The sequence below is a fragment of the Hemitrygon akajei genome, chromosome 15 (assembly GCF_048418815.1).
Source record: "Hemitrygon akajei chromosome 15, sHemAka1.3, whole genome shotgun sequence".
NCBI classification, from domain to species: Eukaryota; Metazoa; Chordata; class Chondrichthyes; order Myliobatiformes; family Dasyatidae; genus Hemitrygon; species Hemitrygon akajei.
Window position 1 is genome coordinate 59902012 of NC_133138.1, and position 72089 is coordinate 59974100.

At 39.9% G+C, this 72089-nt stretch overlaps 1 protein-coding gene across 3 annotated transcripts; it reads left to right on the forward strand.

The window, feature by feature from the left end:
• The first annotated feature begins 11559 nt into the window (after positions 1-11559).
• Positions 11560-54230, forward strand: slc26a2 (solute carrier family 26 member 2). 3 transcript variants are annotated; one of them, XM_073067654.1, is made up of 4 exons: positions 36614-36877; positions 36980-37001; positions 37848-38465; positions 44931-54230. In XM_073067654.1, exons 3-4 carry the CDS (start codon positions 37860-37862, stop codon positions 46458-46460), a joined length of 2136 nt encoding a protein of 711 aa, XP_072923755.1. In that variant the 5' UTR covers positions 36614-36877; positions 36980-37001; positions 37848-37859; the 3' UTR covers positions 46461-54230. The 3 variants fall into 3 exon arrangements, with proteins under 3 accessions (XP_072923753.1, XP_072923755.1, XP_072923754.1); XM_073067652.1 differs by lacking the exons at positions 36614-36877; positions 36980-37001 and adding an exon at positions 11560-11738; XM_073067653.1 differs by lacking the exon at positions 36980-37001.
• The last annotated feature ends 17859 nt before the right edge of the window (positions 54231-72089 follow it).

The following is a 72089-nucleotide window of genomic DNA, read 5'->3' on the forward strand; positions in this document are numbered from 1 at the left end:
GGTGAAATCGATGCTTATACCATCGTTGAAGGCTACTCATACGGAATATGAGGTGTTGCTCTTCCAACCTGAGAGGGGCCTCATTGTAACAGTTGTCAAGGGAGCCCTGCAGAGAGTGGGGTGGTGGACGGTGTTACGTAATCCCGTAACCAGGTAACTTACCAGCAAAGATAGATGGATCAGCTGAGTCGGATGCTACTATTTTCAAACGTTTTATTCGAAAAGGGCACAAACGTATGGTTAATACAAAACATTCAGATCATATACATCGTCAAACTCAATCTAAAACACCGGTGTAACCATAATCAATCAGAAATAAGCTCTACAGTTGTCTAGGGGTTAATACAGAGTCCAATTGAAATATAAAGAGTCACTCAGAAGTTTGTAGGCTTTTCCCTTTTGGGAACCGCTGGGGTTTTCACGTTGTAGAGAGAAAGAGATGATTTGGAAAAGATAAACACTTGCCCGTCGTCTTGGCAGAGCAAATCCTTGGAATCAGGGGAGCAGACTTCCCCGTTGTTAGCTAAAAGCAGTCTTTCATTGGTTCTAGCCACAGATTCAAAAGTTGGAATCTAACGCACGTGGCTTCCTTCAGAATGGCGTCCCGCTCCCACGGGAATCGATATCATGCTTCCTTCGTCTCCTGGGTGCGTCTGAGGGTTCCCCCCCCCCAGACCCTCCTTTATACTTCTTCACGGGATCGCAGGTGTCAATCAAGTTGCAGGTAATGCGATCTCTCTCTCAACCAGCCCACTTTGTCCGAGGGCTTTTCACGTGGTCTCCATGAGACAATAGTCAAGGTCACCTTTATTCTGCTTCTTGGGAGAACGTGGTCTCTCTCTCTCTCTCCCATTTTCCTGCGTCCATTCAGCACGTCTCTTCCTCTTTTGGGTCAGCTGACCCCCCCTTGACTAGGGTTCTTGAGATTCTCACAAAGGAGGGGGCCGATGGCATAACAACGGTGTAAAGCTGAACGACATCTGCCTCTACACCTTCTCCCTAATGATCTTTCAGGATTCCAAACAGGCTTTCAAGGCGAGGCAACACTTCACCTGTGAGCCTGTCAGAGCCATCTACTGTATCTGGTGTTCCCTTTGTGACCTGACATAGATTGGAGGAATGTTTCATTCATTACCTTCACTCCATCTGCCACAAAAGGTGGTATTTCTCCTGGTGGCCACTCATTTCCATTTGACTTCCCATTCCAACATGTTGCTCCACGGCCTCCTCTACTACTATGTTGAGGCCACTCACTCTGGCTTCCGTCTTATCCCAGACCTTATAAATTTTGACTGCTTATTCCTCACCACGGAGGCTGCCTGGCCTGCTGAATTCCTCCAGCATTTCGTGCCTGTTTTGCTCAGGACATTTCTTTTGCTCTTCTTCAAACGATACAATGAAATCACTGCTCAAAGCTGAAAGGGCAGGTGGGGATCTCAAGTTCGTACATCAATGGCAAAGGAACACTTGAGCATTCAGGGAATTACAGCATTGGAATAGGACAACAATCAAGTACCCATCATACAAACATATGAATTTGGACTAAGAGTAGGCGGTTCACAACCTCGAGGCTGCATTGCCTGTAAACTCAGAGAGTTAACCATAGGCGATTCATGGAAACATTTCATTTAAATTTGTGTGGCTCTAGACAATGTCAGCAAGAACCAGCTGGTGCAAAGTGCCTGTTTCCATGCCTTGTGACTCTATGACCTACTCCCATTTTTCTGTTTCTCTCTACTTTCTAAAGGCGATCTCTTTTATTTCTATATCATGGATATTTGAATGAATTCAGTCTACTATTTCTGTATAATCATTATAAATTGATCTTACCTCCTCAGTGGTAGCTAATATGAAAACAGGTCTGTTAAAACAAACAGTAGGAGATTTAAATTTGCATTTTATTTTATCACCCATTCTACATTTTATCTGATGTTAAAACTGAGAGTACACTCAACAAGTAATCTTGTTACTCATTTTATGTGGAATTAATGAAATCACTGTGAAGAATTTGAGAAAGAGACAAAATAGTTTAATCTTGGTTACAATGATTGGATCTTTCTGAAGTTAGAAGAGTCTCCCTTTTTCCTTCAACATTATGACATAAACAGTAAGTAAAACGGAACTTATTCAAAAGTCCGCATGTCAGGTAACAAGGATAGACAGAATTTCATTAATGGATTCAGCATAACTGGATGATAACGAATAACATTAAAAAAGCAGTGGAATAGCAGGTTGAAGGAGTATACACAAAGTAACACACACACAGAGATAACAAGTTGAACACATTACACATGCTTTAATCACATGAAACATATCAGTCATTTCCTTATAAATTACCTTACAGGCTCTCCTATAGACATTGATGATTGTTGTTTCTTTTGCCTTTACTTGAAATAAATTGATTCTTTTGAAACTATAGTAAGCATAATCCTAAACTAGTTTCAGCCTCATGCTTATTTCCCTTGGGAATTGTCTACAGCTGGAATTCTCTTCGATATAAGGGAATTTGCAGCAACCACAATAAAAGAAGGAATGGTGGGGTATTTCACTGATCTTCAAATGGGATTTTAAAAGGATAACAAATATTACTGAAATTTTCAGTGTATTTCTAAAATATTTTAGTTAATTTATATTGAGATTTTTTTTAATTCTTATTAAACTTCATTAGTGTTCATAAAAATCTTGATTTGTTCTTTAACTTTTTTTTGCATTACAAGTAAGTGATTTTGGATCTATGCAGTATTGGAATTTAGATGAGTTAAATGACTAAGCAATTGTGTCTTGGCTGGATTTCTTAGAACACGACTTTCCACTCCTCTAAAGGCTATTTATTTTTCTCAGAGTTTAAAAGACAGCAGCCAAGTAAAATGTAATAAGTGCAATGCTCTTCTGGGAGTTTATTGGAAGCCATGAAAGAGCAGCTCACAATTAGGCTTGTCTACATAAGTCTAGGACATTCTACGGTCACCAGCCAATATCTCATTCATTGTGCAGTTTCTGCTGACTGAAGAATCAGTCCGTTAGAAGAGGCCATTGCCTCTGGAAACATGACAAGAAAAAGACAGCAGACATTGTGAAGGAACTTATGTGCCATATTAGTGTGAGGAGCAGGAGGAAGAGGAAAAAGACGACCCAATATTCAAGCACTATTGACTGGACTCAATCTCTGAGCACGACATTCTTATCAAGAATTGAAAATACACATGGGCTAAGATGTTAACTGCCCTGTGCTATCATCAATGGGATCATCAGTTGATCTGCCACCTGTCTTCAGGAGTTTTGGCCCGCTTATGATCAAGACTCCCTCAAGGTGGTGGGCCAGCAGTGCTAAAGCACCACCTCCCACTGATGAGCTTAACAACTTGGCATCTGCCTCTATCAGAGTTGTTGGTCGCTTCCATCCAACAGATAGTCTACTCTTCAGGTGCCTATGCAACTACTGAAGGGTTTACAAAAGATGGATACACTGTCTGACTATCTGCCCCTCTGGATGTACTTAGTCCACACCCATGATGATCCTGTCTCTGCTGCCTCAGTTACAGCCCTGCTGGTTGACTTGATCTCTCTTCTAGTGAAGCCAAGGTCATGCAGCCACTTCTGGAAAGTGAACGCAATAAAGCCACGGCACCCTACTTCGAATGGATAGCATGAGACCTTCCACCCTCTGTCTCTGCACTCTGATCTCAATTCTGCATACTTGGTTAACTTGCGCTCATGGGCTTCATCGATGTTGTCTTCCCAGGGGACTGTGAGTTCACCAATAACCACTTCTCTACTGGTGTCAGACCATACGATTACATCTGGATGCAATGTGGAGAAAACTATTTGCTCCAGGAAAATGCCTTTCCCATCCAGGTTGGCCTTGACACACCAATCATTGGCTGAAGAAAGTATGCTTGATCGTGGGCCTGCGCTGCACACCCTTGACTTGGAGCCTTCTTTCACAAATGATATGCAATGTTCTGTGCAGCATGGGGCATGAGATAAGTTGAGCTGCAGTACTCTCTGCTCAGCCGCTTCTGTTACAAATTTGAGAACGTTGTTATATCTCCAAGCGTACATGCCACTGGAAAGATTGACTCTGCATGCACTCAAAATATGCTGAAGTGTTCCCTTCTCGCCACAAGCAGCATACCTGTCTGTCTTATCTTCATACCAGGTGCTGAGGTTGGCAAGTGTTGGGAGCAGGTCATACACTGCTCTATATAGAAAAGAAATGCAGAGCGGTTCCATCTGCCACAGGACATTCCAAGATAGATGTTGTTGTTCAACACTTTCCCACCAGGTCCAAGCCCCTTGTTTGGTCAGGCGAGCTGCTTTAGCTAACCTCTTCTCCTCTTCTACCTTTTGTATTTCATGCATTACAAGCTCACAACACTCCTTACCTGTAGAAGATGACCACCACTTGTGGGTTGTCCATCCAAGTCCCTGGTGGTCTAGCTGGGTAGCCCCAACCATCTCCTTGTGCTTCAGTCTAAACTCTGCCTCATCAACTGCTACATGGGCTGACCACTTCCTGCCTGATCTCACATCCGGCTGGATGTTCTTGATGACAGGGTCTTTTGAGTCTCGAAGCATCACGAATGATCCTACCTTGGCTACCTTGACCTCTTCAACAAGGGATTGCACTGGGATGGTAAGCTTTGTCTGGCTAGTGTGGATTGCAATATTAATGAGGCTGCTCGGTACTCCAAGCCACTTCTTCACATACTTGTTGATCTTCCGTTCCATTGCCTCAACATGGGACATTGCCACTTCATAGACAGTTAGTGGCCACATTATCCATGGCATCAGTCCGTACTGCAAGCACCACAACTTCAACTTGCCAGGCAAGCCACACTTGTCGACAGACATCAGACCGCTAATGATCTGTTCTCCTGTCTCTTGAACCCTCTTGGTGTCTCTCAGCTCCTCTGTGTATCATCACCTGAGGCTCTTAACTGGTTGGGCCTGAATAGATGGAATCTCCTCTCCACAAAGGGTGAAATGAAAGTCAACCAGCTTTCCTCTCCTAAGAACAAGGCTCCTTGACTTCTTGGTCTTGAACTTCATTCTTCCCAAATCCATTAGCTCCTCGAGTCTAGATAGTACACTTTCCACTGCCTCCGTGCTAGGACCCAAAAGGGTGAGATCGTCCATGAATGCTCGTATTGGTAGCAACTCCCCTCCGCCATCAAGTGCGACACCTGGTCCCACTGATTCTGCAGCCCTCACAATGACCTCCATGGCTAACACAAAAAGGATGGGTGAAATCGCACATCCCATTGGGATACCAATGTCCAAGCTCTGCCACCTAGTTGTAAACTGCTGAGTGGAAAACCTCATCGGGAAATCGTTGTTGTACTGCATAACAAAGTTACTCACCTTAGCAGAAATCCATAGGAATTCCATCGCAAACTCAATCAAGACATGGGGAACGGAACCATTTGCATTTGCAAGATCAAGCCAAACTACAGCCAGATTTCTTCTCAATCTTTTCGACTCCTGGATGGTATGCCATATCATACTAGTATGTTCAAGGCATCCCGGAAAGCCTGGTATTCCTGCCTTCTGCACAGATGTATTTACCATTCCATTCTCTATCACAAATGAAGATATTCTTTCTGCTAGAATGCCAAACATAATCTTCCCCTCTACATTCAGGAGTGAAATTGGTCGGAACTGATTCAATGTAATAGAAATCTCTTCCTTCGGGATGTATACTCCTTCAGCCTCACTCCATGACAAAGGAACAACACCTTGTTTCCACACCACCTTTAACAATCTCCACAAGTATTTCCTCAGCTCTTCACACTTCTTGAACACCTTATGCGGCCCTCCATTAGGTCCTGGCACTGAACGTGACCTTGCCTTTTTGATGAACCGCTCGACTTCTGCCAGTTTGGGTTCTGACAGATCGACCTTCACTTCTGGCTCGGTAGGCTTCACAAGCCCAGAAATGTCAAGCAAAGGAGCCTCCCGCTGTTCGTTAAGAGTAAGTGCTTGTCAGGTGATCCTCAAGTTCTTGCTGAGAGATGGTTAGCTGCTGGCTCTTATTTTGTTCAAACAGTCTCTTTGTGAACTGTTGAGGGTTCTCAACAAACGCCTTTCTTGCCTTCTCTCTCTTTTTACGCTGTAACTCTGCACGACGGAGTGATGCTAACTTTATTTGAAACTGCTCTTGGAGATCAGCAAGCCCTGGCTTGTCACCCTCACTTGCTACCTTCCACCTCTGTCTCAACGATCCAAGTTCTCTCCTCAACCTACTAACCTCCTTCTGAAGCCTGCTTGGTTGCTGTGTAGGCTTTGCTTTCTTCAACCCAACTAAACCAAACCTGTACTTTCCAACATTATAAATCATATCGCCCATCACTTCCAACTTTCTCTTTGATGTTCTCCTGAGAGTGTTCTCCAACATCCTGATATCCTCATACTTTTGCTCATACATTTGCTGAGGATAACATACTGATATCCTCAGCAAACACACACCAAGCCTTCTCATCTGCCATTGCTGGTCTCTTTACCTTCCTCTTCTTCTCTACCACCTCACCACTGCCATCATGCAAAGGATCTACCTGGGTACTGTGGTCTGCAACCTGACCTGGGTTATCTCTTGTCTGACCTGGAGTATGATGACTCTCTCCAGAGTGAATCGCTGTGGCTTGTGTATCAGTGGTTGAACATTTGCATTTCCACTTTTATTTGTACTTACACCTTGCTATGCTTACATATAGGTAGCTTCCAAGCTGATGGGATGAACATCGATTTCTTGAAATTCCAGCGATACCCCCTCCACCGTCTCCTTCACCATTCCCCATTCTTGTTTCTATCTCATACCTTTCCCTCTCACCTGTCCATCACCTCCCTCTGGTGCTCCTTCCCTTCCCTTTCTTCCATGGTCGTCTGTCCTCTCCTATCAGATTCCCCATTCTCCAGCCCTTCCTCTCTTTCACCAATCAACTTCCTAGCTCTTTACTTCACCCTGCCCCCCTCTCCCAGCTTCACCTACCACCATGTACTTCGTCCTCCCCTCCCCCCCCCACCTTTTTATTCTGACTTTTCCGCTTCCTTTCCAGTTCTGCTGAAGGGTCTTGGCCTGAAATGTTGACTGTATTCTTTTCCATGGATGCTACCTGGCCTGCTGAGTTCCTCCAGCATTTTGTGGATGTTGCTTTGAATTTCCAGCATCTGCAGATTTTAGAAATCTAAACCATTCTTTGTCATTCTGAATTTCAGTCAGTCTGCTCCGTTTGTGAACTCACTTAAACATACAAAGATCTATATTTCTTGGTTAGTGACATGTATACATATAGAGACACACAGTATATTATATTTACCAGATAATTCTAAAACTGCATATGATACCAGTTGGACTGTTCTATGAAAACCAAGTACAGTTTTGTTCATGAGATTATATGAAAGACGATGTCACATTGGAGGAGGTGCAGAAAAAATTTTAAGGCCAGACTGGAAACTGAGAAATGTAGCTAATAGAAAAGGTTGGTCAAGTTCATGTAATTTTCTTTGAAACAGAAGGGGTAATTGTGGTGAATGAAATTATGGTGTAATCACCTACATGACTTCACAAATCACCTTCCAGTTAGCTTCCTTCCCCTCCCTCAACTTCTTATTCTGGCATTTTGCCCCTTCTTTCTTGGTCCTGAAGTAGGGTCTTGGTCTGAAACATTGACTATTCTTTTCCATAAACGCTGCCTGGCCTGCTGAGTTCCTCTAGTATTTTGTGTGTGTTGTTATGGGGTACTGAGTCCGAATTTATAGCTAGGAATTATTATCTAGGAAAGGAGTAATAATAATCCATGCTCGTTGGCTTAAAGTAATCGATGGAACGATTAGAGGGAGGATGAGGAAACTAACTTTTACCATAAAATGGTAGGTGTCTGAAACTCAGTGCAGAAAGGCTGGTAGAAGCAGAGCCCCTAGATTTAAAAAAAAACAAAGTGCCTGAAATAATCAGCCAGTCATACAGAAACTGTAAAAAGGTATATAAAGTTAATGTTGCTGTCCAATTTTCTTTCACCTGAATGAGACAATTCTAGAAAATAAGCATGTTTTAAGTTGCAGAGAAGAGGGGCAGAGAAAATGAAGGGAACATCTGTGATAGTGTGGAGATCAAGAGAAGGTGGGCGACATAGTCATTGATGTTGTCAGAAAATACGATGAAGGATGGTCGTTCTGGGGGAAAAGCAAGTAGAAGTGGATGAGTGAGAATAAAAGGGGAAGGGAAAATACTGAACTTGTGAGACACACAACAATATGGATACGAAAAATCTAAAATAATAAAAAATGTTTGAAATACTCAGGTTAGTTAGCATCCTGGAGGGAGAAAAAACAGAATAAATGATCCAGTTTGATGGCTTGTTCTGATACAAACTGGAAAGGATGATTGTTGAATTTAATGAGCACAGTCAGACAAATGCAGTGCTTCCAACGGCTCACGGTCCCCTTCTGTTTTATGATCCTATTTAGTAAATTTGATTTACATTGGTTGCTGTAATATTGGCTAGGTTTCTGAGCATTTATTTTGCCCTAAAATTCAAGTAACTGACACATATGCATGATCCATGCTGGCACTTAGTAACTACACAATTAGGAGCAGGAATAAACCATATGGCCCTTATGTCTCCTTTAGCATTCATCAAAATCATGGCTGATATTGTATTCTGGCTCCCGTTTTTCTCTATTAGACCTTGATTGCTTCAATATCTAAATATCTATTTATCTTAGTTTTGAATATAATGAATGACCAAAAGTCCACTGTCCTCCAGGATCTGATTTACTTTTCACTGGGTGAAGTGACTGCTCACCTCAAGTACATATTCTGAGACAACACTTCAAAATCCATTGTTTTCATGAATACATTAAAAAAATAGGAGCGAAGTAACCAGCTCGCTGGCAGTTTAGGGGTAAATCAGTAATGAGACACTACCATACAATACGCAAATACAATTGAACTCTGACCAAGTAGATGCAACACCAATCAAGGAGTTGTAATGTTGGCCTCAACTGTCCCTTCGCTGACACAGATTCTGCCTAAGCCACGGAGTACATGCTGAGGGGCGCACTCAAAGCAGCCAGGGCTTGGTCTCTGAGGGGAAGGACGACAGTGTAGGCTCCTTCTGCCACCCTACATGGAAGTAGAGAAGACTGCTGGCAGGTGGCCACAGGAATGGAGTGGTGCTGATGTCAGTCCAAGCACACAAAGGCCCTTCGGCCTATCTTGACTGAGATGCTGGAGGCAATCTCTTTTTGGAAGGAATTCTCTTTCACTGGAAAATGTCCAGGAGCATCACAGGACACTTTGGGCCTGAGTATGAGGTAAGTGTTATCTGGCCGACACACACACACAGTTTGAAACATTTTGTGATGAATCAAGATGCAGACATGAAATAAGCCGATGTGTGTAATTTATGTTATGGTTTGAATAGTGATTTGAACTTCTTGCATATGATGATCTGAACATTGTTAGTTGTAATAACACATTAGTTACAGTATTTGGAAGGTCTAACATCAAACTTCTTGACTTCCCCCTCTCTCTCTCTTTGTCAAGTGGCTTTGGATAGTTAGAGAGTGGAAAATAGTTGGAACAATGCTTTATATTAGTCAATGGTTTTTGAGGCAATGAGACATCAACAAAGGGCCACTGCCCCCTCCCTCTTCAGTCCTGACGAAGGTTCTCAGCCCGAAATGTCGACTGCTCGTTTCAACGGATGCTGCCCGACCTGCAGAGTTCCTCCAGCTTGTTTGTACGTGTTGATTTGACCACAGCATCTGCAATATATTTTGTGTTAACAAAGATCTAGGTTTGCCTTCCTACTGGGCTTTAATCAATAAATACTTAGTAGCACTGTTGCTGTATAGGCATTCTGTCTACGACCAGGTTTACTTGAACAGCTGCTGCATATTGTATAATCACGCTGGAGCTTGTTGGAAATATAAAGACATATATAATACATATACTTACCTACTGCCTGTTACACCATTGGCCTTTAGGGCCTCCATGAAGAGCCTCCATCTCTAGCAGTGTTCGGGCTTCCTTCATCACGTCAGTAGCTTTCTCTCGGTTTTCATTACCGTCATTCATACAAATCTTGGGTAGTGACTCAAGAACACTGTCACATTTAGATGTAGGGTCCGTCATCATTGTTTCTGTAACAGTTATGTTTTACCAGTCAGGGTTGTTAGCCCTGAGCTGAGCCCCCGAACCTGGAGGACTAGTGGATCGTTCTTCGTCTGACCTCTACCATTTGACTTGTTTGGCATGGAAGACCCTACCAAGAGCCTAATCATAAAGCCCTGACTCCAGCCAACATAGCTCTCCAGGTCATTGAGGCACACAGGCCTCCAAGCCACGACAAGGTTGTGATCCTCTTGGAAGAATACATACACTCAAGTCAAATTCAGGGGATTAAGGCACTGAGAGTTGTGCATCTACAGGACCTAATGACTGACCAACACCCAGCTACTGTTTCCTGTGTAGAACGGCATCTCAGTTTTAATCGCAATTTTATTTTTAAGAACCGGCTGGATTTTAACATTAGTTCTGTATGCAGAAATAATTTTTGGCTGTTATTTAAAAAGGTATTTGCGTTTTAAGGAAATTGACTAATCTGAGTTAAAAAAAAACAATAAGGTTATTGCATACACGAGGTAATCTGCAGATGCTAGAAATTCAAACAACACACACAAAATGCTGGTGGAACACAGCAGGCCAGGCAGCATCTATAGGGAGAAGCACTGTCAATGTTTCGGGCTGAGACCCGAGACCCTTCGAAAGGTCTGGGCCCGAAACGTCGACAGTGCTTCGCCTTATAGATGCTGCCTGGCCTGCTGTGTTCCACCAACATTTTGTGTGAAGGTTATTGCATTCCTGCTTGTGATACATTGTCAGAGATCTTTAAAAATGGCGATGATAAAAGTTCCTGAAGAACGGCTCCGGCGCGAAACGTCGACTTCGTTTCACTGATGCTGCCTGACCTGCTGAGTTCCTCTAGCATTTCGGTGCATGTTGTTCTGGGCTTCCAGCATCTACAGAATCTCTTCTGGATATAAAAGTTTTACCATTTTGTTTTTTTCCATCCCAGTCCCTCTCCTCCACGTTTTATCAGTCCGATCTGCTATTTATGGAAATGAATTAACGTTAAGCCACAGCTTTTCTGGTTTTTGTGTATTCTTTCTATACCATGAATCTGCTAGGCTCCCGCACTGTCTGCTTGACTTTTAAAACAAAACACCACCGACAGCCATGAATGAGAAATCTTATTGCACTATTTCTTCCTTTATCTATACTGTTCCGTTATGAATAACGTTTATTTTTAATGAATAAACTGAACTTCTCCAGTAATTCGCGCATTTTAAGTACGGGTATCCCCACACAAGTCTGCAGAGCGCTCTTCCATTCAGAGTTGCAACACTAACCAATCGCAAAATTTAATTCACATCACGTGTTCTCGGAACCTCTTGGCGCTGCAGGGTTATGACCAATCACAGCGCTCCGCAGCGAAAGTGGGCGGGGACTTGAACAGCCGTCGCTCTTTGAACTACGCTCGGAGGCTTGCGTCAAACTCTTGTGCTGACGTTTCACGCCGTCTGGTTCGGCCGGGGTCCGTGGCCAATGACTCCCCAGGTTCAGCACGGCCAGAAATATTGCCACAATCTATCTCAACATCTTCCTCCACCGCTTCGGTCAGACAGTAGTTGTCAGTTACATTGTGATCATTTCTTACAGAAATCTTCAGCAGGTGAGTGCTCTGCAGCGAGCAGCGTTTTGATTAGTTACAGCTTCCTTCAACGATTGTTTCCACGTTATTACCTTAAAAGTTTTTAAATTGTTTCTTTATTCTCGTAACCTAGTGGGCTTTAAAATGATTAATTGCCACCACTAATAGTGCTTATAGATATTGTTCCTTTGCAAGAGGAGGATAATTTGGATTGGTGATGCTTTCTTGTATTTCCTTAGCCGGCTTGGTGAAATGACATTTAACAGTAGATTACTCTTGGAGATGGTAGGTAAATGTCTGGGGCGGGGGAGGAACGTGGAATATTAATGCTTGCTCCCGGAACCCAAACATTTCTTAAGTTTAATTTAAGATTATGACGTGAGAGCAGATCAGTTGATACTTTTGGTGGATGGACTTCCAGCGGTGCTGAGCGGTGGACGATTCCTTTGTGATTAGTTCAAACCAGTTTTGCAGGTTAATGGAATTCTCGAATGAAAGTGATAGAGTAAACCAGAGAACTGCATACACGAACTATAAAAACATTAATTTGTTGATCTCGGGTAGTATTGTTGCCACATGCATTATATGGTGTATGGACATAAGGATTAGTAACTTTATAATCCTTAATGGATTGAATGCAAATATTTTATTTTCCGTGATTACGTGAGTATTTTTAATAATACAAACTGCTATCAGAGAAACATAGAATTACCACAGCACGGGAAGAGATCATCAGGCTCAACGTGCAGTATTCAAAGTAAATTTATTATCCAAGTACATATGTCATCATATACAGCTATGAGATTCATTTTCCTTGTGAGAAATCACAGTAAATACAAGAAACACAATATAATCAATAAACCATCAGGACGGAGAGCAACCAATGTGCAAAAGCAAAACAACAAACTGCAATTTTATAAAGAAAGAAAAATAAATAAACAAGCAAGTAAACAATAAATGTTGGGAACATGAAATGAAGAGTCTTTGAAAGTTGAGTCCACAGTTTGTGGGAACAAGTGATATGGCAAGTGAAGTTGTCCCCACTGGTTGGGAGCCTGATAGCTGAGGGGTAATAACTGTTCCTGAACCTGGTGGTGCAGGTCTTGAGGCTGCTGTATAGTCATCTGAAGGTAGCAGTGAAAAGAGAGAGCATGGCCTAGATGGTGGGCATCTTTGATGATGGATACTGCTTTCCTATAAAGTGCTCTGTGTAGATGTGCTCAGTGAAGGAGATGGTTTTACCCATGATGAACTGGACTGACTGTAGGCTTTTCCATACAAGGGTATAGTCATCGTGGAGTTTGGATTGCTCTGCCACTGGGAGAGTTTCTGTCAAGTAGTTACACACTTAATTATTTTAATTACCTCCTATTAGATATCCTCAGAAGGAAATCTTGTTTTGCTTGAATACATATAAGTAACAGGAAATAAATCTGTACTATTGTACTATGCATTTAAAGTAAAAATGGCATTTAGATTGCTGATGGATGAGAGCAAGAATAAGGTTGGAAAATAGATCAAAGTTTTGTGTTCATTAAGTTTTCAATGAATTAAAGAATGTGTTACAATTGTTCTCTATAATGGGCTGGATCATGTTACTGGTAGCAGATTGATGTATGTCAAAGAAAGATGCAACATCAAGGTGGTGTGACTTTTCACTTTCTTGATATGATTTTAATTTGAATTAACTCCGTGAATGAGTCTCTACAGCTGTCTGGATACAGAATTCCAGAGGTTCTAGAAGGCTACGGGAGTCTTTCTGAGCTTGCATTTGTGATGGCATTAGAAGCCAACTAAGTGAAGTAACCTCACACATTGGAAACCTGGAACTCTGAATAACTTCTTAAAAAATTTGTAGAGATCAAAGTAAAATTGGGATATTCACAATAGAAGCTGAATATATTTAACTTAAGTAAAGCTATTAAGGTCACTGCTCAAGGCAATTAGACACCTATTGTGCAGACAACTATTGAGGCTGGAGTACGATTCTGCACATTGACATATTGGGTTAATATACTGCTTAAAGACGGTTGTGAAAACAGTCTTTAAGCAGTATATTAACCCAATACAGGTCTTAAACAAAAAGATCCCTGAAACCACACAGAAAACCAACAGGAAAAGTGGTTGGGGCAGTGTTGACAGGAGCAATCGAAGTAGCTATTAAACCAAAGGAAGATGTTTTAATTTGCCAGAATTAGCAGTCAGCCTGAGAATTAGAGCATTTTAGAACTTAACAAATGAAGGCCAAAGAATTGATATTTTTTTTAAAAAAGATGATGGACTGCAAGAATAGATTGGCAATAAATATAATAATAATAATAATATATTCTATAAATAGGTAAAAGGTAAAGAATGGCCTAAGGAAAGTGTGGGTCTGATATTCAGACTCAGAAAAAGTTATAATGGAGGGAGGAAGGAATATTGTGTTTAAGAACATAAGAAATAGGTGTATTACTGGCTAATTTGGACCTTCATGTGTGCACCATTCATTAAGTTCATGGCTGTTCTATCTCAGTTTCTTTATCCTGCACTTTGATTCTCTTAAGTTTTGTGATCTATCAACATGAGAAAATCTGCAGATGCTGGAAATCCAAGCAACACACTCAAAATTTAAGTGGGCCCAAAACTTCGACTGTCAGATGCTGCGTGGCCTGCTGAGTTCCTCCAGCATTTTCTGTGTATTGCTGGGATCTATCAATCTCACTTTTGAATGAACACCAGACTGAGCCTCTGCAGCTCTAGGGATAGAGAATTGTAAAGGTTCACTGCCCTCAGAATCCAGAAATTTCCCTGCCTCACAGTCTTAAATAACCTCCTTACTGTGAACTGGTGCCCTTCCTATTATTTCCCACAGTCAGGGAAAATAATTTCACTGTATCTAATCTGTGAAGTCCTTAAAGAAATGTGTAAATTTCAATGAGATCTATTCCCTGATTCTGCCAAACTCTTGAATTTAGTATCAGTCTACTTGATGCTTTTTGTATGGCAAACACACTGACTGTGGATCGCATCTAACTAGTGTTTACTGCCCTCCTTTGGTAAGCATATGCTTTCCTTGGCAAGAAAAACAAAATTGTACACTGTACTCTAGGACTAGTCTTTCCAAGGCCCCATACAATTTCAGTTAGGTTTCCTTACCTTTAATTTTAAGCCTTCTTCCAATAAACTCAATTTACAGAAGACACAAAACCTTTCCAGAGAGCCAAGTGTCTAGTGAGAAAGATGAACTGAAAGATTATTATTGATAGTACTATCATAGTGATGAGATTAAAGGGCATTCCTCTAAAATGCAAGAGCTTAGAAAGAGATAGTGGCTGTATGGGTAATGTCTTTTGAAATTCTGTAGATTCTTGAATAGTGATTGGTGATTGGAAGTAGCTAATGTGACCACACAAAGTTAGAAAGAAGGAAGTGAAATGGATGGAAACATTGATCTGTTGGCCTAACGACAGGAGTAGGGAAAATGCTGGAGTGAGTTCTCTAAATATGATCTAGATCAAGATCTGGAGGAACCAATGAATGCAGTGCATTTGGATTTTGAGAAGTTTGCACAGGAAATTGGTCAACAAAGTCAGACATCCCACCTATCCCAAAGTTCCGGGAGTCTCCTGCATATTGATAGCCCACAAATTATATACAACATCCTGGACATCGATTTTTTTTTAGAGCAAGCAAGAGGAGAGAGAGAGAGAGAGAGAGAGAGAGTGAATGACAGACGTAGCGAGAGAGACACAGCGAGCATCCTGATTGGTCTCTCTTTGTGCTAAGTAGACCAATCAGTTTTCTCTGCGGACTTGTTTACAGTCAACCTCTCTCTCTCTTTCATTGTTCATCAATTGAGTCCTGCAGCGCCATGGTAGAGTGTTCAAATATAAAACATACTTCACCCCAGACTACACTAAAGTGTACCCCTGCCTAATAGGGGTCAGAAATAATGACAGTGTTGCTCGCTGCACTGTTTGCAACAGTGACTTTTCTATTGCCCATGGTGGGTTAACTGACTATAAAAGAGGTGTTGAGCACAGCTCGCATTATTGAAACTAGCTGGCTAGCTGCTAAAGAGCTACTCTATTGATGTCTTGAGGCCAAATGCCCTATAGACTTGCTTAAAGTTGTAATAGAATTAAAAAATGACTCCATGATAATATAATATAAGTACATATTTTAATGTCACATTTTCTGCAAAAGACAATATAATAAGGATACACCTCATGCTTTTATTTCTTTTAGGGACCACAACGTATTAGGGAGGTTAAGGCCGCTCAAGTATTTCACAGTTCTATATGTGTGTGTAAATAGTTTCAATATGTGATCAAATAAATTGTTGTGTTCTTTCATAATCAAATGTCCTGTATACATACACCCTTGGAGGTTGACCGGGTGTGGGGAGGTTATGGGGTTGGGGGGGGGGGGGTGGTGGTGCTCCTCCCTGAAATGAGTTTTTGCAGGGTGGGATGTCTGCAAAGTTCAAGTACAGTATGTGGATTTGAAGGTCTTATGTCATGGCAAAAATTGAGAATTGCTTAACAGACATAAAGCAACGATTGCAATTGAACATTTTCTTTGGCAGTTTGCCAGGTTGTATTATGCTGAGTATTGTGAGATTCAGTGTTTAGTCCTCAGCCAGTCATTATATGCTCCAGTTTACGGTAGTTAAAGTACCTGCCTAGTATTCTGATGATGTTAACCTCCCACCTTGCCATAGAGAGAGAGCTCAGTGAAGATACATCAGATTGGTTCACTGTGGAAGGCAGGTTTGCTATATGAGGATCAATTGACCAGATTAAGTTGAACTCTTTGGAGTTTAGTGGACTCTTACAGGTTAAACGTAATGAATTCATAGATGTTTTCCTTGGGTAAGGTTAGTCAACATAGTGGTCACGCTGAGATGAAGAGAAATCTCTTCAATCAGATGGTGATGGACTTTTGGAATTACCTATCCTTGATGGTTGCAAGGGCTAACAACAAAATAAAAAAGTTAAATATCTGTATGTTAAAGGAATGGGTAGGAATGGGATTAGTGCAGGAAAAGGATACAGAAAGATGGCACTGAGCTCGATGGATAGCAGAGGAGATTCAGAAGCCTACTCCTTGTTGCTTTTTACATTTGGATTTCTCGAAGGATATAAATTAAGGTTCTTGTTAATTTGATGTTTTCAAAAAATATTTCTATTGAAGCCTTCAACAACGTACCTCGGTAGAAAAGTTGTGGATTATCAACAACAAATTCCACACTTCAATCTTAAACCATGCATATTCATACTCCAGAGGTTTCTTATTTTAATGATGCTAACATTTATATTTCTGCCCTTATTACAATTGCAAATGTCTATAATGTTACTAAATAACCGACAGTCTTTCAAACTATGGTTAATATTTCTACCATGTATATAGATTGATGAACAAAACTTGTGTACTTAGCTTGTGCTGGACTGTAAAGAAGAAAGTTATATTGAATCAAGCCAGCACAATGTTACTCTTTTGTAATTAGAAGGGACTTTTAAAGTATATAACTTGTTTACATAAGAAAAACAAGATACAAGAATTCTCAACAGTTCAGGCAAAATCGGTGGAGGTAGAAATAACATTTCTGAGTTTATGACATTTCAAAGTTAGCAATAGAATACAATGCCTATTAAAAAGTATTCACTTACCCCCCCCAGAAGTTTTCATATTTCATTGTTTTACAACATTGAATCACGGTGCATTTAATTTGGCTTTTCTTGACACTGATCTTCAAGTGTCGAAGTGAAAACAAATTTCTACAAATTGATCTAAATTCATTACAATTATTAAACATAAAATAATTAATTGCATAATTACTCACCTCCTTCAAGTCAGTATTTAGTAGATACACCTTTGGCAGAAATTACAGTCTTGAGTCCGTTTTGATAGGTCTTTATCAGTTTGCACATCTGAACACTGCAATTTTTTCCTATTCTTCTTTACAAAACTGCTCAAGCTCTGTCAGATTGCATGGGGATCTTGAGTGAACAGCACTTTTCAAGTCCAGCCTCAAATTCTTAATTGGATTGAGGTCTGGACTCTGACTTGGCCTCTTCAGGACATTAAATTTGTTGTTTTTAAGCCATTCCTGCGTAGCTTTGGTTTCATGTTTGGGGTCATTGTCTTACTGGAAAAATAATTTTCTCCCAAGTCACAGTTCTTTTGCAGACTACATCAGGTTTTCCTCCGGAATTTTCCTGTATTTTGCTGCATTCATTTTACCCTCTACCTTCACAAGCCTTCCAGCAATGAAGCATCCCCACAGTGTGATGCAGCCACCGCCATGCTTCACGGTAGGGATGGTGTGTTTTTGATGATGTGTGGTGTTTGGCTTATGATTTTGCCTGAAGGACAAAAATCTCAATTTTAGTTTCATCAGGCCATAGAACCTTCTTTCAGCTGACTTGTCTCCCACATGCCTTCTGTGCTCTAGCTGAGATTTCATGTGAGTTTCTTTTCAACAGTGGCTTTCTCTTTTCCACTCTCCCATAAAGCTGCGACTGGTGAAACACCCGGGCAACAGTTGTTGTATGTGCAGTCTCTCCCGACTCAGCCACTGAAGCTTGTAACTCCTCCAGATCTGTCATAGGTCTCTTAGTGGCTCCCTCAGTAGTCCCTTTCATGCATGGTCACTCAGATTTTGAGGACAGCTTGCTCTAGGCAGATTTACAGCTGATTTATTCTTTCCATTTCCTGATTGACTTAACTGTACTCCAAGGGATATTCAGTGTCTTGGAAATTTTCTTGTATGCATCTCCTAACCTGTGCTTTTCCATAACCTTTTCACAGATTTGCTTGAAATGTTCTTTGTCTTCATGGTGTAGTTTTTGCTAGGATACTGACTCACAAGCAGTTGGACCACCTTCTACTGACTTTTAATGGCAGTACAACCTAAAGATTCATTACCCCTACCAACTGGACTGGAGTGTGGTGTAGAGAGTTGGGAAATAAAACCTCAACTGGTTCTTTATCAAATTGAAACTTAATTACCGTAGATGTCGGATTATAAGCCGCTACTTTTTTCCCATGCTTTGAACAGCATTGAACATAGCGGCTTATAATAAGGTGCGGCTAATAGAAAGTTTTTTCCCATGCCGCCAAAACATTTTGCCTCGTAACAGTAGACCAATAAAATTGATGAGTAGTTCACAGAGGTCCAATGAAATTGTACGATAAATCAAGCGCACTTCACAAATTATTGTAAATCAGCCATTTGTACTCACCCTCATCAACATGGAAAACACTCGAAGAAAAGCATATGATGCAGCTTTTAAGTTAAAGGCAATCAATCTGGCGGTTGAACAAGGAAATCGAGCTGCTGCGCGTAATCTTGGCATACATGAATCGATGGTGAGACGGTGGAGATTTAATTTGGGACTACCGCTTCAGGTCAGGAATGGCTCACGTGATATTAGACAGCAGTACAAGGGAGGGAGGGAGCGAAACTGAGGATTCCGCTGCACCGAAACTGCTAGCGATTCAGTAAACAAAAAAACAGTAAAACTCGTGTGTGAATGGTATCGGGCCAATAAGGACACAAGTGTCCGATGTTACCAAATACCGGTAGGTATAACAAAGTTTAGCCTTACCAAATATGTGTAGCGAGGGTTTGGTTTGGGGGAAAAAGAAGTATAAATAAGAGCAGAATGTAAGGGGAAGGCAAAACGCGTTCTGCAATAAAGCCACGCTGCACTGTAATCCGGTGTTGGTTGTCTCTCTTCCAAAACGAACACAGGGCAGAATTTGAAGCCCAACACGTGTAATATCTTTCTGTGTAAATATCTCATATTACAAGCGGCCGAAAATCCGGTGCGCCGAAAATCCGGTCCGCCGGAAATCCAGTGCGCCGAAAATCCGGTCCGCCGGAAATCCAGTGCGCCGAAAATCCGTTCCGCCGGAAATTCGGTGCGGCCTAAAATCCGATGCGGCCTGTATAATTAAAAAAATGATTTTATTTCTAAAATTAGAGCCAGCGGCTTTTAATCAGGTGCGCTCTGTAGTCCGGAATCTACGGTACCCAAAAAAGCCCTATAGGTTGTATTAATGAAAGACAATAGTGTGAATTAAATTAAAGTCACTTCCATAACTGACTAAAATTTTTAACTGAAAACTATCAACCCCCAAAATAGTAGTGCAACCTGGATTTACTATCCTTCAACCTTATATACCTCACATTGTGAAAGAATGTGTTCCAACTGTTTCATAATGATGACAGCACCTACACACCCCAGAGTGATATTTTCCAACAAGATATGAGGTATAATATAAGCATTGTTTGCCCAATTCTGAGTGGAGTCAATCTAATTCCTTCCCTTGTTTTACCCTTTCTCCCAAACAATCCAACAGTTTTATGTATTCTGTAAAGGTGTCTCCCCTTATACCCATTATCCCACAAGTCTTGCCATAATCCCCTAATTCTTAGCCCCAGCAGCCCCCTAGCTTCTGATTTGATAAGTGGGAGGTCCATATCCACAGATGAACTTTGAACAGCTTTTTTGGCCAATCGTTCAACGCACTCATTCCCCTCAACACCTCTATATGGATGACCCTTAAGAAAAAGACATGTAAACCAATACTTTGAATATGAAATAAAGCTTGAAGATCTTCCAGCAGTAAATCTACTGCTAGAATTGCCTGTTTTAGTCAAACCCAGAAAAAGAATATGAAGAAATTACAACTTTGCAAGAACAAATTTCCACCATCCACTGTAAACCCAAACTGATGGCTACCAGTTCTGCTGAATATACTGATAGATGGTTAGCAAGATGTTTCTTTATTGTTACTTGTAATTCAGGCACAAAAACACCCACACCAACATTCCCAGTTAAATTATCTTTTGATCCACGCCTAAAAAAGATTAACATACCACAATAATTTTCCTTAACATATTGATGAACCTCAAGCATATTGGGATCTTTGAACTTCATCTAAAATCAACTGAAGTCATTGGGAAAAAACAAGGTGGGGTTACTGAAAAAACTACAGTGGGACATACTGCATAATCCAGCAAACCCTTATACCAAGTGCGATAAGAACGCAGTCACCCAAAACTAAAAACACTCTTCTTGTGATGTTCCCAACAGCCTTCCAACACAGTTTTAGCAGGATGATCATTTCTCTGCCCCTCAGATTAATCCAGTATGTTAACATCGACTTCACCCTTTGCAACTGTAAGGGTAATTGTCCCATTTCAACCAGTAAAGCTGAATCAGGAGATGACCTTACTGCACCACAACAGTCTTAGTCTGCACTTACCGTAGATTCCGGACTACAGAGCGCACCTGATTTTTAGCCGCTGGCACTAATTTTAGAAATAAAATCATTTTTTTAAATGTAAAGGCCGCACCGGATTTTAGGCCGCACCGGATTTTCGGCCGCAGGTGTCCCACGTTGTAATATGAGATATTTACACAGAAAGATATTACACGTGAGGATTTTTTTAACTTTTAATTAAATCCATATGGTAACAAAAACAAATACATATTGCAAATGCTTTTTTTCGAACCGTGCCCGTACGCGGCTACTTTTAAATATACGTTGCGTATACTTCTTTACTGAACAACATTCCAATATCTCCTAACGACTGGTAAAAAATATATATACTGCAGCCTACCAGGAAAAGTTATTGATACCTTTAACTTAAAAGCAGAGTTCGCTCGGATCCAAAGCCGCTCGCGTAATGCCGCTCCCCCCCTCCTTTCCGTTTCATCGCAAACGGCATTTAAAAGCAGAGTTCGCTCGGATCCAAAGCCGCTCGCGTAATGCCGCTCCCCCCCTCCTTTCCGTTTCATCGCAAACGGCATTTTCCCACAAGACACCGCGAAACCGGGTGTGTCGTCATAGCATCCCGCGATGTAGTACAGAAAACAAATATAGTTTAAACTAAGTAGGGTAGGTAGCACAATGCTTCGAGTGTTTTCCATGTTGATGAGGGTGAGTACAAATGACTGATTTACAATAATTTAATTGTGAAAGTGCGCTTGATTTATCGTACAATTTCATTGGACCTCTGTGAACTACTCATCAATTTTATTGGTCTACTGTTACGAGGCAAAATGTTTACGAGGCGGCATGAAAAAAACCTTGCATTAGCCGCTCTGGATTATTGGCCGCAAAGTTCAAAGCTGTTCAAAATGTGGGAAAAAAGTAGCGGCTTAAAATCCGGAATCTACGGTATATCACATCCAAATATTTTAAATTTGATGATTAAGCTGATCTTAATCAAGTACAGATCAAATTAAACAAATATGAATGGTCAGCAGTTAGATCTTCCAGATACACATGCATTTTTACTACAAACAGTTGAATCACCTTGACTGCACACAGGTAATCTCCATTTAACTACCGTAATTATGTGACTTCTAAAACAAATTAGGAGCACCAGTGATGATTTGTTGTGTCATACATAACAAGGTGAATAATACAATTAATTATTTTATGTTTTGTACTTGTTATGTATTAATTTAGATTACTTTGTAGAGATTTGTTTTTACTTTAACACGAAAGAGTCTTTTTTTTCTGTTGATCAGTGTCAAACAAAAGTCAAATTAAATCCACTGTGATTCAATTTTGTAAAACATGAAAACCTCCAAGGGGAGGTGAATACTTTTTATAGGCACTGTATATTGGTGCTATTAATCTTCTTTAAGTTTGTTATCTTTGACTTCAGTTGTAAATGTTGGGGAAATATTGTGTAACTACATAACCTTTTTGAAATTATGTAATATTTGCCTTTTAATGGTCTGCTATTTTATATTTTATTTGCATAAACTATTCTTAATCACAAGCAGCTATTGTTTACTTCTATCCACGGCAAAGGTTTTTTTAAATATATTTGAATGTTTTTGCAGTCCAAGCATTCAATCAGATGCTATCAACTTACTCTTAGCCTAAATGTTCGCAAGTAATGGACAGAGTTTCGGTTGGTAACTGAGACATGTTGGGGTGGCATGGTTGCATAGTACCGTAGATTCCGGACTACAGAGCGCACCTGATTAAAAGCCGCTGGCTCTAATTTTAGAAATAAAATCAATTTTTTAATTGTAAAGGCCGCACCGGATTTTAGGCCGCACCGGATTTTCGGCCGCAGGTGTCCCACGTTGTAATATGAGATATTTACACAGAAAGATATTACACGTGAGGATTTTTTAACTTTTAATTAAATCCATATGGTAACAAACAAATATATATTGCAAATGCTTTTTTTCGAACCGTGCCTGTAATACGGCTACTTTTAAATATACATACGTATCGGTAACACAAATTACGTTGCATATACTTTTTTACTGAACAGCACGAACAACATTCCAATATCTCCTAGCGACTGGTAAAAATATATATACTGCAGCCTACCAGGAAAAGTTATTGATCGCCTTTAACTTAAAAGCAGCGTTTTCGCTCGGGTCTGATGAGCTCGCGTAACGCGATCGGGTCTAATCAGGTCTGATGTGCTCGGGTCTGATGCGCTCGGGTCTGATGCGCTCGGGTCTGATGCGCTGGGGTCTGATGTGCTCGCGTAATGCCCCCACCTTCCCGTTTATCGCAAACCGGTATCCCACAAGACGCGGCGAAACCGGGTGTGACGTCATAGCATCCCGGGATGTAGTACAGAAAACAAATATAGTTAAAACACTTCTAACTTTAACTAACAAATGAATTACTAAGCGAAAATATTATAAACTAAGTAACTGCCATAAAGGCAGCACAATGCTTTTCTTCGAGTGTTTTCCATGTTGATGAGGGTGAGTACAAATGACTGATTTACAATAATTTAATTGTGAAAGTGCGCTTGATTTATCGTACAATTTCATTGGACTTCTGTGAACTACTCATCAATTTTATTGGTCTACTGTTACGAGGCAAAATGTTTACGAGGCGGCATGAAAAAAAAACCATGTATTAGCCGCTCTGAATTAAAGGCCGCAGAGTTCAAAGCTGTTCAAAATGTGGGAAAAAAGTAGCGGCTTATAATCCGGAATCTACGGTAGTTGGCACAACTCTTTACAGTACAGATGACCCGAGTTGAATTCTAGCCGCTGCCTGTAAGAAGCTTGTACATTCTCACCGTCACCGAGTGGGTTTCGTCCAGGTACTCTGGTTTCCTCCCACGGTCCAAAGATATACCAGTTAGGAAGTAGATTGGTCATTGTAAATTGTCCGGTGGTTTGGCTAGCATTAAACTGGGGGATTGCTGGGCAGCACAGCTCAAAGGGCCTACTCTGTGCTGCATCTGAAACTGTGGGACAGTTCCAAAGTTGAATCTTCTGTCAGTTTTTCTGCATTGTAGCAGCAAAAGAATTAATATTGCTGATGATTCAGGCTTCTGAAGAGAGACACAGCCAATAATATCCTATTGTCCTATTCAAAGGCTCATAAGTAGAAAATGGGCAAAATTGTGAGTCATCAGACATCAGATATGTCTATCAGTTTATACTTGAATCTAAAAATAAGGCCACTTGCGCAGCATTTGGACAAGTCTGTTACAGCTGACATTACATTTACTTCTGTAATGTGGCTAAACCATGATAAACTACTTTTGGCACCTTCTATAGAGTCAAATGATTAGAACTGAGAAGCTATGACAAATTGTAATTAATAATGTATGAGGTTCTAAGTAGAGTCTTATATGATTCTTCCCTCTGCCATCAGATTTGTGAATGGATAATAAACACTACCTCGCTATTTGTGCTTTCGTTTTTTGCACTACTTTTTAAATTTTAAAATGTATATATCTTATTATAATTTATAGTATTTTTATGTATAATACTGTGTTGCTGCATAAAAACAAATTTCACAACATCCATCAGTGATATTAATCCTGATTCTGATTAAAGGCATTTGATATTGTGCATTGTATAAACAATTGTCATAGCTTTGAGTCCAGTAAGTTAACTCATTAGTAATTCTGTTGCATGTGTACAATTTGTGTGTACATCAAAATTCCTTGCTTTTCTGTCAAAAAAATGTAAGGAATCTGCAAGCATAGATTTCTCCCTTGCCTTGGTGTTTGATGGCAGCTTGGCTGAGCTAGTAGAGAATTTCCTTGGAATCAGGAGTTTGCGGTCTCAGGACGGTGGTGTAGAATATACAATATGTGTATTGAAGTACTACTGCTCTAACAAATTCCATGACACCAACATCTAAAATGGCCTACTTTGTTTGTTTAGGTACATTGGATCATGTGGCAGAGAAACTTAAAATAACAACAGTAATTTATTATGTATCTTACTGCTTATGGGAGCTTACAGTCCGTTTGCATGGATGCATTCATTTATACAATAATGGTATTTATATTTCAAAGTAGTTTATTATATTGTGTAACAAGTTCATCTTGGTCCCTGCTTAATTTCTGTATAATTGAGTTTCCTTGAGCCCCTTGCCTCTGCCTCCTATCAAGAATGCAGAGCTAGACATATTACCATCCATGACTTTGGGAATAGAATATAGTTTTCACAATTTATTTTTCATAAAGCTAAATGTTTTCATTTGTACAATTTTTCATCTTTCATTCTTTCACCAACTTCATTCAATAAATCTCCAACAACATGGATCTAATTGTGCAGAAACCCTGATGGTTTGGCATCTGGCTCACTTTTCCTTTCCCAGCACCCCCATCTCTTGCTTTTCCTTTAAAGTCAACAAGGCCCAATGTAAAATTTCAATGATGCTGTTGTGCCACCTGTATTTCCTCCTGGTATGCTGGTTTTCTTCTCCGTCTCAAAGTAGAGTGGGCTGGTAGCTTAATTGACCATGTAAGTTGCTCTAGTTTATAGGTGTGTGGTAGAAACTGGGAGGAGTTGATGAGAATGTGGGGAGAATAGAAATCGAGATTAATATAGGTTAGTGTAAAGTGAGTGGGTGATTGATTATCTGTGTGGACTTGATTGACCTGTTTCCATCCTGTGTCTCTCTATGATTCTATGCATTTACATTCTACTTTATCATGTATTGCATTTACATTTGCTTAATAATCTGGAATTAAAGGGAAAATTGCAACCATTCTTGCTACTCATCGTGAAACTACTGGATTGTTATAATAATCTATGTAGTGAACTAGTTGGAAGGAATCTGTTGTGTGTACTTGGTCCGACTTGTATTTGGCTCCATCGTGTTTGTGTCTTAACTGTACTCTGAAATAGCTAAGCAAACTCTTCAGTTCTATCACAACCAACGAGTCAAAGTAGGGGGAAAAAAAGATGAAATGAGACGGAAGAGTTGGCATTGACCTTGTATTGAAATCTGACATGGCAAAGTTGCTCCTAGCTCAGTCAACCTCGTAAATCTTTGCATGCACATGGAGACTTGTATCTAAACTGCAAGAACTGACCCATAAATTACTCAGGGAATTTATAGACTCATTGTTAGAAATGTAGTTTGCAGGTAACATGCTACACTTCTCCATTACAATCACTGGTACATCCTGTATGATTGGCTGTACTGACCCACCAGTGGTATACCAGTAGAAGTAGCCCTGAGTGACTCCAGACCATATAAAGCCTCATAGAATCAGGTCAAATATGGATAAGGCAATCTCCTACTGCTAGCCCTTCCTTGACCCATAGATTTGTCGTCTTCCCATGTTAAACAACACTTGCATGAAATGCTTCCAAGTCCATTACCAAAAGTAGCCTAGAAGCACTGCCGTTGACTGACTTGGCCAAGACTTCAAGAACTAGTGTGTTGAGATTCCTATGCAAATGCAAAGTCTGATCTTCCTAGTTCAACTTCATTGGGGATTTTCTGCCTCCATTTGAGTGTTGGTTTCCTCAGTTATCCAGCATTAACACTGAGGGAAAAACTCCACCAGATTAGACCTGATGTAGAAAAACACCAGCTCTATAATAGGTGACCAAGACTATTCATCTGGAAACGTGAGTTTGAATTCCACCAATATAGATGTGAAATTTTGTTCTTAAGTAATATAATGCATTAAACAAATATCCTGAATCAATGTAGCATAAACAAAACTCTCGGATTATAATTGAAAATCTGGTTCACCAATATCTAGTAGGGAAATAATTCTGCTATCCTTGTGTAGTCCAACCTGTGGGCAACATCCAGACCTACAGCAATAGGCTGGGTTTCCTGAAGTACCAGTTGCTGGCTATTTTCTGTGCACTTACAACCAACATGTGCACTGTTTTCTTGCTCCTTCTGTTTCTTTCTGAACTCTCACTTCTGTCAAATTCAGCAAGGAACTGACAGCATTGATATGTGCTGCAGACCTTGTAGCACATGTTGATGTATACACCCATGCATGAACATATGCATCACATGCTTATAGTCCCAAAGAATGAGGTGAAGGATGGTAGATTAGAATGAGGAAGAAGGAAACATTAGACGGGTTAAACGCTTTTCCAGTGGCATAGAGATGAGCAATGACAATGAAAAGGAATAACGTGGGCAAAACTCAATTCAGTAAAATTAATTTTGAGGTTGAATGGAAAGAAAAAAAATTCAAAGGAAGTTTGTGCTCCCTGACATAGAGCTGTGAAGTGGTTTCACCTGTTTGTGCTATTGTCTTATTGGTTTCAATACAACTTCTGATTTTAATGGTGAAATCTTTTGGGGTGTCCTGAAGTTGAGAAATCATTTGTTTTCCTTTATTAATTCAAGCTTCCAGGTGGTATCCTTATGTCACTCTTACATAATTTCATTAGCAAGGATCTTATTAATATAATCCTCAACAGTTTTTGTGAATTCCAGCTGAAGCAAACTAAGAGCATTTTTCTATTGTCACCCATCTAAACAGTTTATTGTCTCATGAATAAAACCCTATCACTAACTAATTTCCACTTGGCGTTATTTACTTATTATTTAATTATTTATGGTTTTATATTGCTATATTTCTTCACTATTCTTGGTTGGTGCGACTGTAACGAAACCCAATTTCCCTCGGGATCAGTAAAGTATGTCTGTCTGTCCATCTATTGATTTCCTTTTTGTGAGGAAGTGTGCTTCATACCACCACTCCTGAAGCTGCATTTTACAAAGTAGTTGTGGTATTTTCTTGTCTCGCATTACCCTTATGATACAGAGCATTCAACCCTTTGAACCTATGTCATCTCCCATAGCATCCCATTCCCTCACTCATTTCTCTGCAACCCACACTCCCTCGCACATGCCCTTCCATACCTTCCTAATTAGGGTAATTTATATTTGAAGAATTAGTGTAGTTTACAGAAAAAATAACCTAACTAGTCGTAGTCTTTGGAATGTGGAAGGAAACACTAATGCACCCATGGGACATTCATGAGCACATGTTCTATATGGTTCCTGTTTCAATGCCCTTTTATTTTATCTTAGTGCTCAGGGGTATCGTAAGGTTACTAGAGGTCAGAATTGAACCTAGTTCGCTGGAGCTGTGAGCCTCCTGCATTACCTGTAGTAATGTGAAAAGCATCCTTTACAATCACTTAGTTTTCCAATCATTTCAGATATCCTGTATTTTCAGAAGAACATGTATACTGTACTTTCATAAGAACATGTTAGCAACGTAATAGGAAACAGTATCCAGGGAAACTGGAAGTTTGGTGGCTCAATGTCATTTTTTTTTTGTTTTACTTTCTGAAGTGGCTCAACAAACAACTCAAAATAGGACTGGAAGATAAATGCAGCCCTGGACAACAAACTCCACATCCCAAGAGCGAAACGTATTTAATTTGAGGGAAGGTCGATACCTATAAAGCAAAGATGGCGAGACTGGGACAACATTCAGGCAAGGGTGATAAGTGGCCAGTAGCTTAAAAGCTACACAAGAACAATCTAATTCAATGTCAATATGACTGTCAAAATGCCAAGAAATATGAAGAGCAGTAGCAGTACTGATAATAAATTGGGTAAATGCCAAGATAGTTACATAGAAAATCCAAAGGTAGTGGAGATATGATATGAGGACAAGATGTGGTAGAATATAATGTGAAAATATGAGGGCCTTACTTTATTGCATAAAGCAGAAAAGCTGCTTATTTTAGAATGGTAACAGATTATGAAATACTAATATTCAGAGATCCAGTCCTTCCACAAGTCACTGAAAACTGCAAGCACAGGAGGTTTTGCAGATGCTGGCAACCCAAAGCAATACACACAATGCTAGAGGAACATAGCCGGTCAGGCAGCATTCTGGGAAGGAATAAACAGTTAACGTTTTGGTTAAGAGGATGAATAGTATAGTAACACTGAGTGGATTTGAGTACAGGAATAAAAATGTCTATTTCTATTATTTGGGATCTTGGTAAGAACACACCTGGAGTATTGTGTATGATTTTTGATCTCTTTGTCTTAAAAGCAAAGATCTTGTAATGGAGAGAGTGCTGGATTAGTTCCTGGAATCACAAGCATGAGAAAGTCTGCAGAACTCCAAACAACACACACAAAATGCTGGAGGACCCCAGCAGACCAGGCAGCATCTATGGAAAAGAATAAACAGTCAATGTTTCGGCCCAAGACCCTTCACAGGGACTGGAAATAAAAGAGAAGTCAAAGCAAGAATATTGGGGGGAGGGGAGGAAGAAATACAAGGTGGTAGGTGAAACCGGGAGAGGGCGAGGAGTGAAGTAAAGAGCTGGGAAGTTAATTGATAGAAGAGATAAAGGGCTGGAGAAGGAAGAATCTGATGGACACAGAAGACCTTGGAACCAGAGGGAGTTGATGGGCAGGTAAGGAGATAAGGTGAGAGGGGAAACAGGAATGGAGGAATGGTGAAGGTGGAGATGCAATTACCAGAAGTTTGGGAAATCAATGTTCATGCCATCAGGTTGGAGGCTACCCAGATGGAATACAAGGTGTTGCTCCTCCAACCTGAGTGTGGCCTCATTGCAGCAGTAGAGGTGGCCATGGCTTGAGGGTTTGCTGTATGAGAAAAGACTGAATACACTAGGCCCATGGTCTCCACAGTTTGGAATGGTGAGTCATAATCCCATTGAGACATACGTGCCCACAGGTTGAATAACATAGGGTCACAGTCTCAAATAAGCCATTTGAGAATGAGATGAGTAAAGATTTGTTATTTAAACTGAAATTAATGGTGCAGTCTTAAATGTGATGTGTTTTCTTTAAACATTTTATTTTCTAGTTAGTATCTTTTTAAAAATTTTGGATGTTATTTAGAATAACATTTAAAATGTTCGCTGTTTTTGGCTGGTTTGACAATTGGCCAAACTGGTGGGTATGATGTAAGCAGCTGATGGTGAGGTTTTCTTTTAAAGCTGTCTCATGAGTGAGCTATATTCTAGATCCTCTCACTCCCCCCCCCCCCCCCCACTCGGTGTGACAATATTACATCTGCAGGGTTTGATCTTTTGCTGCAGAATCAGAGTAGCATTTTTCAGCATGATGGAATGGGCAGAAGATAAATTTATACTTAAGATCAGTGGCAAGCTCAAACTAATGACTGCTGGCAGAAATTCTTGTCTACTATATGCTGTATGTGTACCTTATTGTTACGAAAAGTACCCCATTATGATATTCGGTGTAATATGTTTTGTTATGAATAGTAATTCCAGTATTACTTTTATCACCTGTGTTCCATGATGCTGCTGCCTGTTTGATAAATTGTTAAATCTGCATGGAAATCTCAGATTGGCTCAGATTCATTAGGTTAAAAACATTTAAGTTTAATATTAAAGCTGTAACTGCTCTGTATCAAGTGACTGTGAACTTGGCACCTAAACCATCTAATTTGCGTGGAAGTATTCAAAATAATCACAACTACTTTAAATGTGTAATCAGTGTACAGCAATCAAGATCCAATGACTATGCAGTATCTTGGTGTAGGTCCGAAATTCAGCAAACAGTGTTAAATGTTCTTGGGTCAAAATATTACTAAGTATTATTGGATTCTATTGAAATGTTATTGGTAGCTAGAAGCACTTGGTAATGTGGGCAGGGGCCAATATTTCCAATGTTTTATGTCCTTTGTCTCTTTTGGGGATTTCACAAGAATGTAAGAACACAAGACAGTTAGACAAGCCACAAGACAAGAACACAAGACAAGCTATTAGGCCTTTCAGTCCTGTGCAGTAATACTCCTAGGTGCCGTAGTAGAACAGGGGGACACAAGAGTATTAGTACTTCACTGAAAGTGTCACAATAGACAGGGTGGTAAAGTGGGCTTTTGACACATTGGCCTTTATCAGTCAAGGCACTGAGGATAGATTTGGGACATTATGTTGCAGTTGCACAAAACATTGGTGAGACCACACCAGAGGTTTTATCTACATTTTTGGTCACCTGTAATACAACCGCTGCCTTGAATTCCCCTTGTCTTTATCTGCCACCCCATAAGCCTCCACATCCAATGCATCATCAGCAGCAACAAATTCCAATGTCTGCGATGGGATCCTACCACCAAACATGTCTTTACCTCCCCCATCTCTCTCTCTGCTTTACGCAGGGATCAGTCCCTCTGTGATTCCCTTGTCTGTTTATCCTTCCCACTCCTCTCCCTCCTGGCGCTTATCCCTGCTAGCAGTCACATTCACCTCCTCCCTCACCTCCATTCAGGGCCCCAAGCAGTCCTTCCAAGTGAGGCAGCACTTCACCTGCTCATCTGCTGGGATAATCTGTTCAATTCAGAGCTCCCAATGCCGCTTCTTCTACATTAGTGAGACCCGTCATAAATTGGGGGATTGCTTCGTTAAGCACCTCCACTCCATCTGCCAAAAGTGGAACTACCCGGTGGCCTAACATTTTAATTCCATTCTCATTCCGACATGCCAGTCCATGGCCACCTCTTACTGTAGATGAACATACCATGAATTGAGATTGACAGGTATGATGTTGTGGGCATCACTGAGTCATGGCTGAGGGAAGATTATGGCTATGAGTTTAACACCCAAGGTTACACATTGTATCAAAAGAAAAGACAGTGGTGGTAGGATGGTTCTGTTGGTTTAAAAAATGAAATCAACTCCTTAGAAAGAGGTAGTGTATGATCAGAAGGTGTAGAATCCTTGTGCATAGAGCAAGCAAACTACAGGAGTTAAAAGATCCTGATGGGAGTTGCTGTATATACAGGTCTCTGAACAATAAACAAGATGTGGGCTACAAATTACAACAGGATATAGAAAAGGCATGTCAAAAAGGCATTGTTACAATACTCATGGAAGTACTTCAATAGGCAGGTACTTTGGGGAAAACTAGGTTGGCATTGGATCCCAAGAGGAGGAATTTGTAGAATGCCTACAAGATAGCTTTTTAGAGCAGGTCGTGGTTAAGTCCACTAGGGGATTAGTTATTCAGGACTGGGTGTTGTGCAATGACCCGGAATTGGTTAGGGAGCTAAAGATAAAGGAACCCTTAGGAGTACAGTGATGATAATATGATAGAATTCACCCTACAATTGGAGAGGGAGAAGCTAAAGGCAGATATATCAGTATTACAGTGGAGTAAAAGGACTTGCAGAGGCATGAGAGAGGAGCTGGCCAAAGGTGATTGGAAAGGGACACTAGCAGATGTAGTGACAGAGAGCAATGGCAGTTATTTCTGGGAGCAATTCAAAAGGTGTAGGATGCATCCCAAAGAAGAAGTATTCTAAAGGCAGCTTGAAACAGCCAAAAGGAGGTCTTATAATAGAACAAAATTAGTGGGAAGTTAGAGAATTGGGAAGCTTTTAAAAACCAATGGAAGGCAACTAAAGAAGATGTAAAGAGGAAAAAGTTGGAATACAAAGGTTATCTAGCCAATAATATTAAATAGGATACCAAAAGTTTCTTCAGATATATAAAGAGTCAAAGAGAGGTGAGAGTAGATATTGAACTGCTGGAAAATTATGCTAGAGAAATAGAAGTAGGGGACAAGGAAATGGCAGAATAAATATTTTGCATCAGTTTTAACTGTGGAAGGTACAAGCAGTTTGCTGGAAGTTTGAGACTGTCAGGGGGCAGAAATGAGTGAAGTTGCCATCACTAGGGAGAAGGTGCTTAGGAAGCTGAAGGGTCTGAAGGTAGGTAACTCACCTGGACCGCATGGTCTACACCCCAGGGTTCTGAAAGAGGTTGCTAAAGATTTTGTGGAGGCATTAGTAATGATCTTTCAAGAATCAGTAGATTCCGGCATGGTTATGGATGACTGGAAAATTGCAAATGGTGCTCCATTCTTCAAACAGGCAGAAGAAAATTATGGGCCAGTTAATCTGACCTTAGTGGTTGGGAAGATGTTGGAGTTGATTGTACTTACAGGCACATGATAAAATAGCCCATAGTCAGCATGGCTTCCTTAAGGGAAAATCTGTTGGAATTCTTTGAAGAAATAACAAGTAGGATAGACAAAAGAGAATCAGTGTATTGTGTGTACTTGGACTTTCAGAAGGCCTTTGACAAGGAAAGATACTAGCATGGATAGAGCAGAGAGTAGTTGGCCATTGGTCACTAGTGGTATTCATCAGGGATCTGTATTAGGACTCATTCTTTTCATATTATATGGCAATAATTTGGATGGAGGAATTAATAGTATTGTGGCCAAGTTTGTGGATAGGTAATATGAAGGTAGGTGGAGGGGCAGGTAGTGTTTAAGAAGCGAAGGCTGCAGAAGGACTTTGATAGATCTGGAAAATGTATAAAGAAGTGACGAATGAAATACAGTGCCAGGAAGAAATTGAAAAGGGACTTGGCAGTGCTCATGTAAGATTCCCTAAAGGTTAATCTATAGGTTGAGTCAGTGGTGAGGAAGACAAAATCAATGTTGGCATTCATTTTGAAAGGATTAAAATATAAAAGCAAGGATGTAATGTTGAGGCTTTATAAGTCACTGGTAAGGCCTCAGTTAGAGAATTGTGAGCAGTTTTGGACCCTTTACCTAAAAAAGAATGTGCTGACATTGGGTAGGGTTCTGAAGGGCTCAAGAGAATGATTTTGGGAAAGAAAAGGTTACCACATGAGAATCATTTGGTGGCTCTGGGCCTGTGCTCACTAGAATTCAGAAGGATGAGGGGAGATCTCATTGAAACCTATCAAATGTTGTAAGTCCTCAATAGAGTGGATGTGGAGGGGCTGTTTCCTGTCATGGGGGAGTTTAAGACTAGAGGGTACAGTCTCAGAATAGAGAATCGTCTATTTAGAATGGAGATTAGAAGGAATTTCTTTGGCCAGAGAGTGGTGAATCTGTGGAATTTGTTGCTACAGGTGGCTGTGGAAGCCATGTCATTGGGTGTATTTGAGGCAGAGGTTGACAGGTTCTTGATTGGTCAGGGCAGAAAGGACAGGAGAAGGAAATGATCTGCCATGATGAAATGGTGGAGCGGGCTCATAGGTTATGATGTTTTGTGTTAAGATGAGACCATCCTCAATGTAGAGGAGCAACACCTTGTATTCTGTCTGAATAGCCTCCAACGTGATGGCAAAAAAAATAAATGAATTCCCTTCCTCTCCCCTCATCTTCTGTTTGCCATTCTGGCCTCCATCCTCCTTTTTTCTCACTTTCCCCTCCCCCCTGAGTCCCCCTCCTCCTTCCCTTTGTCCTATCGGATTCCTTCCTCTCCAGCCTTTTACCTTTCCTATCAACCTGGCTTCACCTGTCACTTCCTAGCTGTCCTTCTTCCCTTCCCCTTACCTTTTTGTTCTGGTGTCTTCCCCTTACCTTGTCCCGTGGAGGGGTCTTGGCCCAAAACGTTGACTGTTTATTCATTTCCAGAGATGCTGCCTGACCTGCTGAGTTCCTCCAACATTTTGTGTGTGTTACTTTGTACTTGGAAAGAGTAGAAAGATGATTTATAAGGATGTTGCTAGGACTGAAGGACCTAAGTTATAGGGAGAGAATGAACAGCTTAGTACTTTGTTTCTTGTAATGTTGATGATTGAGGGTGACTTTATGGAGGTGTATGAAATCATGGTCACCCCTTAGCCTCCAGTCGAGGAAAGCAATCGCAGTCTACCCAGTCTCTCAATAACTCAAGCTTTTCAGCCCTGGCAGTGTCTTTGCCTTCATTACTTCTTATAATATGACAATCAGCACTGTTGACAATACTCCCAAGTGCTGACTAACCAATGTCTCATACATTTGTAGCCCAAAATCTCAACCTGTGTATTCAATGCCCGAAGCAATAAAGATAGATGTGTCATATACCTTCTTTACTCCCATCTGCCTATGTGGCTACTTTCAGGGAACTGTATACATTCCCTTAAGCCTTGCAATTGAAACATATGTCCTGCCCTGATTTACATTCCTAAAGTGCATCACTTTGCACTTGTCTGAGTTACATTCCATCCTTTCCTTTACTTTTTACCCAGTTATTCCTTTACCCTTTTTTCACCAGTTGATCTGAATTCTGTTGTAGAATAAGAAAACCTTTTTCGCTTTCCACTACGCTCATTTTGGTGACATCCCCAATTTACAAATTCTGCCACCTATTTTCTCATCCACATCTTTATGCCACCACTGATCACAAGGTTCTTGCCTGGAAAAACAAACCCCCAATACCACCTTCTGACTACTTCCTCCAAGCTAGTTTCAGGTGATCCAACCTTCTATACCAGCCAAACGTGCAGGTGAAAAGTCTTGCTGAAGTTTGCGTAAGCAACATCCACTGTTTCCCTCATCACTGTTACCATCAAAATCTCAATCATATTTGTGAGATGCGACATTCCATGCAAAAAGCCAGGTTGACTATCCACAATAAGTCATTGGCTTTCAAAATACAGGTGGATAATATCTCTGAATTCTCCCAGTAAACTTCCCACTGCTGATCTTAAGTTCACTGGTTTATAGTCCCTGCATTTGATTGTGGAGCCCTTCTTGTATAAGGAGACAGTATTAGTCATCCTCCAGTTTTCTGGTACCTCACCTGTGGCTATCAAAGATGCATAAATCTCTGCCAGGGCCCCTACAATTTCTTTTCTTGATTCCCATAATGTTTTAAAGATTCAAAGCACATTTATTATCAAAGATTGTTTAAATTATACACCTTGAAATTTGTCTGCTTACAGGCAGCCACAAAGCAAGAAACTCGAGTAAATCTGTTTAAAAAAAGACCAAAAAACACCGTAGAGGAAGAAAGAGGAAAAGAAAAAACACCCATTATGCAAACAATAGAAGCAAGCCAACAGCATCCCAGACCAGACGGAACCAGGACATGTACTTGGTCAGGCTCCAGATCTCTAAGCTAGCAACACCCCGTTATCACAATATGCCCTTCCACCTACTTTTGTATTGCTGGAAAATTAGGAAACCTTGCATGCTGTTTCTTCCTCCGGGTCATTAATGCAAGTTGATAAGGATGGCTTACAGGGCATATGGTGTGTTGGCCTTCATTCGTCAGGATATCAAGTTCAACAGCCACAAAATAATGTTGCCGTTCTATAAAACTTTGGTTAAACCACACTTAGAGTATTGTACTCAGTTCTGGTCACATCAATATAGGATGAATGTGAAAGCTTTAGTGGCTGTAGAGGAGATTTACCAGAAAGCTGGATAAGAGGACATTTCTTACGAGAAAAGGTTGAGCGGGCCAAGGCTCTTCTCTTTGGAATCAAGGAATTTGAGAGTTGATTTGAATAAAGGTGTATAAGACTATAAGACACAGAGATAGAGTGAACAGCCAGCATCTTTTTCCCAGAACAGCAAAGACTTGTACTAGAGGACATCCTTTTATGATGAGTGGAGGAAAATTCAGAGGAGATGCCTTTTATACAGAGAATGCCTTGAATGTACTGCTGAGGGAGGTGATAGAGGCTGCTTTCATTAGAGACATTTAAGAGAGATGGGCACATGGATGAAAGAAAAATGGAGATTTATGTGCTCTGTAGGAGAAAAGAGTTGGATTTATTATGGATTAAGTTGAAAGGACAGTCCAGTGTCATGGGCTAAAGACTGTATTGTGCAGTACTGATCTATGTTCAGATTCATTTTTATAGATCTTATGAATACCTTCATACATTTTTTTTTTTTTTTTTGAAGATCTGAAATGATGGCAATTGCTAAAGATCTGACCTAGTCTGATCAGACCACTGCCAATCCAAACCCCACCTGAAAACTTTTTACTTGATGCGCTAAAACACGGTTTGAATCTCTAGTGCTTGGCATCATAGTACCCTGACTGGAACTTTCATTTGTTTTTGTTTGAAATGGTACATTATTGCAAAAGACACAGTACGTAATTCATCTCCCGGAATGGAGTGCTGCAATATTTGAAGACCCTTGAACCAGTCAGTGACAGGAAAGTAAGACTGCATACTTATTGCAATTATTTTTTCTAGATTAGATAAACATTTTGCACAGTGTCACTATCAAGCAGGAAATCAATGTTTTATTTTCTCTTACAGTGTGAGACAGATTCAGAACTAAGTAAGTAGAGAGATTTATATTTATGTATTGGTTAAAGCTAGTTGCTAGATTTTTAATTATTCAGCAAGAGTTCATGAGTTTAATGATTATTTCAGGCACTTAAGGATAGGGCTGTAATAAGGAGATATTGTAAAGTCAAGGACAACACAGAACAGTAATAGTGACTGAGGGATTGTCATAAATTTTAGATAAATGTTTATATACTTTGCACCAAATGCACCTTAGTTAAAGGAGAAGAGATGTATATTTGTGATAACCCCAGTAACGTATGCTGCAACACTGTTCTATGTTATACTCTATAAGGAATATTTTGTTATGTTTGAGTGAATGTTAGTATTATCAGAAAACACTACTAAACTATTTGTGTTCAATCATTTATATAGCTTGATTATTTTACTTTTATGATAAATTATTTAACATTCCCAAAATCTTCATGAGGAAAAGTATGTCTTTGCTGACTATTCTGAAATTATTAATTTAAATTACTTAAAAAAATTATCCAAGTTACTGTTTTTGATATCTTTTGAAGTACATTTTTCAAAATAAAAAATGGCAGAAAATTCTTTCACAAGATATAAATGTGTTTTGTATCACGATTGAGCATCTGTTTGAAATGTTTTCTTTTGGCTTTGGGAATAAACAAAGGTAAGAAAAATATTACCATAGAACAATGCTGCCTTAAAAAAGATCTAAGGAAGAACCTTCAGGATGCAATTAATTCAAGTCTTCAAGATGCAAAGTTACAATATTGCTTATGATACCATTTTGATTGTTCAGAATTTTTAAACATTTTGACAAACTGTCATACAGTATGTCGAGAACTAAACATTTTTTTCTTTTATTTAGGCCTCTTGCAAGATGACTTCAGCAGACTCTAATAATGCTGAATGTTTGGTGGTGGTCAATAATTCGACCTCGTGTGACATGAAGAACAATAAGTATTCTCCTATTGTTTTAGAAGAGCAAGAAAAGGAACCATTAAATGTGAAGAAGTTTGCAGCAAAAAGGCTGAAGAAGTATTTCGCTTGCACCCCAGCAAAAACAAAAGACTTCTTTTTTGACTTATTTCCTATAGTAAGGTGGCTTCCAAAATATAAATGGAAGAAATGGATTCTGGGCGATATCATGTCTGGGCTGATTGTAGGTATCTTGCTGGTTCCTCAGTCAATAGCCTATTCATTGCTTGCTGGGCAGGAACCAGTATATGGGCTTTATACCTCGTTCTATGCCTGCATCATCTACTTTCTGATGGGAACATCAAGACACATCTCAGTTGGTATCTTTGGTGTGCTGTGCTTAATGATTGGCGAGGTAGTGGAAAGAGAGCTGCAGATTGCTGGTTATGACCTCTTCAATGACTCTAATAGCACTGATCTATTCAACCATTCAGTGAATGTTTGTGACAGAAGCTGTTTTGCCATTCGTGTTGGCTCAACTTTGACCTTCATGGCAGGAGTGTACCAGGTAAGCTGATATTCAGGTTACCTTTTATGAACATAGAAACATAGAAAACCTACAGCCCACAAAGTTGTGCCGAACATGTCCCTACCTTAGAAATTACTGGGCTTACCCATAGCCCTCTGTTTTTCTAAGCTCCATGTACCTATCCAAAAGTCTCTTAAAAGACCCTATCGTATCCGCCTCCACCACCGTTGCTGGCAGCCTATTCCACACACTCACCACTCTCTGCATTTAAAAGAAAACTTGCCCTGACATTTTCTCTGTACCCACTCCCCTGCACCTTAAACCTGTGTTCTCCTGTGGCAACCATTTCAGCCCTGGGAAAAAGCCTCTGAATATCCACACGATCACTGCCTCTCATCATCTTATACACCTCTATCAGGTCTCCTCTCATCCTCCGTCGCTCCAAGGAGAAAAGGCCAAGTTCACTCAACCTGTTTTCATAAGGCACGCTCCCCAATCCAGACAATATCTTTATCAATCTCCTCTGCACCCTCTCTATGGCTTCCACATCCTTCCTGTAGTGAGGCAACCAGAACTGAGCACAGTACTCCAAGTGGGATCTAACTAGGTTCCTATATACCTGCAACATTACCTCTCAGCTCTTAAGTTCAATTCCATGATTGATGAAGGCCATACACCATACACCTTCTTAACCACAGAGTCAACCTGCGCAGCTGCTTTGACCTCCACACTGCTGAGAGTCTTACCATTAATACTATATTCTGCCATCATATTTGACCTACCAAAATGAACCACTTCACACTTATCTGTGTTGAACTCCATCTGCTACTTCTCAGCCTGGAACATTAAATAAATGATATGAAAATAGACAGAAATATATTTTTTTCCCAAAACAACATTCCTTTTTCTTTCTCCCACAGATGGTACCTGACCTTTTGCATTCCTCAAGCAATTTGTTTATTGCCCCAAATATGTTAATTAATTTCATTGACATTCCTTACTACAGGAGTATAGATAAGGCTTACAAATAAATAGTGGATAGAGAGGGTTCTCATCATAAGAAAACTTCCAAACTTCTGGACAGGACAAGATAATATCAGGCAGTAGCAAAATGGATAATGATGGCCAGTGATGGTCAGGAAGGAACAGAACACACAAACATGAGTTAACTTCCAACTGGTGATATGAACAGGGAAAATATGTAAAAAGACACAATGGAAATAATTTTACCTGAATTTTGCCAACAGTTAGGTGAATAAATGACCCAAATACACTCAAACGGTGACTTTGTTAGCTATGGGAGTGGAATCTGGTGTGATCATCATGCTGCTGTAGCCCATCACTTCAAGGTTTGATGTTTTATACATTCAGAGATGCATCTTTGCACATCACTTTTGTAACACATGGTTATTTGAGTTACTGACAGCTTGAACCAGTTTGGCCATTCTTTTTTGTCCTTTCTCATTAACAAGGTATTTTTGCCCATAGAACTGCCACTCACTGGATGATTTTTTTTTGTATCATTATCTGTAAACTCTAGAGCAAGGGTTCCCAACCTAGGGTCCACGGACCCCTCAGTTAATGGTAAGACTCCATTGCATAAAAAATAGTTGGGAACCCCTGCTCCAGAGAATGTTTTGTGTGAAAATCCCAGATCACCAGTTTCTGAGATGTTCAAATCAGCCCATCTGCAACCAACAATCACTCCACGGTCCAAGTCACATTTCTTCTCCATTCTGATGTTTAGTCTGAACAACTGGACCTCTTCATCATGTCTGCATGTTTTGATGCACCGAGTTGTTGTCATATGATATGACTGATTAGATATTTGCATTAACGAGCAGGTGTTTTAATAAAGTGGTCACTGAGTGTGTCAGCAAAAAAGTACAAGCTTATAAACATTGCAGAGATGTGGTTGCAAGGAGACCAAAGTAGGGATTTAAATAATCTAGGATAATTAGCCTTTTGAAATTATAAAGGAAGAGCAGCATAGTCTTAATGATAAAGGCAGAAGAGGAACAAAGATCATAGCTCAGAGAATTAGGCATTGAACTAGTCTGGGTTAGAATCATTTCAGTTAAATAGAGCAAGGGACATGCAACCTTCATGGATATTGACTATAGCCTCGCAAAGTGTAGTGGAAGAATAAATGAGAATTTAGAGATGCATTTAACAGTGTTAATACAGTAGTTACAGGATGTTTTATGCTACACATTGATGAGACAAATCATATTTTATATACAGTATGAGAAATCATAATAGCAGCAAAAGTATGGAAAACACTTTGCGTACATTATTTGTTGGTGCCTTAGGTTAACATTTCTCTGGACCTTGGGTGAAATTCTGACACTTGTATTAGAATGTTTCAACTGACAGTTTAAGTAGATCTTGGAGAATATGGAGCTGCAGAGCCCTCTAGATATGCAACTTTAGGCGATCTTGTTGGCCTTGCATGGTGCCTGGGATGTCCACTTATTATTTCCCCACAATAGTACCCATAAAAGGTAGGAAAAGGAAAATAGTTTCTTGTGGACCTAGAACATAGTAGGATCCTGCAGTGGAGTCTGGATGGTGGTACGAACTCCGTTTGCATAAATAAATCTTTACACCAGATTTGTCAGTTTAATAAACTTACAAGGGAAAACTATTAAAATTGGAGTAAGAGTTAAGGCATTAAAGAAGTTTTCCCTTTTATATGACTTAAGAATGTCCACTAATGCCTGTAAAGCAAAGTAGTTTAAAAGTAAGTGATCTTACCTTTGCCTCAGAACCAGTGACCCAATAAACACCGTTAAAATCAATGAGTCTTGAAACTTGTGTGAATCTCTCCTGCCGCAAGATCAAAGGTGCAATTTTGCAACTTAATGCTGAGAATCTCAGCGAGAGTGGGATCCACAACCGGTCTTCACATGGAGCCTTGAGGCAGAACGATCTGACTAATTGTGTCCTAGGATGTCCTGTTTGACCATGCATGGCAGATCTATTTAGGCTGCCCTTTGGCTGTTGAAGTTAATAAGAAACAATCCTACATATTTAACTTTATTTTTTTCCAGTCCCTGAATTCCACACAAATAAGAAATTAAGTGGAACTTTTGCTTAGTTAATTCATCTTTCATGAATAATTAAGACTACCTGAGGTGGTGCGTTACTTTAATGAGACCAAATACCAAGCCATTTTATGCAAGAGATAGCTCAGAAGATGCACGTCCTCTCTGTACCCATACCTTAATTATTTTTAAGCAATTAGGCATTTGCTTGCATTGCTTTACGCTGGTGTACTTTTTGCACTTGTTTAATGATTTTGGATCATATTTGCCAATTTTAAAATATCTGTATTCAGAAAAAAGTCTAATAGTAAAATACTCAGCTCATTTAATTTTAATGTCCTGATGGAAATGCTACAAGAGGTTAAAGCTAGAGATTATGATAAACATTTATGCCCTATTTTTTAGGAAGTTACCTAATGAGAGTCAGCAGATAAACTGTTTTACAACACTGAGCACAGTTATGTCATGAGGGCAATTAAAAACGGTTCATTGCTTTACATGATTCAATGCCAAATTCCATTGCATGGCATTCAATGTCGTATAGATGGGTCTGTGAAATTATAAATCAACAATTTTTTAATCCCCTTTCATTTTTTATTAAAATATTTTTGTGTATGTTCAGTATAAAATTGTCAAGATATGGCAGTAGTGCTTTAATATGCTTTTTATTGCTGGGGAGGGGAGAATGGGGTTAAATGGAGCATACACTGAAAAATGACTGTGGGCCATAGTACCACACAATGATATATAGAGACATACTGCATGGAAGCAGGCCTTTCAGCACACCAAGTCCTCAATGACCAGCAACCACCTACATGACAGTTTGTCATAGCCCTAGTTTGACAACTCCTGGTGAGAATTCCGGAATCTGACAATGGAAGCACTTATTTTAAGTTTGATATCACTATGAAAATGAAAGCTAAAATTTGCCTGATCCAGGTAAAGGAAATGTGGTTCTTTAGCAGTCAAAGCGAGAGAATGAAGATCTGATCCAGTAACAGATTTGCCTATCAATGAAAATCATTACATAAAAATTGGCCTCTCAGTTTTACTAAAATATGATATTCACTAACTTTTGGTAATGTACACCAACTAGAGAACATGTTAAAAATATTTTATAGAAAGGTTTCTCTCCTAAATATTTTGAATTCAAGCATGTGCCTCTCTTAGTTGGTGCTAGGTCCATCAATTACAGGAAACCATCTTACTTGCCCATAAATTCTGTTGTATCCTAATGTGCTTTGAACTTCACTGCCAATGTCATCCTAGACTGAAGTCAGGATGGTGGGTGGTGAAGAAAAAACAGACTTAACCTGTGATGAGCTGGGTGACTGAAATGGAGATAAAGGCAGTTGGTGGGAAGGGAGCAGTGGAGGCCCAATTTAGACCAAGGTGAGTAGGCAAACAGTAAACTGAGATTTGTTAGGAGGTTAGTGTTTCTATTGGAGACTTTCAGGGATTAGGGATGCAAGCAATGGGGAGAAAATTAGTGTGTTATGAGATCTTGTGTGAGGAAGAGGGTCATGGTCTATGCCAATCTAGTAGTGGGGGAAGATTGAAGAGTAGAGAGGCTGATTACCTTGGAGCTTGGTTGCAGACAAAGTATGTAATCTAAATGTGGGATATACTTTGGAGGATCCATATCTACTGCTATGTAACGGAGACCTCATTTACACAAGAGAATTGATGGTACTCATATCCAAAACATCTGCACCTAATGAATCAGTAGGACTCCAAAAGGAACAGTGGAATGTGAATGCTAGCATTTTCCTGTACATAACATCTCAACTGTCATCTGAAGTACCTGAAGGATTTTCTGGAGGTTATTTTGAAGTGGTTAATTGAAATCATATTGAACAATATTATTTGAAAGATATGATCAATAGTTTATCGATCATAGGGAATATAAATTGCAAACAGCATGTCCTGGACATTAATTTCAATTGGGCTGTTGACAGACTGCCAAGGCCATTTTTTATTGATTCAGTCTTGTTAGGGAGCTACATAGTACAAATGCATAGAGAGCAGTGATTTGAAGAGTCCTCTTCCTCAAATGTTTTGCATTTACTGGACCTCAATAATATCCACATCTTCAATGTGTTGCCACTTTCCATAACTCTTTTCCCTTCTGCATTGTGGAGGGATAGTACCTTCCAGAACATGGTTCAATCTTCTATCTTCAGGAATAATCATTTGACTTATGGCAACTTTCCATGGAACAACAATCATTAGTTTTTCTTTTCATCATCCAAGATCTTTAGCTCTTTCACTCCAAAACTGATATCCTAGTATCTCATCCACTGCTTGGATTCCTCTATACTATATAGACTATTTGGGGTGCTGCTTTGCAGCACAGTTCCACTCAATCTGTACGGTACATGTGCCTCATAATTTCTTGAGGCCTGTCACGTTAATGCTTAGTCTCTCCCATTCCGATCTCATTGAATTTGGCCTCACCCACTACTTCATCAAAGGCTATTTTAGATTAAGGGACAGCAATTCTGCTTCCAACGCATAAGCATTCTGGACAAAATCATTTAATAATGACTGAAGGGACAGTAGGTGATGAAATCAGTTGGGTGGAGAAAGGAGCTACTGTCATTTTGCGTTGGGATCCTCCATCAGATATTGAGCATATTTGTATTTTTATTCTGGATTTCCAGCATTCTCTTCAATTTGGTAACTTCAGATAATTGCTTGGCATTGATATCTGCCACTTTGTTTTTTTTTAATTTAACTGTCTTCACCCCTACCTTAGACTTTATCTTTTGTTTACTCCCCCTCTCCCTATTTTCACTGCATCTTGAAATTGTGCATCACTTTCCAGTTGTTTTTAGTTAAAAGACCATTGGCCTTGAAACATTAAAGCTGTTACTTCCTCAGCAAGAGCTAGCTGTCTGCATTCTTCTTTTACTCTTCCATCACCCAAATGCTTTCCTTTTATATTATTAAAAGAATCAGTGTTTTTCTGTTGACTGCTTTGCTGCTGGATGGAATTGAATGCTGCATGGGAAATAAATGGGTGTTTACAGGTTTAGATACAGGTTGGATACAAGTTTAGAAGATGACCTAATGATTTTCATGCTCTTGGAACAACTAAGCACTGAGCAATATCCATTTGTCACAACAGGAAGGCTAGCAGATTTCATTAATTACTGGTGAAAGGTCCTTTTCTGAAACACATGGAAGTTAACTGCATGTTAAGCAGTATTTTCTGTCTTTGTTTCATTTGCAGTATTTGATTTTTATTGCCCTTTATCTGACAAGCAAGTATTGCTTAACATACTGAATGTAAAAAATTAATAGTTTTCAGATTAGAATTGAATATTAATGTAAAAAATTAAGTTTTCAGATTAGAATTGGAAGAAGCAACGTTGCACATTATAAGGATCTAAACATTAATCATGCAAACTTTTCCCTACCTCTGACTTTTGTGTTTTTTTAAAACTATTTCCAGGTGGCCATGGGCATCTTCCAAGTCGGATTCATATCAGTGTACCTGTCTGATTCCTTGCTCAGTGGATTTGCTACTGGAGCCTCATTCACCATAATCACCTCACAAATTAAGTACCTCCTTGGGATCCGTATTCCTCGTGCCAATGCTCCTGGTGCACTTGTGAAAACTTGGGTATCTGTTTTTAAAAATATCCATGAGACTAATATCTGTGATCTTGTAACCAGCATATTGTGTCTTCTGGTTTTGGTGCCGATGAAAGAGATAAATGAATGCTATAAATCAAAGTTAAAAGCACCAATTCCTGGTGAACTTCTGGTAGTAGTTGTTGCTACCTTGATCTCGCATTATGGCCAATTGAATGCAAAGTTTAATTCTACTGTTGCTGGAGACATACCCACTGGATTCATGGCTCCTAGCCCTCCAGACTGGAGTCTTGTACCTCGAATTGCGATTGATGCCATTCCAATTGCTATCATTGGCTTTGCAATCACTGTAACTCTGTCAGAAATGTTTGCCAAGAAACATGGATACACTGTGAAAGCAAATCAAGAAATGTTTGCTATTGGTGCCTGTAATGTAATCCCTGCCTTCTTTCATTGCTTTACGTCAAGTGCAGCCCTGGCAAAATCCCTTGTTAAAGAGTCCACTGGTTGCAAGACACAATTATCAAGTATAATCACTGCACTGGTACTTCTCCTTGTCCTGCTTGTGATTGCTCCACTTTTCTACTCCCTTCAGAAATGTGTGTTGGCTGTCATAATCATTGTAAATCTCAGGGGTGCTTTAAGAAAATTTATTGACTTGCCTAAAATGTGGAAGGTGAGCAAGGTAGACACCGTCGTGTGGTTTGTTACAATGCTAGCGACAGCCCTTGTCAGCACAGAGTTGGGACTGTTGATTGGGGTTTGTTTCTCTGTAATTTGTGTAATTGCACGAACCCAGGTGCCAAGAGCCACTGTACTTGGAAATCTGAAGGGGACAGAAATATATGAAGACTTGAGGAAGTATAAAAATCTGCAAAATTTACCAGGTATCAAGATTTTTAGATTTGAAGCTCCACTATACTATGCAAACAAGGAATTTTTCAAGAGGTCCCTATATAAACAGACAGGAATTAATCCCACTTTGGTAATACTAGCCAGGAAAAAAGCTGAAAAGGAAACCAATCTGGAACTGAAACAACAACCAACAGTGCATTCTCTTTCTGTGGCTAAGTCTGAGGTTACACAGCGATTATCCTGCCAGGAGTTTGATATCCATACCATCATCATTGATTGCTCGGTTATTCAATTCTTGGATACTGCAGGGATAGCTACAATAAAGGAGGTTTTTAAAGATTACAAGGAGATTGGAATCTTGGTTCTTCTCTCAAACTGTAATGCTTCTGTTATTGATAGTCTCTGCAATGTGGAGTATTTTGATAAAGGTTACATCAATGGGTTGTTTTTTTACAGCATTCATGATGCCGTCAAATTTGCTTCAAACGTACACCAAAAAAATGGTGACCGTGAGGTAAACACTTTATGTTAATGTTTACTTGTGTTCCTTTGATTAAAATGTATGAAAACAGCACAACATTAATGGCTTGAGAAACAATCTGAAACCATTCTGTATTTTATCAGATAATTTTTTGTACATTCATAGAATGTTTTATATGAGTATTTGTACATTTTTAATCATGGATATCTTTTTAAAAAAATTGAATTAAAAATTCAGAAGATAAATCAGCCATGTTACTAGGATTGTGTTCAAATTAACCATAATTTGGGTGTAATTGTCTTCTGATGAATTATACTCTTGACTTTTAAACACTTAATATCAAAAGTTTACTATTTTTAGAAATATTTTCTTTTTAGGATATTGGTTTGAGTATATTTTATCAAAGATGTTTCATCAAAAATGCTTCACTAGATTTTACTGAACAGTCTTTTTGATCAGGTACAACTAGAGAACTCAATTTGGTATTTTGCCTGTTAAAATGGTGTCTTTTATTTGTGAATAGAAAACTTGGATTAGTAATATTTAAGTTTTATTAAATCACTAAATTCTGGATTATAAATCTGAAATTAACCAAAACTTGCCAGTAATGAGCCATTTACATTGCTGGTAATCTGCATGGTAAGCTTGAGCCTACTTTTTGCTTTTCCACATTTATCAACTTGTAACTAAGTGCCTGTTCTCATGTTCAGACTTTCTCTGACAGCTGGGTCTTGCTCAAGTAAAACCTTTGGGATGGGGATTTTCCCAAAAAATACCCCCAAAAATGTGCTGGAAAATGCCTTTGAACATATAGAAAGGACCTTCGCTTAGCTAACTGACAAACCATTTAAAGCTGAGTTTATTTCTGAGTTATTCAAAAAATAATAAAAATAAACTAGACCACCTAACTCGCTTAATTCACAAAAAGGCCCAGATTTTAACTGTAAATCATCTCTCTCCCAAACTTGCTTAATGTGATCCGGAGTTACTCTGACAGCACCATGATTTAGTAAAGTAGTCCTATACATGAAGTTCTTCTGATGTGTTTTCATAGGCAACATTTTACAGACTTCAAAATTATTTCTTTTGTTTATAAAAGTAATTGTTATTTAAAAACTAAAAATCAACCAAAGCTGTCAAACTACTGATAAAGCAACTGCTGTTTCCCCCATAGCCCTATACACTATCGCTTTAAATGAAGAGTCCGGCAAGGAAGTAGTTAGGAAATAGATGGCAAAGTTTTGCTAGTAAATTTGATACTGCTTGTGTGTTTGTGTGCGCATGCGTGTGTTGTGCACGTGAGCTCACTTGCACACAAGGGCATTTAAATTTACTAGCAGTTGCACTAAGATATGCTGGCAGGTTATTGCAATAGGAGTGGTATTTACTGTATTTTTTTTCTCCAAGGGAAATTTAAATTTAAATATGGTGGCACAACTTCATCTATATCTATCATTAGAAAGTGTTTTCCCTTAATGCAAACCAATATTTCCCTCAGTTTATATCAAAAATATCTGTTTACCCAGTCCAATTATTTAGTTTCTAATATCTAGATACATTGCTCTAATGGCTGTCTTATAAATTACTAACCAATAGTGTAGAAAATTGAAGATTAATCACTACATTCTTACTTTTGGATTTCCTGTTATTTCCTTTGTTGATTTTACTAAGATGACAATATTCCAGCTTCAAAATTAGATAGACCTCTAACTAAGGTGTTCTGGTACAGTGGCAATACCAGCATCCTGACAATATGGATATTTGCCCAAGTAAGACTTCTCACAAAAACCAGGATAAATCAAATCTAGCTAATCAATACATTTTTGTTTCATCAGTTTTCCTGTCATGTCCATTGGGTTTGTGTTTTAAAAATGTATTCTGTTGATTTTAAAGAAAACGTATACAGACCTACCTAACAATGGTAAATTGTAGTTTAGTTCTCAACTGCAGATGGTTTTGCACTATGCAGCTTACATAATAGGTATACTGAAGGAATATGAAACTACAGTCGGTCCTCCTTATCCGCGGGTTCCGCATGTGCAGATTCAACCAACCGCGGATCGGGAAAACCCGGAAGTTCTCTCTCCAGCACTCGTTTGAGCATTGTTCGCCTCACATCTTATGTACAGACTTTTTCTTGTCATTATTCCCTAAACAATACAGTATAACAACTATTTACATAGCATTTACATTGTATTAGGTATTATAAGTAATCTAAAGATGATTTAAAGTAGTGGTCACCAACCTTTTTAAGCCCAAGATCCCTTAGCTCGCCCTCAGTGAAAGGCAAGATCGATCTACTAAATTGTTTGGAGAAAAAACAGCTCAGATTGTGCTTCCAACTTGAGGCCTTTTATTTGGGCTAATTGTATTTGAATTACATAAAATGTGTTTGTCAAACTTTCAAATTAATTCAACCAAGAAAGCACTAACTAGCATATCAAACAGGCCATAGTGGCATTGAGCTCGGTCCAGTAACGCCTTGAATAAGTGGTGCTGAAGCGCTTTTGCTCGAATCAAGTTTATCAGTTTGACCACCAGTGTCATTACATGAGAAAAGTCCACGACCTTCTCAGCCAAGGGCTGCTGATGAATCACACAGTGATGATCCAGAAAGTCAGGAAAATCGGGGTCATTACGGCACAGTGTTATAAAACCAATGCACACACCGCGCATTGCTGGGACCGCATCAGTAGTAACTGCCACCAGTTTATGAATGGGGATGTAATTTTCGCGGACTTTTTTAAAAACTCGTTGTTTTAAAAACTCATTATCATCACCTCTCGTTCTCTCCTTTAAGTGCAAAGGAAGTCCTCTTTTGTTGTAAAATCCTGGAAAGCCATTCTGACAAATATAACAAACTGAGCTGTTTGCATTACATCCAGGGCTTCATCGAACTGTCATGAAAAATATTCAGAGTGTCAAGTCCTTTAACACTTGTCGATCCTCGTCCTCTGAGCCTTCAATCCCGATTTCAGCTCCTCAACTTTCCTGGTATTGGTAAACTGTTACTGAGACACTAGTATAAGTTTCAGGGGTACGCAAGCTAATGACACCACTGTTTTTGTTTCCCATTTCTTTACATTTGGGGAATGTTGGAATTTAAAGGGGGAGAAGTGTTGTAATGTGAGCATTATAAAGATAAGTTAATACCAATTAGGGTCATGGTAAAGCTGTTTGTAAAGAGAGTATGTTTCCGGGGTTGCAGGGTTTTCCTTCCGGTCTTTTCTGCCCGGTGTGCATTAGTGAAAACCTCTGTATGTGAATATCGTTTTACCGTCCTAGATAAAGTTGTCCCTTTTGGGCATGAAGTTGTCGAATGGTCCTTTTTCAAAGTAGAAGTTACTACATATTTGCATCAAAAGCTTCATCAGGCATAATGTATTTGTGTATTTATTTTTCGTTTTTTTTTGGGATCTACTGGGAAAGTCTCAAAGATCGACTGGTTGGCGACCACTAATTTAAAGTATACGGGAGGATGTGCTTAAGTTATATGCAAATACTACGCCATTTTATATAAGGGACTTGAGCATCTGCACTTTTTGGTATCTGCAGGGAGTCCCGGAACCAATCCCCCGCAGATAAAGAGGGCCGACTGTACTGACAAATGTATTTTAAGTTTTATTGGAAAGTAATATGAATATTTCAATATATTTGATTTGAAAGTTCGTATGACAACAAAAGTACTTATTTAGATTTATTGTTCTGATAATTCATCTATGTGGATTCAACATGATAGTATACACTCCTAGAAACTTTGTAAGGAGGTGCACAAATTGATGGGATGTACATACCTGGACACAGTAGAAAATGATGTTGTACTGCCAGTTGTGAAAATAAGATCATTATCCAAGAGAATTTAAAGAGTAATGAAATATACTTCGATAAAATTTTCAGCAGTTGAAAATATTATTAATGGAAATGTCATTGGAATTGTTCTGTTTATGTGTAAATGCTCAAAGAGAAACATTAAGATTTATGTAAGCAATTAAAAGTAAAATGCCAAATTTTAAAGTACTGACAAATTGAAAGTATTTGCTGGTTCTTTCAGAATGCCTATCCATATTAACTGTAGAAGAAAATGTCACAAATTGAACAAAGCAAAGCAGAAAATGTTACTACTTTTTCAGCCTTAATCTTTCTATTTTAACTATTTCTTTTGAAGGGAGAATCTCAACAATTGAAATTATATAAGACCATATAATGTGATGATGAAATTTTAATTATGCAACATAATATTTTTATATTGGCAAACAGGTTGGTGCAATTACAAAATGTTTATAACCATTTTAACAATTTTACTCTTCAGCTCCAGGATACAAATTCTAGTTTCAACTTTGCATGTTACAGCTCTGTGGTACTTTATGAAAACTTACAGTTTCAAACTTATAAAATTCTGCTGTACCTTTTAGTAAGTTAGCAAATTATATATTTCAGAAGAGGTCATTTTGCCTATCATGACAGCAGCAATACGTGGGTGTTGGGAGTCTTAATCCTTTTCAGTGCTATATCTGTAGCCCACTGCACTTCATGGTGCTCATGTACACATCCAATGACTTTTCAAATGTGGTGAATTATCGTTTCCACGGATGCTGCTGATAATACAGGATTTGTTAAAATATGTAACTATATCACATGCTCCCTATACAGATTAACTTTATGATTCCCAAAAAGGTCATTTTCCTTACTAAAAGCCCGTTGTGTTTGCCTAATCAATCTACTTTCAGTCATTGACAAAGTAATGGAAGGTGTCAACAGAGCTGCTGAACAGGGCAACTCGCCATTAACTTACTCACCAGTGTCCCGTTTTGGTCCTGCTATGGCCTGAGATCTCATTCTCTATACAAATATGGCTCAAAGAGTTTAACGCCAGAGGTACAGCGAGTGTAACTGCCCTTGACAGCAAAGCAACTTTGGACCAAATGTAGAGTTAAGGAACTCCTGGTAAAACTAAAATCAATTTCTCTTAAAGGAAAAACAGGATAGTTAATAAAATCACAGCCCCGGGATGTACCTACAGGAGTCTCTCAGGCATTGTCTGAAGAGCAATAAAAGCTACTTCCCCTCCTTCATTACTGGCCTTCCTGCCATTATAAGGCCAGAAATAGAGTCACTTATTGATACTTGTGCAATGTCCAATTCCTTGGCAATTTAAATGTTCAGACAATGTACAGGAAGAAATTGAAAAGGGACTACATTATTAGCCCTTGCTCGTGTGCTTGCTGCATTCTATGAAAGTGCTATGAAGTACACTTCAGGAGCTCTGTATTGTCAATATCTTTTGATGATAGTATTCCATTTGTATTAGAGTAACTGAAATTACTCTAATACAAAGTAAGTTTGGCTGGCTGGTGGTGTAGTGACAGCAGCGCTGGACTTCGGAGCGAGTTGGAATCCAGCCGGCTCCAAAAACCTGGAGAGGGGTGGGCTCCACCGGGTTTCAGATGCTCAAGACACGCTGTATGATGAGCAGTCACCAAAAAGATCGGTGGAAAAAGCTTGTCATGGCAGCGCCCTGACGACTCCACCAGGAGTTAAGGGTGAGCACACCAACTAAAACTATCCCACAAATTTGCACTTCTATTTCCTCACACTATTTGGTGCACTTTAGTGCATTTTCAGTGGCAACATGGCTCTTTTTGACCTTTGCAGGACTATTCAATAAAGGCTAACACTATCACTCTTTCTTACAGCTGTAATTGTGGCATTAGTCTTTTTTTTTAAACCAAATCTCTCATCTCCTTATCTAACCTGAGAACCTGTAATCGAGAATATGTAATTGATATTCCTGTCCCGCTTTTCTAAAAAAACACTAGCAAATCTACCTGAGAGGCTATTGGTCCCAACTCTTTTGATGTAGAAACCCTCTTTCCACCCCCATCCTCCTCATCAACTCTCGCCACTCATTTGCATCATCCTATCTGATAAATGGTGCTTGATGTTACCCAGAGATGTTACCTCTTTAAGGTGCTGTTTATTTGTCTATTTACTTAGCCTGCAGGACAGAACATTTTCTCTAGATCTGCTGCTGGTATTGATAAGGACTATCTACTCACCCTCCCTTAACAATGTTCTGCAGCCTTATGATATCGTTGACCTTGGTACCAGTGATGAAACATACCACCTGTGAGCTGTGTCTGTGAACCCAGAAACACTATATTCTATGTGAACACTGTATTCATACTGTTACCATAGATCCTGCTCTGCTGTTCAATAAGATAATGGCTAATGCAGTCTTAACCTAAATACTTCTAACTATGAAATTCCCCAGCTATCAGTGTTGTGTTGTGACCTATTAAATCTTTCCTGGACCTGAGTCACAAATATTTCTACTGATGTTAAACTTTATATGGTCAATTTTAATTTGAGAATCCATGGAATCTCTTCAAATCTAAAATTGAACTAAATAACTAAAGTTATTAATAGTTCATGTTTGAATTGTTTTTATGAAGAATTATTTATCACCTTTGATGTATCCTTTATAAGAATGTTCAGTGTCAGTAGTTTTTGTTTTGATTTTGGTTGAATCGGGTTGTTAGCCTATGGAATGTGTGATGTAGTTTTATCCTCCCTCTTACTGTTTCATTATGTCAAGTGTATTTGATCTAAAATGTTTGCCCCATTGTCAGCTAAAGATTGCTGCATCGTTGTGCCATCAACTAATCTATGCTACTGATTTGTAACTTCAGAAACTCTGGCTCAATCCTGACCTTGTGCTCTCTTTGTGGAGTCTGTACATCCTCTCTGTGACTGTGAGTTTCTTCCTGGCCATGTGTAGTTTTCTCCCACAGCCTGAAGATGGCTGGTAGGTTAATCGGTCACTGTATATTATCCCTTCTGTGTCATCAATGCCAGAAGAGAAATCAAAGGTGAGTAGATGGGTAATTATGTTGTAGGGATAAAGGGGAGAGGGAATAACAGGACTAATGGATTGCTTCCATTGCAGTTATCATGGACTCAGTGAGCCAAATGGCCTATTGATAGAAGATTCTTTCCCCTAACACTTTGGTTTCATTACCATATGTACAGCTTCTGTTGTTAAGCAATGCACCAAACCTGTTATAGCAGTTTCAGAGTTCTACAAAGGGATTGTTTCTTTAATTTTAGTAAATTAGTTGATGGCACAGTGATGCAGCAATCTTTAGCTGACAATGGGACAAACATTTTAAACTACTTAGGCCTTGCTGTACAACTGAATGTGTTCATTCATCTGAAGATATAAGAACATAAAAAGCAGGAGTGGGCCGGCCAACTAGCTCTCCCCACCCCCGAGCCTTATCTCTTGCTCTCACCCACCATACCCCTTTATTCTTTTGTATTTTAAATGGCTGCTGTTTACTGCTTTGAATATACTATATTCAGTGACTCCATCTACACAACTCCACAGGGTAAAGAATTTCAAAGATTTACACCCCTCTGAGATAAGACACCCTTCTTTATCTCCAATTGATATGGAGAACCCTTATTATGAAATGGACCTAGTTATAGATACCTGCACCACCTATGAATTACTTTGCTTACCATTTGTCATTTAATAGAATATCTGATGAAATAATGGATGAAAAGGTTTCAATTTTTTTCTGAATGCAACTATTTTTTACTGACCTTGGAGTGCAAGATTTCTATAATTAAGGCATTGTGTCAAATCTGAAATGTTGTATCATTCCTTGTTAAATCTTAGTATTTTATGTGAACCCTGACTTTTCATATTTCAGAAACAAGATTTAAAAATTTTACTTTGTACAATTGATGTTCAATGTACAGAATAGTTCTATTGTTGTTAGCTTATAAAGCTAATTAAATGATATTTGAAAACTTTAATTTGCATTATTTTAAAGTAATTTTTCAGCAGTTCAATTCTGATTACCTTATCACCTTGGAGTTTTGTTTCTCAAATTTTATGGAACATTCATTTAAAAGTAATGCATTTTCATTCATTGATATCCAATGGCATTTTTGCAAGTCATCATTTGTCCAGGTACAAGGTTCTAGTTGCTTCACATTTTGGCTTAAAAAAAAGCCCTATTGGATCTCTGACAGATAGTGTATTGAACATTCAGCACAATACAATCTCAGCTTGTCATTAAGTGTTTACATGAAGTTTGAAATCTGCCAGTAAGTCTTCTCTGGCAATCTTCAAAGGCGGAATGAATTCAGAAATGTCTTGCCCGCTTTCTGCTTTTAGTTACAAATTTGATCACTATTAAGAACATGACTGTTACTGTGATATTAAATTGGTCTAAATAGGGGAGGGGAAAACTAGAGACTGGCTTTTACTGAATAGATACTGACCAACTTAACTGGACAAAGAAGAGGCAATTGAAGAGGGTGGTATGGTCAACTGTCCTAAAGACATGTTCAGAAAGATAACAAGGGGTGGATTACCTTTGTTACAATCACATTGGATGTGGGAATTCAGGATACCTGATGGTTTCCCTGATGACTACATCTGCGGGAAGTGCGCCCAACTTCAGCGCCTGACTGACAGGTCACATACTTGGAGCTGGAGTTGGATGTATTCAGGATCATTCAGGAGGCTGAAGATATTAGAGATGAGACTCTTGAAGAGGTAATCACTCCCAAACTGCAGACTTCGTACAGTAGATAGGTGACCCCCCCCCCAGGAGAGGCAAGGGGATTAAGAAGCCAGTTCAGGGTTCCCCTATGGCCGTTCCTCTCAGCGTCATATACCTCTTTGGATACTGCAGGGGGGATACTGTAGCTGGCTCTGAGGCTCAGCAGGGAAGGATAAATTCAGACGGTGGGGTAGTTGCTGGAAACTCGATAGGGGGACAGAAAGGAGAAACTGTGGCCGCAAAACAGACACTCCTTTACTTCACCCCTCTCCCCCTCCCATTTTCACCTTGTGTTTCTTCCTCCCCTCCCCCCACCTTCTTAGTCTGACTCATCTTTTTCTTTCCAGTCCAAATGAAGGGTCTCAGCCCGAAATGTCAGCTGTACTCTTTTCCACAGATGCTACATGGCTTTCTGAGTTCCTCCAGCATTTTGTGAGTGTTGCTTGGATTTCCAACATCTGCAGGTTTTCTCTTGTTTGTGACCAGGATGGTGTGTTGCCTCCTGGATGCTAGGGTCCAGGATGTACTGGAGCTGCTGCAGGATATTCTCAGGGGGGAGAGTAAGTTGCCAGAGGTGGTGGTGCTTATTGGGACCAATGACATAGAAAAGGGGAAGGGGTCCTACACAGTGAGTATATAGAGTTATGAAAGTTGCTGAAGAGAAGGACCTCCAAGGTAGTGATCTCTGGATTACTCCCAGTGCCATGTGCTAGTGCAGTTAGTAATGGGGTGATAGCATGGATGAACGAGTGGGTGAGGAGATGGTACAGGGGACTGGGTTTCAAGTTCTTGGATTATTGGAACCTTTTATGGGGACGGGTTGCACCTGAATTAGAGAGGAGCCAATAACCTGGCTGGGAGCTTTGCTAAAACTACTCGGGAGAGTTTAAACTAGTTTTGCAGGGTGCTGGGAACCAGAGCACCTGGTCAGTAAGGGAAGGATCAGACCAGAAGGTAGATGTTAGGGAAGATATTGAAAGGCAAAATCGAAATAATAGGTATTATGGGTTGGATAGTTTGAAGTGTGTATATTTTAATACTGGGAGTATTATGGATAATGGTGATAAACTTAGAGCATGGATCAGTACATGGAACTATGATGATGTGGCCATTACTGAAACTTGGTTGAGAGAGGGGCAGGAATGGGTAATTAATATACCAGGTTTTTGAAGCTTTAGAAAAGGAGGTAAAAGTGGGGGGTGGGGGTAGTTGCACAACTAATGAGGGACAATATCACAACTCCACTCAGGAGGGACATAATGGATTCAGACACTGATTCCATTTGGGTCAAACTCTGGAATAGGAAAAGTGCAATCATATTGATGGGATTGTATACAGACTACCCCAAAAGCCACCGGGACATTGAAGAACAGATAAGTAATCAGATTAAGAAAATGTGTTAAATAAATAAATAGATAGATAGATAGATAAATAAAAATAGGGTCCTTTTCATGGGAGATTTCAACTTGCCTAATATAAAATGAGACCCTCCTAGTGTAAGGGATTTAGATGGGGGAAATTTTGTTAAGTGTATCCAGGAGAGCTTCTTAAATCAATATCAGTCTTTCCAATGAAAGGAAGGGCTGAACTGGACCTTGTATTGGGTAATGAGCCTGGCCAGGTGACTGAGCTTTCAATGGGTGAGCAGTTAGGGAACAGTGACCTCAAATCCTTAACTTTCAGAAGAGCTATAGGTAAGGGTAGGTATGGTCCTTGTGGGAAAGTTTTAAATTTGAGTAGGGCAAATGGCCATGGGCATGAGGCTGGAATTAAGAGTGGACTTCTAGCAAGTCCACATTAGACATGTGTGGGGTGTTGAAAGATCAACTGCACAAAAAGTCTGCAAAGTTTTGGAAGTTCGGATCAAACAAAGTGAATGAGGAGTACAAAGAACCCGGAAAAGAACTAAAGAGAAGTAGGAAAGCCAGGAGGGGCCATGAAAAGTCCTTGGCAAGTAGGATTAAGGTGAATCCCAAGGAATTCTATGCATACATCAAAGAGCAAGAGGATAACAAGGGAATGGGTGGGACAACTCAAGGATAAAGGGGAGAACAATACTTGGATATGTAAATGAAGTTCCTAATGAGTACTTTGCTTCAATATTTACCAAGGAATAGGATATGGAGAAGCAAGAAATCATTGCTGAGTTAATAAATATATTATTGTGTTTAGAGGTCAAGAAGGAGGAGTATTAAGGTGGATAAGTCCCCAGGACCTGATGGGATTTACCCAGGTTATTGAAGGAGGCAAGTTGTGAGATTGCTGTGGCCTTGACCAGTATCTTCATGTCCTCTCTAGCCACAGGCGAGGTCCCAGAGGACTGGCAAGTGGCTAATGCTGTACATCTATCAAAGAAGAGAACAAGGAAAAAATCCTGGGAACTACAGACTAGTGAGTCTCACATCACTTGCAAGGAAATTGCTGGAGATAATCCTTAGGGATAGGATATATGACCATTTGGAAACCCATGACCTAGTTAGTGAGAGCCAACATAGCTTTGTGCAGGTCATTTCTTGTCAACTTAATTTGAGTGTTTTGACAAGGTGATGAGAGAGATTAATGAGAGTATGGCAGTGAATGTTGTCTACAACAATTTTAATAAGGCATTTGACAAAAGTCCCTCATGAGAGGCTAATCCAGTAGAGTAAGATGCATGGGGTCCACAGCTGTTTGGTTTCAGAACTGACTTTTGTGTAGAATACAGAGTGTAGTGGTTGAAGGGTCTTATTCATGCTGGAGATCTATAACTAGTAGTGTTCCTGTGCTGAGACCTCTGCTGTTTGTGATGTATATTAATGACCTGAACTAAAATGTAGATGATTGGGTTAGTAAGTTTGCTGATGTTACCAAGATTGGCGGAGTTATGGATAGTGTAGAGGACTGACAAAGAATACCGAGTTTTATAGATCGGTTGCAGATACAGGCCGAGAAATTGCAGATGGAGATTAACCCGGATAAATGTGAGGTGTTGCACCTCGGTAGGGCAAATGCAAGGAGACAGTACAGTGTTAAAGGTAACTCTCACATTGCTAAGCAGAAAGATGTTGAGATCCAAGTTTATAGCTCCCTGAAAATGGCTACACAGGTTGATAAAGTGGCTAAGAAGTCTTATGGGATGCTGCTTTTATTAGTCAAGGCATTGGGTTCAAAAGTCAAGAAATTATGTTGCAACTTTATAAAATAATGGTTAGGCCACATCTGGTGTATTGCATACATTTCTGGTTGCCCCACTATAGGAAGAATGTTGAGGCTTTGGAGAGGGTGCCGGGTTTAGAGGGAATGTGCTATCATGAGAGGCTGGACAAAATTGGATTAGAAACATAGAAATACAATACAAGCCCTTCAGCCCACAATGCTGTGCCAAGCATGGAATTAATTTAGAAATTACCATAGCCCTCTATTTTTCTAATCTCCACATACCTATTCAGGAGCATCTTAAAAGATCTTATTGTATTTGCCTCCACCACTGTTGCCGGCAGCCCATTCCACACGCTCACCACTCTCTGCGTTTTAAAAAAAATAATTACCCCTGACATCTCCTCTGTATCTACTTCCAAGTACCTTAAAACCGTGCCCTCTCATGCTAGCCATTTCAGCCCTGGGAAAAAGCCTCTGACTATCCACACGATCAATGCTTCTCATTATTTTGCACACTTCCATCAGATCACCTCTCATCCTCCATTGCTCCAAGGAGAAAAGGCCGAATTCACTCAACCTATTCTCATAAGGCATGCCCCCCAATGCAGGCAACATCCTTGTAAATCTCCTCTGCACACTCTCTATAGTTTCCACATCCTTCCTGTAGTGAGGTGACCAGAACTGAGCACAGTACTCCAATTGGGGTCTAACCAGGGTCCCATATAGCTGCAACATTACCTCTCGGGTCTTGAACTCAATCCTACGGTTGATGAAGGCCAATACACCATACGCCTTCTTAACCACAAAGCCAACCTGCGCAGCTGCTTTGACCTCCACACTGCTGAGAGTCTTACCATTAATACTATATTCTGCCATCATATTTGACCTACCAAAATGAACCATTTCACACTTATCTGTGTTGAACTCCATCTGCTACTTCTCAGCCTGGAACATTAAATAAATGATATGAAAATAGACAGAAATATATATTTTTTCCCAAAACAACATTCCTTTTTCTTTCTCCCACAGATGGTGCCTGACCTTCTGCATTCCTCAAGCAATTTGTTTATTGCCCCAAATATGTTAATTAATTTCATTGACATTCCTTACTACAGGAGTATAGATAAGGCTTACAAATAAATAGTGGATAGGGAGGGTTCTCATCATAAGAAAACTTCCAAACTTCTGGACAGGACAAGATAATATCAGGCAGTAGCAAAATGGATAATGATGGCCAGTGATGGTCAGGAAGGAACAGAACACACAAACATGAGTTAACTTCCAACTGGTGATATGAACAGGGAAAATATGTAAAAAGACACAATGAAAATAATTTTACCTGAATTTTGCCATCAGTTAGGTGAATAAATGACCCAAATACACTCAAATGGCGACTTTGTTAGCTATGGGAGTGGAATCTGGTGTGATCATCATGCTGCTGTAGCCCATCCACTTCAAGGTTTGATGTTTTATACATTCAGAGATGCATCTTTGCACATCACTTTTGTAACACATGGTTATTTGAGTTACTGACAGCTTGAACCAGTTTGGCCATTCTTTTTTGTCCTTTCTCATTAACAAGGCATTTTTGCCCATAGAACTGCCACTCACTGGATGATTTTTTTTTGTATCATTATCTGTAAACTCTAGAGCAAGGGTTCCCAACCTAGAGTCCACGGACCCCTCAGTTAATGGTAAGACTCCATTGCATAAAAAATAGTTGGGAACCCGTGCTCCAGAGAATGTTTTGTGTGAAAATCCCAGATCACCAGTTTCTGAGATGTTCAAATCAGCCCATCTGCAACCAACAATCACTCCACGGTCCAAGTCACATTTCTTCCCCATTCTGATGTTTAGTCTGAACAACTGGACCTCTTCATCATGTCTGCATGTTTTGATGCAACGAGTTGTTGTCATATGATATGACTGATTAGATATTTGCATTAACGAGCAGGTGTTTTAATAAAGTGGTCACTGAGTGTGTCAGCAAAAAAGTACAAGCTTATAAACATTGCAGAGATGTGGTTGCAAGGAGACCAAAGTAGGGATTTAAAGAATCTAGTATAATTAGCCTTTTGAAATTATAAAGGAATTCCTTTATATTATATTATGTTTATAATCTGTATATTATAAACATACAATTGCACAAAAATGTACAATATAGCCCAAGTCCCTGAATCCATGGATGTTGTCAGCAAGAACAAGACCACAACAGTCCACAGATGAACACAATCCATCTTGCCTTCTACCGAGCGAATACTGGTGTGCAGCACTGACCGGGAGGGGCCAGTCCCCAATCCAGTCTCCCGCGTCACCTCGCCTAGGCAGATGCAACAGGTGACATTGCAGCATGGAACCTCGATAACATTACAACAAAGGCCACACAGATCCCCCTCTGGCAGTTTCGCCAATAAACCAGTGAACTGGACTTACAGTATTCTACATTACCAATGTCCAACAGGGTCTTGTGGTATAGATGATTGGAAGCTTAACTTGTAACAAAGGTTGAAATTAAGCTTGAGAGACGCAGTAGTGCTATTAAACTCATCAATGTCTTTGGACTACAAAGGCATCGGCTGTAAGAATAACTTTATTGGATTTACTTGCACTTACAATTTAAAATCTTTTTAAAATCAAATTAGATGCTCTTGAAATGTTTTATATATATTATATAGTTCAAAACAATTTTTCTATATTCAACCTGGAATCGGTACAGAAATCAATGTTGGGAGAATGTCATCAAATCAAGCAAAGATTGAACACATGATCTAATGCATGTTTTTGGTGAAGTTGCTGCCATGTGTGGTTTGCCAGTGAAGACGTCCAAACAACATTGGTCATTTTCAGTGAGTGGTAATACATCTGCCGTCACTGTCCATGGTCCATAGCCCCACCCAGTGGCCAAGCCCTGACTGCAGTCAAGCAAATTCTTCCTCAGTCTGGATTTTGTACGAGTAAAGTAGATTCAAAGTAAATTTATTATCAATGCACATATATGTTATTATATACTTCAGATTCACTTTCTTGCTGGAATTTACAGGAAAAAAAGAAATATAATAGAATTTTACAAATCCTGTACATCAGCAGAGACAGCCGATGTGCAAATGAAAGCAAACTGCAAGTAAAGGCTGATTTATACTTGTGCGTTGCATTTACGCCGTAGGTACCGCGTATCCTACACCGTACCTACGCTGTACGCTACACCATAGGGTGACGTGCACCTCCCCAAAAACCTCACACACGCGTCGCGGCAACGCAGACAGCAACAGCTGTGATTGGTCCACTTGGTAGCATTGCATTACCTCCTACGCATTTCCAGTTGCTTCTTCTCTGCCATGTCCGTACACCGATGCAAATAGATGAGCCGAATCGTCAAACTTACCTGCTGACATGCGAAAATGTTTGAAATGCATTTCCTCGTCTGTGTCTCTCACGAAGAAACTCAACACAGTGGCATAGAAACCCCACCACCAACTAGCGTTCTGGCTCACACCAACACATGCTCGCTATGGCGTAGAGTGACACAGAAGTCAAAATCAGGGCTACGGTGTAGCCCATATGCACAAGTATAAATCAGCCTTAAGGCATATCATCCAATTACAGCCAGCAGTTGGCCCCAGAACTACAGACACAGAAGTGCTTGATTGATTCCTGATGAACTAACAGGGATTTGCATTGCAAAGCAGAACTCTCAAAAGAATCTTCCATCTATTCCACCTGCAGTACCTCCCAGTGATCGAGGCAATGCTGATGAGAGTCAACGCACCTGATCTTTTGAAATTGATTCTATGAAGTTCACTGATGGCTTCACACGGGACCATAGTTAATGCAAACAATTTCTTAGGATGTGATCTACATTGTGTATTAGCTGATACTAAGCCCTGAGGCAAAGCTTAAAGGTATGCTAGTGCATTAATTGAGGAAACTTGGAGTTCTTTTAAAAAAAGATTTCTATGTTTGCTCTGTCAATGATCCTAGTGCTGCTCAAGAAGTGCTTCCCATTGAAGTACAGAATGAAAAACATTTAACCCAACTACTTTCTACAAATAAACAGAGACAGAAAAGACAGCAGATGTTGCAGTCTAGAGCAGTAGTTTGCCAGCTTTTATGGGTTACTGCCCACTTGGTTTCCAGACCACACCCAACCCACTTCCCCCTTTCCAGCCATTATACATAAAAACTATAAAAAAAATTACAATGCACAATAAGAGAAAATGGGAAGTGAAAATTCCAAGCAGTAACAAATATTATTCAAATCAATTTAAAGCTACAAATAAATAACTTCTTTATTCAATTACAATAAAGGACAATTTTACTCAACAATTTTAGAACATACATTAGTAATCAAACTGTTCTCTACTTTATTGCTTTTTCACTTTTCAATGGGAAGGGTGGGTTTGGTGCAGTGATATCAGCTTCTCAACATCAGGTTGTATGAAATTCAGCAAGTGTCTCAGGTCCCCATGTTCAGTAATTTGCAATCTGTTTCATTGGTTTGAAAGATGTTGAGCGACTGCACAGAAACCACGCTCCACTAAATATGATATTGGAAAGGTAATAAAGAACATTTTGACCTTTTTCTACAGTGCACGATTGTGTTTAGAGATTTCTTTCTGCAACCAAAAGTCTTGATATGATTCTTTTGAACCTCAGCTTCAGCTCAAAGTCATTTTGTAGTGAGATCAGTTCTTCCTCTATCCTTCCTACTAATTCCTCATTGCATGTGTTCAGGAATTGATTTATTACTCAATCTGGAATTGGATTGAGAGAAGATCCTGCAATCTTTATGACATGTCTTTATGCAGCTCACCCAAGTGGGCACAGTATACTTGAATATCATCATCTTGTCTTCCTTCTTTCTCATCCAGCTCAGAGAGGCTTGGAAATTGGAGAAGTTTGTCGTGGTCAATGTTGCACTTAAATAGGGTTAACAGACAGAAATGTGGAGACAACTGATTTGACTTTGATACATTTCATATCATTTCTTTGCAATTGAAGATTGATTTCATTAAACTTTGCAAATAATTCTGACAAATAAGCAATGGCGTGAGTTGATTACTGAATGAAGCATTCAAGTCTTCAAAGAATTTTGTCACTTTTTCATATAACAGACACATTGGCTACTGTTGGTTGCTTGGTGCTGATATAAATCTGTATTTCAGGTGCTCCATTTTATAATGTCTGTAGTGGCAAAATTAATCCAAAATCAAAACAAAACAGTTGCCACCGGCCTGTAGCCTCAAAAGGAGTTGTTATACAAGCGTGGGATGCCTACAGCACCAATGATTGCTCCAAAAAGTTGAATTCCCAATTTTGACCCTTTATTAGCAGTTAGTAAACACACAGTTAGATAAATGCATGGCTGAGAAACTGGTGCAGGGGGCAGGACTTCAGATTCTTAAATCATTGGGATCTCTTTTGGGGAAGGTATGATCTGTTCTAAAGTGACGGGTTGCACCTGAACCCAAGGGGGACTAATATTCTCGTGGTCATGTTTGTTAGAGCTGTTCAGGAGGGTTTAAACTAATTTGGCAGGGGGGCAGAAACTGAAGTGATAGGACTCATGAAAGGATGGAAGGTAAAACAGTAAAGATAGCATGCAGTCAGACTGTCTGGAAGGTCAGGCAGGTGATAGGACATAGTCGCAGCCAGTTGGGTGGGTATCAGTACATTAGGGATGCAAAATCCAAAAGGGTAGCAAATACAGTACTCAAGGTGTCGTATTTCAATGCGCGGAGTATAAGAAATAAGGTGGATGATCTTGTTGCAATATTACAGATTGCCAGGTATGATGTTGTAGTCATCACTGAATCGTGGCTGAAGGATGGTTGTTGTTGGGAGCTGAATGTCCAAGGTTACACATTGTATCAGAGAGACAGGAAGGCTAGGCAGAGAGGACTGGTAAAGAATGGCATCAAATCAGTAGAAAGATGTGACCTAGGATCAGAAGGTGTTGAATCCTTGTGGGTTGAATTAAGAAAATGCAAGGATAAAAGGACCCTGATGGCAGTTATATACAAGCCTTCCAACAGTGGCTGGGAGGTGGACCACAGATTACAACAGGAAATAGAAAAGGCATGTCAAAAGGGAAATGTTATGATAGGCATGGGTGATTTTAACATGCGTGTTGATTGGGAAAATCAGATTGGTAATTTATCTCAAGAGAGTAAATTTGTTGATTGCCTCAGAGATGGCTTTTTAGAGCAGTTTGCAATTGAGCATACTAGAAAATCAGCTATACTGGATTGGGTGTAATACTGGATGTAATGAACTGGAGGTGATTAGGGAGCTTAAGAAAAAAGTATCCTTAGGAACCAGTGATCACAGTATGATTGAGCTCAACTTGAAATTTGATGGGGAGGAAGTAAAGTCTGATGTAGCAGTATTACAGTGGAGTAGGGGAAACTACAGTGGTATGAGAGAGGAGTTGGCCAAAGTAAATTGGAAGGAGCTGCTGGCAGAGATGTCAGCAGAGCAGCAATGGTGTGCATTTCTGGGAAAAATGAGGAAGGTGCAGGACACATGTCCAAAAATGAAGAAATACTCAAATGGGAAAATAGTACATCCATTGCTGACAAGGGAAGTCAAAGCTAATGTAAAAACAAAAGAGAGTGCACACAACAAAGCAAAAATTAGTGGGAAGATAGAGGATTGTGAAGTTTTTAAAAAACCTACAGAGAGCAACTAATAGAATCATTAGAAGGGAAAACATGAAATATGAAAGCAAGCTGGCAAATCATATCAAAGTGGATAGTAAAACCTTTTTCAAGTATGTAAAACATAAAAGAGATGAGATTGGATATAAAACTGTTAGAAAATGAGGCAGGAGAAATAATAACTGGGGAAAAGATGGCAGATGAACTAAATTAGTATTTTTCATCAGTCTTCACTGTGGAAGACTCTAGCAGTATGCCCGATGTTGTAGCGTGTGAAGGAAGAAAAATGGGTTACAAGGAAGAAAGTGTTCAAAAAGCTGAAAGACCTACAAGTACATAAGTCACCCGGACCAGATGAACTGCACCCTAGTGTTCTGAAAGAGGTAACGGTAGAGATTGTGGTGGCATTAGAAATGATCTTTCAAAAATCATTGGACTCTGGCATTGTGCCAGAGAACTGGAACATTGCAAATGTCACTCTACTTTTTAAGAAAGGAGGAAGGCAACAGAAAGGAAATTATAGACCAGTTAGTTTGAACTCAGTGGTTGGGAAGATGTTAGAGTCAATTGTTAAGGACAAGGTGATAGAGTACTTGGTGAAACAGGACAAGATAGGACAAAGCCAGCATGATTTCCTTAAGGGAAATTCCTGCCTGATGAACCTATTGGAATTCTTTGAGGAGATTACAAGTAGGCTAGATAAAGGGGGTGCAGTGGATGTTGTATATTTGGACTTTCAGAAGGCCTTCGACAAGGTGCCACACATGAGGCTGCTTACCAAGATAAGAGCGCGTGGTATGACAAGGAAGTTACTAACATGGTTAGAGCATTGGCTGATTGGTAGGAGGCAGCAAATGGGAATAAAAGGATCCTTTTCTCTTGGCTGCCAGTTACTAGTAGTGTTCTGCAGGGGTCGCTGTTGGGACCACTTCTTTTTATGCTGTATATCAAAGATTTAGATAATGGAATTAATGGCTTTGTTGCCAGGTTTGCAGATATAATGATTGGTGGAGGGGCAGGTAGTGTTGAGGAAACACGCAGAATGCAGAACAACATTGACAGATTAGGAGAATGGGTAACAAAGTGGCAAATGAAATACAATGTTGGAAAATGCGTAGTCACGCACTTTGATAACAGAAATAAATGTGCGGACAGTTTTCTAAACGGGGAGAAAATCCAAACCTCAGAGATGCGAAGGGACTTGAGAGTTCTTGTGCAGAAGACCCCAAAGGTTAACTTGCAGGTTGAGTTGGTGGTGAGGAAGGTAAATGCAATGTTAGCATTCATTTCAAGAGGTCTAGAATACAGGAGCAAGGATGTGATGCTGATGCTTTACAACGTACTGGTGAGGCCTCACCTTGAGTATTGTACACAGTTTTGGGCTCCTCATCTTAGAAGAGATGGGCTGGCATTGGAGAGAGTTCAGAGGAGGGTCACAAGGATGATTTCAAGAATGAAAGAGTTACCATACGTTTGATGGCTCTGGGTCTGTACTCTCTGGAACTTAGAAGAATGAGGGGGGAGCTCATTGAAATCTTTTGAATGTTGAAAGGCCATGACAGAGTGGATGTGGAAAAGATGTTTCCCATGGTGGAAGAGTCTAGGACAAGAGGGCATAGCCTCAGGATAAAGGGGCATCCGTTCAAAACAGAGATGCAGAGAAATGTCTTTAGCCAGAGGATGGTGAACAACAAGCAACTGTGAAGGCCAGGTTGATGGGTGTATTTAAGGCAGAGATTGATAGGTTCTTGATTGGACATGGCATCAAAGGTTAGGGGAGAAGGCCAGGAAATGGGGTTGAGGAGGAGAAATAAAATGGATCAGCCATGAGTGAATGACGGAGCAGACTTGATGGGCTAAATGGCCTAGTTCTATGTCTTATGGTCTTATGAAGCATTATTGAGTGTTATCTCAGGGGTCAGCAAAGATATGACCTCTACAGTCCCAAGCTACAAATTGCTACAAAATCAGAATAAATACGTAACTTATGTCCCCTTTGCTTTTACAATGCTCCTACTAATGTAACTAGTTACCAGAATACAAAGAATACAAATCCAAATAGAGAACAGATGCATGGTACCTACATTTCAGCCCCCAAATTATTATCCTATAATAATTACAGCTATGTGCTACAGGAGACATGAAATCTCAACATTTACACAAATGTCCTTTTTTGGTAAGCAGTGTATTCTGGATTGTGATCTTCTCCCGTCAGACCAGATTATCCCTCTTAACTGCATTCAGGAAAATCTGTCTTGAATTGCTGCTGTCAAAGCTTATCCATATGCAAAACTGAAGTCCCATTAACTGTTAGCTTTGACCAAGCATAGTCTCTTATCCTTGCAATGGTCCATTAACAGTCCAACCCAGCATTGTTCTGATTGGATAGGGTCCATCACTAACACTGCAAATCACTTGCAGCAGCTCAAATGCTCTAGGCACATTCACCCCTATCAGCAGCTCAATTTCTGAATCAATTTTGGACAAATAAACACACTTCAAGTGTGCGATCCCAAAGATCTCTCTGACAAGAAATTTTCCCTTTGTGGAAAGGCATACTTTCCGGTGTACAGATGTTAGGCATTCACAATTGTTTTTACTATCCATGCCATCCACTTCCAATCCTGAAATCTCATTGCTACCCATGACCTTCTCTTGACCCATTGTGTGTAAGAGAATGTGTATTCAGGTTGAGTTTGGTCATGAGGCTCTCGTTTCCTTGATCTAGGAAAGCGTCAGTAACCACTCTCTTGTTACACTTCATAGTCTTCACCTGAAATGGAATTATAAGAAGTTTACAATCAAGACCACCAGCCTCCATAAAAAACCATTAGATACCAGGTTGGTACTCTCTGCTGTGCTTGATTCATTCAAGGCTTGTTCTGAATCTGCACCTATTTTTTTTATTATTCAGCTCGGAGGTCAGTTTCACTTTCCACGTTAGCCACAGTAGTGGCAAAGCTGCTTCCTTTAGATTGAGAATGAATTTTACGTACTGCTGGCGATGTAGTTTTTTATACTTTCACAAATACTGGGTGCGTAACTATATTTATTTGCTTTTCAATAAAGTCAACAACGTCAATGAAAGTAACTTTACAGTTGTGCTTTTCTTGCAGCTCATGCACTGCCGACCTCCATTCTTTTTAAACTCATTTGACAATTTACTTACAACAATCTTCATATTAGCAGGGATATTCAACTCATGCATGACCTGCATGTCTTCCATGGCATTGCAACAAACTTTCAGAAAAAGACCATAGTCCTGAAGAGCTTTTGCACCTTCCAATTTAATATGTGGACAAATAAGAGCCTTTTCCATGTAGCCCGTAGCATACTCATAGCCAAATCTTTCTTGTAGTGAGGCCTGTGCCTTTAGATCTCTCTGTTCCAGTCTAGCCCACCAGCAACTTTTGACAAGCTGTCTAGGTAACCTCCAATGTACTGTCAAGAAAATAGAGATGCTATCATAATTATCAGTCTTACTTTCAATGCTATTCTTGAAACTCCTAGAAATGAATGATACTGCAAGGGATCACCATTGAAAATTCAAAAATCTGTTTTAGGCAGAGATACAATGGGTTATTATTGCATCACTATGCTTGTTATTTACTTCCGTGTCCCTACGGCCTCCAGTGCGGTATTTAGAACTTTATCATCTGAAACATGAGTGTCATCATACTGTAAATCAATGTTCTCAGAAGCACCTCGTGCTATTGGATATCACCTAAGTTCTGAACGTCTCCTTGGTGTAGGCCGAGAATGAACTACCCCTTGGGGTTCAAACTGATGACTTGTAGACTATTGATTCTCAAATGTATCCACTTTGACATTGAGTATGTTGGTTTTTCTCTGCTTCATGGAAACATAGGAACTCTCACCACAGAACTGCTCTGCAGCAGCATTTTTGCACTCGCAGCCCCCACAGCCCTTGGCACTTTAACTCTGACCATCTGAGCTGCATTTTCTTCCTGCAACTTAAGCTCCTCCATCTTCCTCTGAAGCTACTCTGCCTGTTCTTCCAAAGCGTGCTTTATTTTTCTGCAAAGCTCTTCCTGGTTTCCCTGTCATTCCTGGTCTCTTCGAAGTTGTTCCATTTATTCTTCCTGGCTTCTTTGAAGTTGGTTTGTCTGTTCCTCTAAGCTGTGTTTATCTCTCAATATCTGTGGTCTTGCATGTAAGTCAGCTGTATCCATTCAGCGTAACGATGTAGTACCTGACACACGGGACGTTGCTTTGCCAGCAACAGAACATGTTCCACATATGTTAAAAACACTGTCTTCAGTGCATACATCGTCCTGTAACTCATCACCTTTATCAGCTATTGCTGCTTGTTCTTTGACTTTATTAATATTTTCATTTCCTCCAGGGAAATGACCTTACACATGGCATGTTTGTTTAATTGCTCTCTTAGCTTCAAGATCAGTGCTTCCATCTGAAATTATTTTTTCTTTCATTTCAGCAAATAAGAAGAAACATTGGTAGTTTCAATTCAGCTTTGCAACAACAGAAGCAATTAAATTATTTCAAGTCTTCAGTATTTCAACAGAATCAAGCGCTGAACACTTCAGGCAACCACCATAACACAGCTTTTCTGTCCAGCTCAGTTGGACACAGCAATTTTTGACCACTTCAAAACTGTGTTTCAAACTAAACACACAGTGTGAACAACAAAAAAAAAAGGTTGTAATTGCCACAAGCCGCTCCAGGCTGGTATGAATGCTATTGTTCATTTGGTATCACTGTCAAAATCTCAAACAGGAGTACTTATTGTCAAGGGATACAGCCACAGGTCTACTGTCTAGTACCTGACTCTTCCACAGTCAGAGGGGGAAGGGGAAGAGTCAGGTACTAGAGGGTACCCCTGTGGCTGTACCCCTTGACAATAAGTACTCCTGTTTGAGTATTGTTGGGGGGGACAGCCTACCTGTGGAAAGCAACAGTGGCCATGCCTCTGGCTCAGAGTCTGGCCCTGTGGCTCAGAAGGGTAGGGAAAGGAAGATGAAGGCAGTAGTGATAGGGGACTCTATAGTTAGGGTGTCAGACAGGTGATTCTGTGGATGCAGGAAAGAAACTCGGATGGTAGTTTGCCTCCCAGGGGCTGGGTCCAGGATGTTTCCGATCGTGCCCAAGATATCCTGCAGTGGGAGGGAGAACAGCCAGAGGTCGTGGTGCATATTGGTATCAATGACATAGGTAGGAAAAGGGAAGAGGTCCTGAAAAAAAACTACAGGGAGTTAGGAAGGAAATTGAGAAGCAGGACCACAAAGGCAGTAATCTCGGGATTACTGCCTGTGCCACGCGACAGTGAGCATAGGAATAGAATGAGGTGGAGGATAAATGCGTTGCTGAGGGATTGGAGCAGGGGGCAGGGATTCAGATTTCTGGATCATTGGGACCTCTTTTGGGGCAGGTGTGACCTGTACAAAAAGGATGGGTTGCACTTGAATCCCAGGGGAACCAATATTCTGGCAGAGAGGTTTGCTAAGGCTACTGGGGAGAGTTTAAACTAGAATTGCTGGGGGTTGGGAACCGAACTGAAGAGACTGAGGAAGAGGCGGTTGGCTCACAAATTGAGAAAGCTTGGAGACAGTGTGTGAGAGAGGATAGGCAGGTGACAGAGAAGGGATGTGCTCAGATGGACGGTTTGAGACATGTCTATTTTAACGCAAGGAGTGTTGTGAACAAAGCGGATGAACTTAGAGCGTGGATCAGTACTTGCAGCTATGATGTGGTGGCCATTACAGAGACTTGGATGGCTCAGGGACAGGAATGGTTACTTCAAGTGCTGGGTTTTAGATGTTTCAGAAAGGACTGGGAGAGAGGCAAAAGAGGTGGGGACGTGGCACTGTTGATCAGAGATAGTGTCATGTCTGCAGAAAAGGAGGATGTCATGGAGGGATTGTCTACAGAGTCTCTGTGGGTGGAGGTTAGGAAAATGAAGGGGTCAATAACATTACTGGGTGTTTTTTATAGACTGCCCAATAGTAACAGGGGTATCGAGGAGCAGATAAGGAAACAGATCCTGGAAAGGTGTAATAATAACAGAGTTGTCGTGATGGGAGATTTTAATTTCCCAAATATCGATTGGTATCTCCTAGAACAAGGGGTTTAGATGGCGTGGAGTTTGTTAGGTGTGTTCAGGAAAGTTTCTTGACACAATATGTAGATAAGCCTACAAGAGGAGAGGCGGTACTTGATTTGGTATTGGGAAATGAACCTGGGCAGGTGTCAGATCTCACAGTGGGAGAGCATTTTGGAGATAGTGATCATAATTATATTTCCTTTACAATAGCATTAGAGAGAGATAGGAACAGACAAGTTAGAAAAGTGTTTAATTGGAGTAAGGGGAATTATGAGGCTATCAGGTAGGAGAGTGGAGGCTTAAATTGGGAACAAATATTCTCAGGGAAAAGTACGGAAGAAATGTGGCAAATGTTCAGGGGATATTTGTGTGGAGTTCTGTATAGGTACATTCCAATGAGACAGGGAAGTTATGGTAGGGTACAGGAACCGTGGTGTACGAAGACAGCAATAAATCTAGTCAAGAAGAAAGGAAAAGCTTACAAAAGGTTCAGAGAGTTAGGGATCTAGAAGATTATAAGGCTAACAGGAAGGAGTTTAAAAAGGAAATTAGGAGAGCCAGAAGGGGCCATGAGAAGGCCTTGATGGGCAGAATTAAGGAAAATCTCAAGGGATTCTACAAGTATGTGAAGAGCAAGAAGATAAGACGTGAAAGAATAGTTCCTATTAAGTGTTTAAGTGTGTATGGAACTGGAGGAAACAGCAGGGGTAACTAATGAATTCTTTACTTCAGCGTTCACTATGAAAAAGGATCTTGGTGATTGTAGTAATGACTTGCAGCAGACTGAAAAGCTTGAGCATGTAGATATTAAGAAAGAGGATGTGCTAGAACTTTTGGAAAGCATCAAGTTAGATAAGTCACCGGTACCGGATGAGATGTACCTCAGGCTACTGTGGGAAGTGAGGGAAGAGATTACTGAGCCTCTGGCGATTATCTTTGAATCATCAGTGGGGACAGGAGAGGTTCTGGAGGATTGGAGGGTTGTGGATGTTGTTCCTTTATTCAAGAAAGGGAGTAGAGATAGCCCAGGAAATTATAGACCAGTGAGTCTTACTTCAGAGGTTGGTAAGTTGATGGAGAAGATCCTGAGACGCAGGATTTACAAACATTTGGAGAGGTATAATATGATTAGGAATAGTCAGCATGGGTTTGTCAAGGGCAGGTCGTGCCTTATAATCCTGATTGAATTTTTTGAGGATGTGACTAAACACATTGATGAAGAAAGAGC

Coding starts and splice junctions, on each gene's coding strand:
- slc26a2 (XM_073067652.1), top strand. CDS start 37,860: ATGACTTCAGCAGACTCTAATAATGCTGAATGTTTGGTGGTGGTCAAT. Junction 38,466..44,930: donor TCATGGCAGGAGTGTACCAG/GTAAGCTGATAT, acceptor AACTATTTCCAG/GTGGCCATGGGCATCTTCCA.